Below are 53506 nucleotides of genomic sequence, written 5' to 3' on the forward strand. Positions count from 1 at the left end.
CCTGCTTCATTTTGTACTCCAAGGCCAAATTTGCCTGTTACTCCAGGTATCTACTGGCTTCCTACTTTTGCATTCTAGTCCTCTGTGATGAAAAGGACATCTTTTTGGGGTATTAATTCTAGAAGGTCTTGTAGATTTTCATAGAACTGTTCAACTTCAGCTTCTTCAGCATTACTGGTTGGGGCATAGACTTGGATTACTATGATAATGAGTGATTTGCCTTGGAAATGAACAGAGCTCATTCTCTCATTTTTGAGATTGCACCCAAGTACTGCATTTTGGACTCTTGTTGACTCTAATGGCTACTCCATCTCTTGTAAGGGATTCTTGCCCACAGTAGTAGATATAATGGTCATCTGAATTTAATTCTCCCATTCAAGTCCATTTTAGTTCACTGATTCCTAAAATGTTGATGTTCACTCTTGCCATCTCCTGTTTGACCACTTTCAATTTGCCTTGATTCATGGACCTAGCATTCCATGTTCCTATGCAATATTGCTCTTTATAACATCAGACTTTACTTCCATCACCAGTCACATCCACATCTGGGTGCTGTTTTTGCTTTGGCTTTGTCTCTTCATTCTTCTTGGAGTTACTTCTCCACTCTTCTGCAGTGGCACAGTGGCCTGTCGCAGGGGCAGGGCTCTGGGTGAAGCAGACCTGAGACACATAGCCTGTGGCATAAGCCTCTTGGAGGAGGTCACCATTAACCTCACCATAGAGCCACCGAGCAGATGACTCACAAACTGCAGAACAATTACACCAAATAGTGACTGTGACAAGACTCAAAACTTGGTCTTCTGACTTCATCTGGGGAGGAAGAAGATAGGAGTATAAGATGTCCTGCTAACTATGCAAGGATTTCTGGTCATGGAATCAGCTTGGGTCTTGGTCTTTCCTCCATTTAACTGTGACTTTAGGAGAGAGTTTTAATCTATAACTTGAGGCTTCATTTATTTCATCATTAAATTATTTAAGTCTTCTTTTACTCTGAAAACTGAGATTCTAGTCTTAGAATCTAGTCTTATCCTGTGCATTACAAAAGATGATGCTTTTCACATCTTACAGATGAAGAAACTGAGGCACAGAGCAACCTACTGACATAGCCAGTAACTCACAGTGATGGATGTCTCTATGACTAACACCTGCCTTGATCCTAGCCCAGGGTTCTTCTTACCATAGCACGTTGGTGTTATAGCTGTCATAGAGGGTTTCCTACATGAAATGCCCTTTGAAAATGAAAGTCAAGTCTCTCAGTCATGTCTGATTCTTTGTGACCTTATTGACTGTAGCCCGCCAGGCTCCTCCATTCATGGGATTTTCCAGGCAAGAATACTGGAGTGGACTGCCATTTCCTTCTCCAGGGGATCTTCCCAACTCAGGGATTGAACTCGGGTCTCCCACTTTGCAGTCAGACTCTACCGTCTGAGCCACCAGGAAATCCCTAAAGTGAAAGTTGTTCAGTCATGTCCAACTCTTTGCGACTCCATGGACTATACAGTCCATGGAATTCTCCAGGCCAGAATGCTGAAGTGGGTTACCTTTCCCTTCTCCAGGGGATCTTCCCAACCCAGGGATTGAACCCAGGTCTCCTGCATTGCAAGAGAATTCTTTACCAGCTGAGCCACAGGGAAGCCCAGAAATGCCCTTTGAAGGTCACTAATAAAATATGGTTAAAAAATTCACTTGCATGTGACTTGTGTGCTCAGTCATGTCCGACTCTTTGTGACCCCATGGACTGTAACCTGCAGGTCTCCTCTGTCCATGAAATTTTTCAAGCAAGAACACTGGAATGGGTTGCCATTTTCTACCCCAGGGGATATTCCTGACCCAGGGATTGAACATGCATCTCTTGCATCTCCTGCATTGGCAGGCAGATTCTTCACCACTAGCAGCACCTAGGAAATCCTTTATTATGTATAATTGTCTCCTGTGTTCTATTTGATAATAATGGTCCCCACAAGTAATAGGATTTGAGTTAGCCTAAGTAGAAGTGTTGCTCAGTTTTATGCCTGTCAAAGGAGTTTTCTAAAGTCACCTGCTTCATAGGGTCATTGTGAGACTAAGCACAACAAAGATCACTTAGAACAGTGCCCAGAACACACCAACCAACCACAGATGTGAGCTCCGACTGTCAGGTGGGGGTGTGCTCACCAGATTTCCTCATGGAGCGCCCAGCAGGTGTGTGGTCATGTCTTAGGTGTCAGCTTAGAGAGGTGTAAGTTTCCACTTGAGGGATGCTAAATGCAAGGACCTGATATAGTATCCATGCCAGTGTTTACACGGGCAGAAAGCAGGCAGAGGAAGGACAGGCAAATTCATGGACAGGCAGGGAGACTTCTGAAACTGAGCCTTAATGATATTTGCATCTATTCTGAGAAGAAAATACCTCTTCACCCTCCTCAGATAGCCCACATCCTCGACTTTATCCTCTGTACTGGGGCAGCTGGAAGGGCCAATATTATCCAGGACCTTCCAGAACCGCCCTACAGGAAGAGACCTTGAAGTCTGCAGGAGAGATGAGCGGAGGGGACATGGTTCCTGGACCTCAGTTGGTTGATAAGACAGCCCTTGTCTGCATTATTATTTTATTCCTTTTGTTCCTGGTGGCATTGGTAGGTAATGGCTTAATCATCATGGCACTGGGCAGCGAGTGGCTGCTGCAGAGAACGTTGTCGCCTTGCGATAAGTTATTGGTCAGCCTGGGGGCCTCTCGCTTCTGTCTGCAATGGGTGGTGATTAGTAAGAACATTTACATTTTCCTGAATCCCACGGCCTTCCCATACAACCCCGTGTTCCAGCTCCTGGCCGTTCAGTGGGACTTCTGGAACTCTGCAACACTGTGGTTCTCCACCTGGCTCAGTGTCTTCTACTGTGTGAAAATTGCCACCTTCACCCACCCCGTCTTCCTCTGGCTAAAGCGGAATGTATCTGGGTTGGTTCCTTGGATGCTACTCAGCTCTCTGGGGTTCTCTACCTTTACCACCATTCTATTTTTCATAGGCAACCATAGAATGTATCAGAACTATTTAAAGAAGGGTCTGCAACCTTGGAATGTCACTAGGAATGCTGTGAGAACATATGAGAGGTTCTGCCTCTTCCCTTTGAGAATTGTTACCTGGACCGTCCCTACTGTTATCTTTATTGTGGGCACAGTTTTGCTCATTACATCTCTGGGAAGACACACCAAGAAGGTCTTCTTCTCCATCTCAGGCTTTCACAGTTCCAGCGCCCAGGCACACATCAAGGCTCTCTTGGCTTTTATCTCCTTTGCTATCTTCTTCACTTCCTCTTTTCTGTCACTGGTTCTCACTGCCTCAGGTATGTTTCCTTTTGGGGAATTCCGGTTCTGGATATGGCAGACTGTGATTTATCTGGGTACAGCAATCCACCCCCTTATTCTTCTCTTGCGTAACCGCAGGCTGAGAGCTCTGCTAGGGAGGGGCTGCTCCTCAGCACATGGGGCATCTTGAATTGTAATTGATGAAAAGCCTCAGATTCTACTGTAGGAGGCCTTCTTGGATGGAATGGGATGTTGCTTCTTTAAATTTCTTTGCCACATTTAATCACATTTAATTCTCTTTCCTTCTTTGCTGTGTTTCAATATTAGAAGAATAACTTCAGTGAAATAGGATTAAAGATGAAATAGAAGGTACTGAAGTAGTGGCCCAGCACCACTGACTTGCATCAATACTAGCAAGGCTGTAGCTGATATAGTTAATGTTCCCTGTGGGACCTGTTGTGGCCAAAGAAGCAGGAAACTTGTATTTCCCTGTGACTAAACTCTTGGTGTTTAAAATTATCCTCCTGGAAACTGAATGCAAGGATCCTGACACATGATTCATTTTTTATCTGTTAAATCAGACTGGAGAAGATTTTTGGAACGTCAATTTTCCTCTGACTTCATCCTGTAAAACCATGTTTCCTTTCTCAGCCTTAACTGATTTCTAGCCATCTACTGCAATGAAATCCTCTTTCCTTTCATGCGAGAGTTCCTGGTGTCTGAACTCCCTTTACAGAGCATGGTGTAATTTGTGCGTGTGTGCAGCTGTGTGTGTTACCTGGGATTTGTATATTTGCAGATTACCTTTTGAGGACTCCTGAATGCTGGGAGTTTACAATTTATATATTGCTTATGTTCTCTATTATAGTCCAACTGGTTAGACTGATCCATAAATGATAAGGCTCATGAGCCAGATGTGACTTCTTTTATGTTGCTGTTAGTGAAGTGAAGAAATGAAGTCGCTCAGTCGTGTCCGACTCTTTGCGACCCCATGGACTGTAGCCTACTACGATCCTCTGCCCATGGGATTTTCCAGGCAAGAGTACTGGAGTGGGTTGCCATTGCCTTCTCCAGAGAATCTTCCCAGCCCAGGGATTGAACCGGGTCTCCCGCATTGTAGGCAGACGCTTTACCATCTCTCGCTGCCAAGTCGATTCAGTCGTGTCCAACTCTGTGCGACCCCATAGACGGCAGCCCACCAGGCTCCCCCGTCCCTGGGATTCTCCAGGCAAGAACACTGGAGTGGGTTGCCATTTCCTTGGGATCTACCATCTCTTGGGATCTACTAAAACTTTTGACATGGAGAGATTCATCTGTATCTGATACAGACTTAAGAAACTCCTGGCTTGGGTTGGTGAAGCATGTAGACATGCTTTTCTGCTTTCCACAGGTCTTCTCAAACTCTCCTTAAGATTAGTGATCTTTTGAACCATTCAAACTGAGATCCCTCAATGTCCCTCTGTTTGCTTTAAAATTTCTCAGCCTCATTTCCTGTTTTTCCTCCCTTTCCTGTCTGTATGAGAAGACAGGTCCCTGTTTTTCACTTTTCAAGGCTAATGTTCAGACTCTCGTAGCCTCCTTTCCATTTCCTGCTCGATCAAGAATTCCCACTCTACCCATCTTCAACCTTTTCCTCTTTATTGTTCTTCCCTTCTTCATTAAATGTGCCCCTTACTCTCATCCCTAAAAAAATAAAGTAAATCCCCTCCATGCTCTTATTGCCTCAAGTGATCAACCTGCTTGTTAGTCACTTGCTAAGAGTCCCCTCCCCCTGCTCCTCCCCACCCCTCCTCCACAGACACACTCTTCTGATGCCCTTTCTGTTGAAATGTGTTCCTAAAGGACATCCTTTAGAGCTCCTGATCCCTAAGTGTGATATCCTCAGCCCCCATTTTCCTATGTTTCTATAAAATTTGCCCCTCTTAATAGAGAATGATTTCTTCAAAAAATCTGATTAAAATACTTTACAAAAAGTAATACCTGATTTTGGAAGAAGGTTTTAAAACAGGAAAATCAACGTCACCCATAATTGTTTCCCCACACATCTTCCTAAAACTCTTTTTCCTCTTGGCCTTTGAGATGCTGCACGAGATTTTGTTCCCTGCTCTGTGGCTCCTTTTATGTCTTCTTCACTATCTGCTATTTGTCTGACTTGGTTTTCTCCTTAGCCAGCTCTCTTCCTTCCTGGACATGAATCTTCCCCTTTTTCCTTTATGTTCACATGTATTTACATATCAATAGCTTCAATTGTGACCTTCATGTGAATAATCACCAAAGTCTTGACTGTCTCCAAAACTCTAAGCCTATGTTTTCTTCTGCTTGCTGAGAATTTCTATGTGAGAGTACATGAGCACTTCAGACTTAGCAAGTTTGAAACAGCTGTCTCTTTTTTTCCTCCTCCTCTTTCTTTCCCTCCACCACCCAGTTGAATCTATTTTTTCTATTACTGATATCCAATAAGTCAGACTTACCAAGTCTGAGTTAGTTTTCACTCCTCACTCTCCACGGAACCCTTCCATCTAATCAGCAACTTGTCTACAATTGGTAACCCTACAACTGACTGTATTATCTGTTCTTGTCTTCTTGTTCTAGAAGATCCTTTCTTAGATTAGACTGTCCTCTTTTCCCACCTGGACTGCTTACATTTATTTTTCACCACTTACTTTATTACAGTTGACTCCCCACCCACCACCAAGTCAAAAGACCAGATTAATCCCTTGATCATTTCACGCACAGCCTTTTCACAGCTCAGTGCCTATCAGTTGAAACACAGGTTCATAAACTGGCATGCACCACAACGCGGCAACAGATTTATCTTTGACATGGAGAGATTCATCTGGATTTGATACTTAAGATTTAAGAAAACTCCCGGCTTCCATTCTAGTAGACGCAACCCTATTTTGCAGCAAAATTTGGGTTATCATTATTCTGAACATGCCTGGAGTTTCCTCCATGATGTACGAAGTGTGGTCTCTTATCCCACATCTACCTGTCAAAATTCTATTTATTTTTCCCCCCTGTTTAATTTTTAAAGGTTAATTCAAATGGCTTCTCTTCTGGGAAGCTTTTCTGGATGTGCCCCCACCTCAAACTTTGACCTCTTTCACCTTGGAGGACACATAAATGAGGTGTTGCTCAGTTGTGACATGAATTCTGCCTTGTAGTGGTATGATCTGTATATTCATTTTATCCTTGTGTGTGTGTGTGTGTGTAGTTCCTCAGTTGTGTCTGACTCTATGTGATCCTTTGGACTGCAGCCCACCAGGCTCCTTCATCCATGGGATTCTCTGGGCAAGAATCCTGGAGTGTGTTCCCTTGCCCTCTTCCAGGGAATCATCCTGACCCAGGAATTGAACCCACAACTCCTGTGTCTCCTGAATTGCAGGTAGATTCTTTACCTGCTGAGTCACTGAGGAAGCCCATTTTATTCTCAGATTTTAAAGTTCTTAGAGGTGTGGGCTGCCTCATTCTATTCCTTGTGTCCCTGGAAGACTTACAAATTCTTGCTGCATTGAATGGAATGGTTCTGTTGCACCTGGAATCCTGCTGTAAACACATGCATTTTTTTGTCTGTATATATATAATCTGGGCTACTTACTACTACCAATTATATTTTTATGGTTATATTTGAGCTGTATGTGCTTCACTGTCTGGCTAGCTTGTTTTTGGAGATCAAACATATATCCTGTTTCTCTTGAGTTATACACAATGTAGGAATAATAATCGGGTGAGAGAGTAACATTTGCCTGATTTTTTTTTTTTTTTTTTGATGCCTTTCCCTTCTTTCTTCTGTGTTTACAGGTTGCTAGGCAACCGTGAAACTCCTCTCTCTGGAAATTTGCATGAAGTGCCATTTCTCCACTTTGTTACTGACCCAGGGGCCCTTCCCTAGCACGCTCTATCAGTTACTCTTTGTCCCTTCCACTCTTTGTATTGTTAGCCTAGGAGAATTAAGCATCTACCCCAATCAGAATGATCTCCCCACAGGAGAAGAATGATCTTCCTTATAGGAGGAAGTTCTCTTGGAACTTTTTAAAAAAACTTTTTATTTTATATTGGAGTATAGCTGATTAGCCATTAACTGACCATGGGGTTGCAAGATTCAGACACAACTTAGCAACTAAACCACTGCCAGAGCTGATTAACGATGTTGAGGTAGCTTCAGGTGCACAGCAAAGGGACACAGCCTTACATATACATGTATCCATTCTCCCCCAAACACCTCTCCCATCCAGGCTGCCATGTAAGGTAGAGCAGAGTTCCATGTACTATACAATAGGTCCTTGTTGGTTATCCATTTTAAATATAGCCATGTGTATATGTCCATCCCAAACTCCCTAGCTATCCCTTGAACACACAGGGACATATGAGAGAGATAGTGTTTGTTGTATTTTTAAAATGCCTAGTAATATTATTGTCATTAATTTTTTACCTACAGTCTAATTTCATTATGCTTTATGATGGTATTAATGGCATTTATGAATGCTTATTTTGTATGAGTGATGGGGCCAGAAAATTTATTCACTAATATGCTTTATACATCAAATTCCTAAAACAACACTGCAAAGTAGAAACCGAGGCTTAGAGGAGTTTACTGAGGTCTCATGGCCACTGTGTAATAGAATTGGGGTGTGTGTGTGTGTGTGTGTTAGTCGCTCAGTTGTGTCCAACTCTTTGTGCCCTCATGGACTGTACCTACCAGACTCCTCTGTCCATGGAATTCCCCAGGCAAATAATACTGGAGTGGATAGCCATTCCCTTCTCCAGGAGATCTCTCCAACCTGGGAATTGAACCTGGGTCTCCTGCATTGCAGGCAGATTCTTTACTGTCTGAGCCACCTGGGAAGCCAAGAATTGGGATACTTTAGTGCTATAATTGGAGAAGGCAATGGTACCCCACTCCAGTACTCTTGCCTGGACAATCCCATGGACGGAGAAGTCTGGTAGGCTCCAGTCCATGGGGTCACTAAGAGTCGGGAATGACTGAGCGACTTCACTTTCACTTTTCACTTTCATGCATTGGAGAAGGAAATGGCAACCCACTCCAGTGTTCTTGCCTGGAGAATCCCAGGGACGGGGGAGCCTGGTGGGCTGCCGTCTGTGGGGTCACACAGAGTCGGACACGACTGAAGCGACTTAGCAGCAGCAGCAGCAGTGCTATAATATGTAAACCAGTGTGATATTGGTATAGGGATAGGTAAGTACATCAGCAGACAATCCAGATAATAATTACATGAAAAGTTGTATTTAATAAGTAAAGCATTTCAAATCAGTGAGGGAAAAGATAGTCATTCAATAGTGTGGCAGCAAATATAGAGTAAACATTTTATTCTAGATTCCAGACAGATGATCTTTAATGTAAATGTTATTTAATTTTTTTAAAGCTCCCCATTTTGGATAATTTAATTTTCCAATATTTTTACTTCATAAACATTGTCTTTATATTTTATATTTATATTTTACAGAAATGTTGACTGTCTTTATATTTTACAGAAATGTTGACTGTTTTCTCCCTACCTTTTTAGGTATCATTGTAGACTATATATGTATTATCCTTCAGCTCCCACAATTCAAAATCCCTGTTTTCATAGGCTGTCTTAAGCCAGACTCAAAATACCAACTCATAATGGAAATAATTGTAAATTTGACTACAGAAAAATTTATGACCTTTTAGTAAAATTTTTTGTAAATGTAGGGATCACTGAGATCCTTTTGTTTTAAGGGAAAAGTAGTGAAAAGATAAAAGCTAGTATCTCTAGTGTATAAAGAGCTTCTACCAATCAGTAAGAAAACTACAGACAAACTGATAGAATATTGATTAAATGACAAAAATAGATAAAGACTGCCAAGTAAACATGTGAAGTTTATCATCACTATTGACCAAGCTAAACAATAAGACTTCTGCTATGAACATAGTTGCATAAGCCAATGTTTTCCCTGCTCCTTTCCCTGGAAAGCACATAAAAGCAACAAGAAAGTTGAAAAAGATTCTGAAAACTACATTTTAAATAAAGCTGAGACAGATAATCCAGAAATTTCAAATTATGCAGTATCACAGATGAGATCAGGTAGAGTCAAGAAAGAAGACGAAAAGAAGTATGAAGAGGCATGAGAGGGCCCAGCAGGGACAGAGAAAATATTCCAGGAAAAACACACTCTTCAGAAAAGAGACAACTGGAAAAGCAAAAGCCCCTTAGTATGCATATGATAGCTATCTATTGATGCATAACAAATTGCTCCAACAGTTACTGGCTTAAAACAACCTTACTACAAACTCAGAGCTCCTGTAGATAAGAAATCCAGGTCTATCATAACACCGTTGAGAATCTCAACTGTATTTTCTGGCTCTGTGTCTCTCACAGGCTACAGTCATCTCCAGGTTCAACTGGGAAGGAGCCACTTTCCAACTCACTCACAGAGCTATTGGCAGGAGTCAGTTACTCATGAGTTGTCGGACTGAGCCATAAGGTCCTCATGAGCTGTTGGCTGGAGGCCTCTTTAAGTTCCTGGCCACGAAACCCTCTCCTTAGACCAGAGTGAGCAAATGGGAAGGCAGAAGGTGTCGGCGAGAGAGAGAGTGCCAGCAAGATGGGAGTCACAGACTTTGTAACATAAGTCATTACTTTTCTCATTATTGTTCAGAGGTAATAACCAACGGATTTGGTCAAAAGAAGTATGAGTAATGAGAAAATTATATAAAATTATATTTATAAAGGTAAGCACTAGAACAAAAAAGCCACACTTTTCTTAGAATTAATAGAGCCACAAACAAAACTGAAGAAACATACAATAAATATAAATACAATACAGATCTTAAAAAAAAACACCCTTTCAAAAACAGAACATAAAACATAAAACAATGTGCTAGAACTAAGACTAAACATATTGGATATATAATTAAATAAAAATGGTCTTTACACCTAAAAACACTGGTCTTTGGATTATCTAAAGAGCAAAGTACAACTTTGTGATATTTCTAAGATCCATAAAAAAGAGAAAGTTTGAAAATAAAAGAATGAAAAATAATATGTCAAGTAAATGCCAACAAAAGAAATTTATACCTAAATAATTAATGAGATAACAAAAGTTTTTAATGTTAAGAGGTAAAATGCAAAATTAAGATAGAAATAGTACAAATATCTATATGACAAAAAACACAGCAGTCTTATTTATGGGGCTTTCCTCATGGCTCAGACGGTAAAGAATCTGCTTGTAATATGGAGACCTGGGTTTGATCCCTGGGTCAGGAAGATTCCTCTGGAGAAGGGAATGGCTACTCCATCTAGTATTCTTGCCTGGAGAATTCCATGGACAGAGGAACCTGGGGGGCTACAGTCATAATTACAAGAAATATAAGCAGAATTACTAAAAGACTTATTCTTTGCCAAATAGAGAAAAAATTAAATATAACCAAATGTTAGCTTTTATTGATAAATGTCAAACTGTATGCATTCAGAAAACACAACTTCTTTGTAAATACCAGTGGAATAGTCATGAAAACGAATCTAACAAAAATTGCGTAAAGTAATTACAACATGATCTCACTTAAGCAAACAAAATCCTAAAAAAAAAAAATTAGAAAGCAGTGTCCAACAATATATTAAATCATTATCAAATAGAATTTAATCAGGAATTCCCTGGCTGTCCAGTGGCTAGGACTTTGTACTTGCACTGCCAAGGGCACGGGTTCAGTCTTGGGTCAGGGAACTAAGATCCAGCAAGCTGCTCGGTGTGGCCAAAAACAAAACAAAGCGCATAGGTTTAACCTGAGAATTTTAAGATGATTCATTATTAGGAAATTCATTACTATAAGCTATCTCATTAACAAAGCTAAAGGAAAATTCATATAATCAACTCCCAAAATGCTAAAAGGCAGATGTATATATGAATACATATATTCAATAACATGACACATATGTCTATCTCAACCCAAACCTGCAGCATATTTGACATTCTTACAAAATTCAAAATATTAAAAGAATGAATATTGTCACCACTATTTCCGTTTTAACATTACAATATCAAATATAATTAAGAGAAATTAGTTATAGACACTGAAAATAGGAGGTAAAAATATATGTCTGCATAGTTGAAAAATCCAAACATAAATCCAAAAATAAAAGCTACTATAGAACAATAAGAATTTTGTAAAATTGTTGTTGCTGTTCAGTTGCTCAGTCGTGTCCGACTCTTCGAGACCCCATGAGTCACAGCACACCAGGCCTCCCTGTCCATCACCAACTCCCGGAGTTCACTCAAACTCACATCCATCAAGTCAGTGATGCCATCCAGCCATCTCATCCTCTGTCGTCCCCTTCTCCTCCTGCCCCCAATCCCTCCCAGCATCAGAGTCTTTTCCAATGAGTCAACTCTTCGCATGAGGTGGCCAAAGTACTGGAGTTTCAGCTTTAGCATCATTCCCTCCAAAGAACTCCCAGGGCTGATCTCCTTCAGAATGGACTGGTTGGATCTCCTTGCAGTCCAAGGGACTCTCAAGAGTCTTCTCTAACACCGCAGTTCAAAAGCAACAATTCTTCCATGCTCAGCCTTCTTCACAGTCCAACTCTCACATCCATATATGACCACAGGAAAAACCATAGCCTTGACTAGACGAACCTTTGTTGGCAAAGTAATGTCTCTGCTTTTGAATATGCTATCTAGGTTGGTCATAACTTTCCTTCCAAGGAGTAAGCATCTTTTAATTTCATGGCTGCAGTCACAATAGTGGGGTATAAAATAAATGCATGAAAATAAAAAATTTCTCAGTTCAGTTCAGTTCAGTCTCTCAGTCATGTCTGACTCTTTGCGACCCCATGAATCGCAGCATGCCAGGCCTCCCTGTCCATCTCCCGGAGTTCACTCAAACTTATGTCCATCTAGTCGGTGATGCCATCCAGCCAAAATTTCTAATACATACAAATAATCAAAACTCAGAAAATAGAAAGAAAGGTTCTATTTGCAATAATAACAAAAGTAAAATACTTAGAACTAAATTTTACAAGAAATAGGTAGGATGTATATGAAGAAAACTTCAAATTACTCAAGAGGACATGGAAAAAAATATGAATCAATGGAATACAATACCATGCACTTGGATGAGAAGAATCAGCACTGTAAAGATATCAGCTACTCTAAAGTTAATTTCTTAAATATAAGAACTATAAAATCAAAATGTACCCCCTCTTTCTAAACCTATAAAAAGAAGGTGCTAACATTCTAAGGTTAATATGGAAGTTGGAAGAACCCTCCCCACCAAAAAACAGGTAGATAAGGTCTATCATACATTAAAAAGCACGATTTAATTTGCCATATGAACCTCAAATTTTAAAAAAGGTGTGTGACTCTACAATAATAGAATAGATAGTCCAGAAAGCAAACATTTATAATATGGGAATTTAGTATAAATTCAGTAGATAAAAATTATATTTCAGATCAGGAATAAATGGATTATTCAATAATTGATACTGAGATAACAGGATGGCCATCTGAAAAAAAATTAAGGTGCCTCCATATAGTGAGATAAAGTCCAAGTGAATCAAATATTTTAATGTTAAAGACAATAAAGTTACTGGAAAAAAGTGAGAGGATGAGGATTCTTTTAAAACCTCAGGGTGTGGAAAATCTTTTAAACTCTTAAAAGATTGATTAATGAAAATTAAATTCTGCATGGTAAAAATTCATGAGATTTGCAAAAAAAAAAACAATCTTTGAAAATATATGCATTCATAGCCAAAATTTGGTTCTTTAATATATAAAGAGGTCTTACAAATGATAGGGAAAAGATCAACAACCCCAAAGCAGGACTTCCCTGATAGCTGAATGGTTAAGATTTTGCCTTGCAATGCTGGAGCCATGGGTTCAGTCCCTAGTCAGAGAACGATCCCACATGTCTTGAGCTCATGTGCCACAAGGAAAGATTCTGCACAAAGCAACAAAGATCCCATATGCCACAGCTATGACCCAAGGCAATCAAATGAATAATAAATATTTTTTAAAAAAAGAAAAGGAGAAGAGTCAGGTGATAATGAATACATAATTCACAGAGAAGGAAATAAAAATAGTTCTTAAAAACAAGAAAGGTAGTCAAGCAAATTTATAACAAGAGACACACAAGTTAAAACTATACTGAGATACCATTTTTAACTATCCATTTGGTAAAACTCCTAAATTTTGGATGTACTTTTTGTCAAGTTATTGGAGAAATATGTTTTCTGCACATTGCTGATGGAAGTATAAATTAGTAAATCTCTATGGAGGGCAATTTGGCAATATCTATCAAATTTACTGGGTTTCTCTGGTGGCTCAGTGGTAAAGAATCTGCCTGCAAATGCAGGATACATGAGTTCAATCCCTAGGTTGCGAAGATCTCTGGAGAAGGAAATGGCAACCCACTCCAGTATTCTTGCCTGGGAAATTTCATGGACAGAGGAGCCTGGTGGGTTACAGTACACAGAGTCAAACATGACCCAGAGACTAAACAAGAACAACCAAATTTACGTATGATTTACAATCTCCCCTTAGGATTTTGGTGTATATTACCTTCTCATGGATCACAATTAATGTCTTACCCTCTCGAGTATGGTTATAGTTCTAGAAGTAATGAGGGGAGACAGAGTGTGTTACTAGTAGACTCAGTAATACCTTTCAAGGAACTACCGCAGAGGCATCCATGACAGGCTTTGCGGGGATGGGGCGACTACCTTACTCAGATAAGGGAGGAAGAGTTGCCTCTATTGATAAAGAAGATTTGACAGAATTTAGGGATTCAAGTATCTAGCAAACTACACTCCAGATCTTCCTATCAGATCAGATCAGTCGCTCAGTTGTGTCCGGCTCTTTGCGACCCCATGAATCGAAGCACGCCAGGCCTCCCTGTTCATCACCAACTCCCGGAGTTCACTCAGACTCATGTCCATTGAGTCAGTGATGCCATCCAGCCATCTCATCCTCTGTCGTCCCCTTCTCCTCTTGCCCCCAATCCCTCCCAGCGTCAGAGTCTTTTCCAATGAGTCAACTCTTCGCATGAGGTGGCCAAAGTACTGGTGTTTCAGCTTTAGCATCATTCCTTCCAAAGAAATCCCAGGGCTGACCTCCTTCAGAATGGACTGGTTGGATCTCCTTGCACTCCAAGGGACTCTCAAGAGTCTTCTCCAACACCACAGTTCAAAGGCATCAATTCTTCGGCGCTCAGCTTTCTTCACAGTCTAACCCTCAGCATCCATACAAGACCACAGGAAAAACCATAGATTTTCCTATAGTATCAGACAAAGATGACACCTGATGTAAAGAGCCGACTCACTGGAAAAGACCCTGAAATAGGGAAAAATTGAGAGCAAGAAAGGAGAAGGGGTGACAGAGGATGAGATGGTTGGATGGCATCACTGACTCAGTGGACGTGAGTTTGAGCAAGCTCCAGGAGGTAGTGAAGAACAGGGGAGCCTGGCATGCTGGAGTCCACGGGGTCACAAAGAGGTAGACTTGACTTAGCGACCAAACAACAAAGAGGATATTAACCTTCAAACTCCTTGTTGTTGTTGTTGTTGTTTTGGTCTAGCTTCTTCCCCTTGCCCTACCTTGTATCTCTTAATTTTTATAGAAAATTAGAAAATTTAGATTTCTAAAAAAATCACTTGTACAGGGACCTTCATTACAGGCTCTGATTCTGGAGAGCTTGATCTAAGTGGTTTGATCTTCAGATTGTATCTCTCTGATCTGCATCAAACATCATGTGCAAAACTGAACTCTGGTATCTCACTCTTTGAGCTTTGGTTACTATTTTTCGTGTTTCCGGATGCGGCCATTCATCTAGCTGCTCTGGATAAAACTTTCTACATTTTAATCATGCAGCAGTTCTAATGCTAAGCCATTTAACCTAGAGGTAAACCATTTTTAGATAAACTGCTTTTGGGTTGGGTTTGTATGCAATAAGCAGCTCCTTCACTGCAATCTATTGAAAGCCAACCCTTGACATGAGGGTTTGAAAAAACTAGGGCTAGAGTTCCTAATTCAACTTTCCAAATGAACTTGTACCGTTTACCACCAGCTTCATTGCTCCCACTCAGTGCAAGCCGCTATTATCTCTTGCTTGCTTCATTGCAATGGCCTTCTAATGGGTCTTGCAGCTTTTACTCTTGCTTGCCTTTGGTCTATTTTCAACATAGCAGCTAACAAGATCCTTTAAAAATATGTCACTTCTCTTTCATGATTCTCCACTTGCTTTTCAACCTGGAGCAAAAGCCTAAGTTTTCATGATGAACTAACATGCCCTTTATGATTTTGTCCTCCACCTCATACCTTTCAAGTCATATCCTGCGATTCTGCCCTCCTCTCACTCTGCTCTAGCCCCTTTGTCTTCCTTTGATGTTTCTTGACTATGCCTGGCATATATGTGACTCCCATGGCCCCTGTATTTGATGATCCCTGGTTGGAATCTCTTCCCCAGATACTAGCATGGTTCAGTCCCTTTCTTCTTTCTGGCGTTGCCATTGTCATCCAAATTACAACCCTCCATTCCCTGCTCTGCTTTCTCTCTTTAGTGTCATCATCATCTATTTTACTTATTTGTGTATTTGTTTTAATCATTTGTTTCCCTCAATCTAACATAAACTTCATAAGGACAGGGATTTGTATCTTTTTCCCCCATTGGCAAATGGTAAACCATAAATATTTATCGAACACATGAATGCCTTATTTTATCATAATTATCTAGATTTCTTTATTGTTGTAAAATTTCATTATTTCTATGCCTGTAGAAGTAACTAGAGCTACTAGAAGCTGGATCATCAACTTATATTCTCTTATAAAGTCAGACACTTCAGTGATTTTTGCTGGTTCACTAATAAAATATTTAGTCTTCACATTTTTCTACAGTTGTTAGAGGTAATTGCTGCCATACTTCTTTTACATTTGAACAAGATTTTATTGACCATCTAGACATGTAGATCTAGGTACACATCTCCCTGCTAAGTGAAGTGGAGATATGAAAGTAGGATTTAAACCTACTGTGTAACATACTAAACCAGTTAGAGGAATATAGAACAGTTAAGAACTATGGTGTTGGAGAAGACTCTTGAGAGTCCCTTGGACTGCAAGGAGATCCAACTAGTCCATCCTAAAGGAGATCAGTCCTGAATGTTCATTGGAAGGACTGATGTTGAAGCTGAAACTCCAATCCTTTGGCCACCTGATGTGAAGAGCTGACTCATTTGAAAAGACCCTGATGCTGGGAGAGATTGAGGGCAGGAGGGGAAGGGGACGACAGAGGATGAGATGGTTGGATGGCATCACTGACTCAATGGACATGAGTTTGGGTAAACTCTGGGAGTTGGTGATAGACGGGGAGGCCTGGGGTGCTGCGGTTCATGGGGTGGCAAAGAGTCAGACATGCCTGAGCGACTGAACTGAACTAAACTGAACTGAAGAACTCAACTGACCATTGTTAAGTACTAGTAGTTCATATAGTAAAGAGAGAGAGAGAGAGAGAGTTTTCAGTAGAGAGAATTCTATAATGGAAATTAATTAGACACAGTTGTCTAACATTATAATGTGTAGCCACGAATTTTATTTGTCTCCATTACATGATATTAGGGAGTTTCCATCTATCTTTGATAATAGTCTGTTTGATTTTGACATTTCTTACTATCACCAATGGCCTCCTTCCCTGAATTTTTATAGAATTATAGCCTGTATCACTGGCCATTCTTGTATGATTCACTCAGGTGAAGGGTAATAATCTTGATATTAAAAAAAGTCATGGGACTTCCCTGGTACTCCAATGGTTAAGACTGCGAACTTCCAATGCAGGGGGCCTTATACACTCCCTAATCAGGGAACTAAGATCCCACATGACCCATGGCACAGGCAAAAAAAATAATCACAAGATCAAGGGCCTGCGTGGGAGGAGAGTTGAGAAGGGAGATAAACAGTGAAATCAGATCAGAGTTGTGAAGCAGGAGTGAGCCAGGATATAGCTTCTGGTGGCTGCTCATGGGTTTGGCCTCTGTCACAGGCTTGTAATGAATCTAAGTTCCAATGGTTTGGATGGTTGGCCTTGGTAACAGATAAAAGCTTTTGAAGCTGGGCTTTAGCAGCAGGCAGCTGAATGCATTTTGAACTTTAGTAGGCTAAACTGACTAACACATCTTTTAACTATAAATAATACTTTTCCTGGACTACAGTGATGAAAACCCAGGCTTGGTGGGGGGGGTGGTGGTTGGCAATTTTTTTCTTTTCTGGACTTTTATTTCCCTTTCAGTGGACATGAGTTTGAGCAAACTCAGGGAGACAGTGAAGGACAGGGAAGCCTGATGTACTTCAGTTCATGGGGTTGCCGAGAGTCAGACATGACTTGGCGACTGAAAAACAACAACAAATTTTCCTTTCAATAAAATATCAATAACCTCAGATATGCAGATGACACCACCCTTATGGCAGAAAGTGAAGAGGAACTAAAAAGCCTCTTGATGAAAGTGAAAGTGGAGAGTGAAAAAGTTGACTTAAAGCTCAACATTCAGAAAACAAAGATCATGGCATCCGGTCCCATCACTTCATAGGAAATAGATGGGGAAACAGTGGAAACAGTGTCAGACTTTACTTTTTTGGGCTCCAAAATCACTGCAGGTGGTGACTGCAGCCATGAAATTAAAAGACACTTACTCCTTGGAAGGAAAGTTATGACCAACCTAGATAGCATATTCAAAAGCAGAGGCATTCCTTTGCCAACAAAGGTCCGTCTAGTCAAGGCTATGGTTTTTCCTGTGGTCATGTATGGATGTGAGAGTTGGAGTGTGAAGAAGGCTGAGCACCGAAGAATTGATGCTTTTGAACTGCGCTGTTGGAGAAGACTCTTGAGAGTCCCTTGGACTGCAAGGAGATCCAACCAGTCCATTCTGAAGGAGATCAGCCCTGGGAGTTCTTTGGAGGGAATGATGCTAAAGCTGAAACTCCAGTACTTTGGCCACCTCATGCGAAGAGTTGACTCATTGGAAAAGACTCTGATGCTGGGAGGGATTGGGGGCAAGAGGAGAAGGGGACGACAGAGGATGAGATGGCTGGATGGCATCAGTGACTCGATGGACGTGAGTCTCAGTGAACTCCGGGAGTTGGTGATGGACAGGGAGGCCTGGCGTGCTGCGATTCATGGGGTCGCGAAGAGTCGGACATGACTGAGCGACTAAACTGAACTGAAAGAAGAACTTGATACACTATTTACAGAATAGTGTTCATTCTCTGTTTTTCTCAAGATGATTTTTTTTATGAGAAAATACTCCTGTGTAATCAGATTATTCTATCACATCAGAACTAAAGTGCAATAAATTTTGAAAGCAACATGGAAACTCTGCCTTCGGGGAGAACTATAGTTTTCATAAGATAAGGGACTAGAACTACTTTTTTGAGGTTGGCAGCTTCCTACCCTGCTGACAAACTCATTAGGAGCAGTGAGATTTGGGTCAACACAAAAAGTAGGATCTATTCAATCCTGTAGGGATCAGATTCAAGAAGACTGTTGATCTTATTGCTGGACAGTTTCAAATGGAGAAGGAAAATTTAGACTTTGAGATTTAGATTCTATATTCAAAGATTTAGAACTGGAAAGCATTTGCATTCTGACTGCTTTATACTGTAACAGAGAAATCCACTGGGAAGCTGGGGCGAAAGCTGCTTTCTCAAGTTAAAGCCAATGACTGTATTTATGTGAGTGAATAACAGTATACTTTCCTTCATCTGTGTTTGCAATTTTTTTTGTTACATGTATTACTGTAGTTGAGTTTTACTAACCTGTTATTTTGAGGGAAAATCATCACCAACCTTTAGTAGCAAGACCAGATTCTCATGGCTCTAACAAGTAAGGCTGAAAACATTTTTGTTTGTACAACGTATGTGTTCATTCTCAGCCTTTCTAAGTTAGATATAAGCATTACTACTTCTTTTATCATGGCACTTATATAAAGTCTTGCCAACTCAGTCTCCTCAAAGAACCAAATATTAAAGCACATAACAAAATATGCCAGTAATGCAGTTTGTACAAGGGTGGCTCAAAGATTATTTTAAAAAGAAAAAGCAATCAAGCTTATTCAACAAATATTTATTTCCCGAGTGCCCACTGTGTGGGAGATGTAGGGGTTGGAGATGACCATCTTTGTTCTTTAGAAGAACAACATACCTTTCTATTAGCCCAAAAGCAATGTCTAACATTCAAGCATGCATTTAAAAGATTAAGACCTTTGCTGTGTCCAGAAAATATTCTTTGTGAAAATACTTTTTTACTGCGGTAAGAACACACATAACATGGAATTCACCCTTTCAGCCATTTAGAGGTTCACAGTTCTGTGGCATTAAGTACATTCACACTGTTATGCTGCCATTGTCACCACCCATTTCCGGAACTTTTTCTACCCTCTGCAACTGAAACTCTGTGTCCATTAAACAATAACTTCCCATTTCCTTCTCCCTCCTAGTCCCTGGCAACCACTGTTCAGCTTTCTTTCCCTATGAATCTGACTGCTTTAGGAACCTCCCATAAGTGGACTCACAGTCTTTTTGTGACTGGCTAATATCACTTAGCCAAATATCATTAAGGTTCATCCATGTTATAGCATGTGTCAGAGTTTTCTTTTCTTTCATACTTTTTAAAATTCATTTATTTGGCTGCATTTGGTCTTAGCTGTGGCACAGGGATCTAGTTCTCTGACCTGCTTTGCAAATGGGGAGTCTTAGCAATTGGACCACCAGGGAAGTCCCAGAATTTTGTTCTTTATTATGGTGGAGCAATATTCCATTGCCTGTATGTATCACATTTTGTTTATCTATTTATTTGTTGATGAACACTTGGGTTGTTTCCACTTTTTGGCCTGTTCGTAGAAGACTAATACTTCTATGAACATAGGAATTATTGTAAGTCAGTCTTTGTTGTTCAGTCACTAAGCCATGTCTGATTCTTTTCGACCCTGTGAACTGCAGCACTCCTAGCTTCCCTGTCCTTCCCGAGCTCCTAGAGTTGCTGCTGCTGCTAAGTCACTTCACCATGTCCGACTCTGTGCCACCCCATAGACGGCAGCCCACCAGGCTCCCCATCCCTGGGATTCTCCAGGCAAGAACACTGGAGTGGGTTGCCATTTCCTTCTCCAGTGCATGAAAGTGAAAAGTGAAAGTGAAGCCGCTCAGTTGTGTCCGACTCTTAGCAACCCCATGGACTGCAGCCCACCAGGCTCCTCCATCCATGGGATTTCCCAGGCAGGAGTACTGGACTGGGGTGCCATTGCCTTCTCCAACTCATGTCAATTGAGTCAGTGATGCCATCCATCCATCTCATCCTCTGTCTCTCCTGTCTCCTCTTGCCCTTGATCTTTCCCAGCATCAGGGTCTTTTCCAATGAGTCAGCTCTTTGCATCAGGTGGCCAAAGTATTGGAGCTTCAGTCTGTCCAATGTATATTCAGGGTTGATTTCCTTTAGGACTGACTGCTTTGAAGTCAGTCTTTAGATTAATATACAACTCTGCATAATAGTGGGACCTTGAACACTACTACCAGTTCTATCTACCCTGCCTTGTCCTACACTATGCCAGAGCAGTCAACTCTTCCTAGTTTTAAATCATAGGGTTTTGCAGGTCAAGGTTAATGTCGGAGACAAAGTAGTTATTTAGTCTCCTTTATTTAAATATACCACAAATAGTTTATTAGTTTTAAAACTTTAGTTTTTTTTTTTTGATAATATATGATTATTGTAGGAAACTAGAATATTGTAAAAAAGTTTAAAAATCACTCAAACTTAGGCTTCCCAGGTGGCTCAGTGATAAAGAGTCTGCCTGCTAATGCAGGAGACACAGTTTTGATCCCTGATCTGGGAAGATCCCACATACTGTAGGATAACTAAGCCTGCAACAGAAGACTAGCCCTTACTCATTGCAACTAGAAAAAAGCCCATGCAGCAACAAAGACTCAACACAGCCAAAAATAAATAAATAAACAAATAAACATTAAAAAAGTACTTTAACTTCAAACCTGACACTTGAAAGAAAGAAAATCTTAAATTAAAAAAAAATCACTGTGTCCTTTCAGATACTTTTTTCTCATGTGGAGGTATATTTATATATGTGTGTGTCCACAGATAGAAGTAATGCTAATATCTCAGACATTTAAATAATTTTCGTAAAATTGGGGTGATAAATTTATATATTTTTGTGTAATCATGGAAAAAGCAAGAGAGTTCCAGAAAAACATATATTTCTGCTTTATTGACTATGCCAAAGCCTTTGACTGTGTGGATCACAATCAACTGTGGAAAATTCTGAAAGAGATGGGAATACCAGACCACCTGATCTGCCTCTTGAGAAATTTGTATGCAGGTCAGGAAGCAACAGTTAGAACTGGATATGGAACAACAGACTGGTTCCAAATAGGAAAAGGAGGACGTCAAGGCTGTATATTGTCACCCTGTTTATTTAATTTATATGCAGAGTACATCATGAGAAACACTGGACTGGAAGAAACACAAGCTGGAATCAAGATTGCCGGGAGAAATATCAATAACCTCAGATAACACCACCCTTATGGTAGAAAGTGAAGAGGAACTCAAAAGCCTCTTGATGAAAGTGAAAGTGGAGAGTGAAAAAGTTGGCTTAAAGCTCAACATTCAGAAAACAAAGATCATGGCATCCGGTCCCATCACTTCATGGCAAATAGATGGGGAAACAGTGGAAACAGTGTCAGACTTTACTTTTTCTGGGCTCCAAAATCACTACAGATGGTGACTGCAGCCATGAAATTAAAAGACGCTTACTCCTTGAAAGGAAAGTTATGACCAACCTAGATAGCATATTCAAAAGCAGAGACATTCCTTTGCCAACAAAGGTCCGTCTAGTCAAGGCTATGGTTTTTCCTGTGGTCATGTATGGATGTGAGAGTTGGAGTGTGAAGAAGGCTGAGCACCGAAGAATTGATGCTTTTGAACTGTGGTGTTGGAGAAGACTCTTGAGAGTCCCTTGGACTGCAAGAAGATCCACCCAGTCCATTCTGAAGGAGATCAGCCCTGGGATTTCTTTGGAAGGAATGATGCTAAAGCTGAAACTCCAGTACTTTGGCCACCTCATGCGAAGAGTTGACTCATTGGAAAAGACTCTGATTTTGGGAGGGATTGGGGGCAGGAGGAGAAGGGGACGACAGAGGATGAGATGGCTGGATGGCATCACTGACTCAATGGACATGAGTCTGAGTGAACTCCGGGAGTTGGTGATGGACAGGGAGGCATGGTGTGCTGAGATTCATGGGGTCGCAAACAGTCAGACATGACCTAGAGACTGATCTGATCTGATCTTCAATATTACGTGAACCAAGAACTTCCAGATGTCCAAGTGGGTTTAGAAAAGAAAGAAGAACTAGAGATCAAATTCCAGCATTCGCTGGATTATAGGAAATTTCAGAAAAACATCTATCTCTGTTTCATCGACTACACTACAGCCTTTGACTATGTGGATCATGACAAACTTTGTAAAGCTCTTAAGAGATATGGGAATACCAGACCATCTTATCTGTCGCCTGAGGAACCTGTATGCCAGTCCAGAAGCAACAGTTAGGATTCTGTATGGAACAACTGACTGGTTCAAGATGGAGAAAGGAGTACGACGGGGCTGTCTGCTGTCACCCTGTTTATTTAACCTATATGCTGAGGACATCGTGAGAAATGCCCGACTGGACAAGTTTCAAGCTGGAATCAAGATAGGTGGGAGAAACATCAGCAACCACAGATATGCAGATGATACCACTCTAATGGCAGAAAGTGAAGAGGAACTAAAAAGACTCTTAATGAGGGTGAGGGGGAGAGTGAAAGAGCAGGCTTAAGACTAGATACTAAAAAAACTAAGATCATGGCATCCACCCCCACTACTGCATGGCAAATATAAGGGGAAAAGTGGAAGTAGTGACAGATTTCCTCTTCTGGGGCTCCAAAATCACTGCGGGTGGTGACTACAGCCATGAAATCAGAAGACGATTGCTTCTTGGCAGGAAAACAATGATAAACCTAGACATTGTGTTGAAAAACAGAGACATTACTCTGCTGACCAAGGTCTGTATAGTCAAGGCTATGGTCTTCCCAGCGGTCACATATGGCTGTGAGAGCTGAACTGTAAAGAAGGCAGAATGTCAAAGGATGCATTCAAACTGTGGCGCTGGAGAAGACTCCTGAAAGTTCCTTGGACAGCAACGAGATCAAACCAGTCACTCTTAAGGGAGATCAACCCTGAATATTCACTGGAAGGACTGATGCTGAAGCTGAAGCTCCGGTATTTCCGTTATCTGATGCGAATGGATGACTCATTGGAAAAGTCCCTGATTCTGGGAAAGATTGAGGGCAGAAAGAGAAGAGAGTGTCAGAGGATGAGATGGCTGGACAGCATCCCCAATACAGTGGACATGGATTTGGGCAAATTCTGGGAGATGATGAGGGATAGGGAGACCTGGAGTGCTGCAGTCCGTGGGATCACAAAGAGTCAGACACGACTGGGTGACTGAACAATAACAGCAACATACATTGTGAAAGCATTCCCATAATCAGGTTAATTAATATATCTCTCACTTCGTATACTTACCTTTGTTCTTGAGAACACTTAAGTTCTACTGTCAACAAATTTCAATTATACAATACAGCATTACCTACTCTAGTCACCATGTGACTATATATTATACATGCAGATCTTATTAATCTTATAATGGAAAATTCATACTCTTTTAGCATGTAACCCACTCCCAACCCTTGGGAACTACCATTCTACTCTCTGTTTCTGCATATTCAATGTTTTTTTTAAAGACTCCACATGTGAGTTCACACAGTATTTGTCTTTCTCTGGCTTATTTCAGCTAGGAAAATGCCCTTTGGTTTTATCCATGTTGTTACAAATAGCAGGATTTCTTTTTTTTTTTTTTTATAAAAGGTAGACTAATACTCCACTGTATATATATGTATATATCTTTATATCTATATCATATTTTCTTGATTCATTCATCCATCAACAGACACTCAGGTTATTTCTATACCTTGGCTATTGTGAATAGCTGGCAATGAACACAAGAGTACAGTTATCTTTCCGGTCAATGATGTAATTTACTTCAGATATGTATTCCAGAAATAGGATTGATAGATCATAAGGTGGTACTATTTTTAGATTCTTGGGGAATCCACATACTGTTTTCATAGTGGCTATATCCGTTTTCACCAACAGTGTCCAAGGGTTCCCTCTTCTCCATATCCTTGCCAGCATTTGTCATTTCTTAACTTTCTGAGGCAGCTCAGACGGTAAAGAATCTGCCTAGCAGTGTAAGAGACCTGGATTTGATCTCGGGGTCGGGAAGATCCCCTGGAGAAGTGAATAGCTATCCACTCTAGTATTATTGCCTGGAGAATTCCATGGACAGAGGAGCCTGGCAGGCTACAGTCCATGGGGTCTCAGAGTCAGACACGACTGAACAACTAACACTCTCAGTCATTCTGATAGGTGTGAAGTGATATCTTGCTTTGGCCTTGATTTGCATTTCCCCCTGATGCCTAGTGATATTGAGTACTTTTTCATGTAAGTCTTCTTTGGAAAAAATGTCTATTTGGGGGTTTTATGCATTTTTAAGTTGGAGTGTCTGTTTTTAACTGCTGAGGTGTGAGTTCCTTGCATATTTTAGATAGTCCCCTTATGGGTTATATGGTTTAGATATCCTCTCCCATTCCATAGGCTGTCTTTTGATTTTGTTGACCGTTTCTTTACTGTGCAGAAGCTTTTGAGTTTAATGTAGTTCTACTTGTTCAATTTTGCTTTTGTTGCTTTTGCTGGCAAATCCAAAAAATTATTGCTAAAACCAATGTCAAACAGCTTACTCCCAAAGCTTTCTTCTAGGAGTTTTATGGTTTTAGGTCTTAAAATTCAAGTTTTAATCTATTTTGGGTTGACTTTTGTGTATGGTTTAAGATGGGGGCCCAATTTAATTCTTTTGCATGCAGCTATCCAGTTTTTACAGCACAATTTATTGAGAAGGCTCCCTCTGCCCTGAGCCCAGAGATAGCTATGGGAAGTGCTCGTGTGACCATTTAACAACCGCTTTGTTTGCTGCCATCCTGTGGGACTTGTGAACCCAAGTCACATTAGCCCTCAGAATGAGGTGATTTGAGGGAGCCCCGTGCCTCGGAGGGGCAGCCTGAAAAGTTGGAGCACTAGATGTGCGTTCCAAACTCTGTTCTTTTGGGGGAAGCTGGTAGTTGCGGGCTCCCTTGTTATTATAAGGCACTATGCCAGGGATGGGGTTTCTGGTGAGAGAGTGTCTTAGCCTGCTGAACCCATTTCCACATAGGTATCTTCTTAGTCACCCAATGTGTAGGAGTCATTCAACTAGTTTCTGGGCTTCTTTCAAAGGGATTGGTCTGGTACAGTTGTATGTTTGTTGTATCCATGGGGGGAGGGAAAGTCAGAAGCCTCTTCTGTCATCATCTTGGTGACGTCACCTTAGTTCTCGCTCTTTCACTCTTATAGCTGCGTGTGCAGAGGTGCCGAGTAGATGAGAGCAGAGTGTAAGGGGACAGAGAATAGAACTCAGAAAGAGAAAATCTCACTCGAAAATCTTCCTCTAGTGACCTTGAAGTAGTCACTTAAATTCTTTTTAAAAATTTACTTACTTAAAAAATTTAATTTTGGCAAGAAATGCATAACATAAAATTGGTCATTATAACCATTTTTAAGTGTCCAGTTAAGTGGTATCAAATATATTCACATTGTCATGCAGCTTCACTGAACCTTCCCTGGTGGCTCAGAGGGTAAAGAGTCTGCTTGCAGTATGGAAGATCCAGGTTTGCTCCCTGGGTCGAGAAGATCTCTTGGAGAAGGAAATGGCAGCCCACTCCAGTATCCTTGCCTGGAAAATTCCATGGACAGAGGAGCCTGGCAGGCTACAGTCCATGGGGTCGCAAAGAGTCGGACACGACTGAGCGACTTCACTTGATCCTTGATCTTGATCTTGTCATGCAGCTAATCTCCAGAACTCTTTCATTCTGCAAAATTGAAACTCTATAACCATTAAACAAACAAAAAAATCCTCATTTCATGCACTTCCATCCCCCAGCCCCTGGCAATCACCATCTACTTTTATCTTTATGAATTGAATTACTTTAGGTACTAAATATAAGTTAGTTACACATTATTTGATTTCTTGTGATGGGCTTATTTCACTTAGCTTGTTCTCAATGTTCTTTCATTGTATGTCACAATTTTCTTCCTTTTAAAAGCTGAATAATATTTCATTGTATGTAAATGCCACATTTTTTTAATCCATTAGTCTGTCCATTGATACTTGGGTATTTCTGCTTTTGAGTTTTTATGAATGATGCTGCTATGAACAGGAGAGTACGAAAATCTTCTGAGATCCTGCTTTCAATTCTTTTGAGTGTATGCTCAGAAGTGGAATTGTTGGATCATGTGGTAATTCTATTTTTAATTTTTTAAGGAACTGTCATAGTGGCTGCACCATTTTATACTCTCCCCAGCAGAGCATACAGGTTCTAATTTCTCCCCATTCTCATCAAATTTGTTATTTTCTACCTTTGTTTTTCTTTTTTTTTTTTTTTTGCTAGTAGCCATTTCAATGAGTGTGAAGTGGCATTTCTTTGTGGTATTGATTTGCATTTTCCTTGGTGATGGACAAGGAGGCCTGGCATGCTGCAGTTCATGGGGTCACAAAGAGTCAGACACGACTGAGCGACTGAACTGAACTGAACTGAATGATTAGTGATGTTGAGCATCTTTTCATGTGCTTGTTAGCCATATACCATTGTTAGTATATTATCTTTGGGGAAATAACTATTCAGTCCTGATCCATTTTTTTGTTCCAGTTTTATTTGAATATAATTGAATATAGCACTGTATACATTTAAGGTGTATCACATAATGATTTGACTTATATACGTCATGAAATGATGACTATAAGTATAGTAAACATCCATTATCTCATATAGATATAAAATTAAATGGAAAAAATAGTTTTTCCTTGTGATGAGAATTCTTAGAAGTTACTCTCTTAATGACTTTAATATATAATGTAGCAGTGTTCTTCATATTTATCATGTTGTAAGTTACATTGGCTCAGTGGTAAAAAATCCACCTGCCAATGCAGGAGATGTGGATTCTATCCCTGGGTCAGGAAGATCCCCCGGAAAAGGAAATGGCAACCCACTTCAGTTTTCTTGCCTGGGAAATCCCGTGAATGGAGGAGCCTGGCAGGCTACAGTCCACAGGGTCACAAAAGAGTCGGATAAGACTTGGAGACTAAACACCAACAATGTGGAACCTAGTTGTCCCAGCATCATTTTTGAAACTCACTAGGTTTTAATGAGTTTCAAAGAATTAATTTCTATAAATCACTTAAAACAGTACCTAGCATGCAAGCAGCGCTGAGTAAATACTAGTTATTATTTTATCATTTATTACACTAAACCATCATTATATGTCTACTTGTCTTTCCCTCTCAAGACTGCCTGAATCTTTGTACCTCCAGGCTTGTCCTAGCACCTGACAGACAGTACATGCTACACGCTAAATGGATTTCGTTGAATGGAAGAATGATAAATAGGACTTCTCTGCTGAGGCTGCAGGTAAAGTACAGGGCAGATGCTAGTTTCAACACTGACATTCTTTATGAACTGTGGGTCCCAACCAGAGGTCCTCTCAAGCTTAGAACATACTAACAGCGTCTGCCTTAGGGCATCTTCCCAGACAGCATAGCACACAACCCCTTGATGCAGATCACCCTGGACAGCTAGAATCTCTTTAGCATGTTTATCATTCCACATGGCCCTCCGCACTTGTTTGTTTGCCCTCCACTTGTCCCTGAGCATGAACTCAGGGAATGGAAGCCCTCCCTGATATTTGCTTCAGCCAAACCTCCTCTGCTTTCAGCCTCTAAAAGTTGAAGGGCTCAAGGCTTACTCTCAGCACCTTAACTATTTCTGTCTACGTTCTTCACCTACATGATCTCATCTGGTTTAATGGCTTTAAATACCACATAAGTGGTGATGACTCCCAAACTCGTTATTCCAGCCGTAAATCTTCGCTGAGATCCAGACTTGTATTTCAACTGTCATCTTCAGGTCTCGTCTCAGATCTCTAATAGGCATCTCAAACTTAACATAAACAAAACAGCTTCTTCCACTTCTTCTCTCAGTCTTCCTCATCTTGGTTGTTATTGCTGTTTGGTTGCTAAGTTGTGTCTGACTCTTTTGTAACCCCACGGACTGTAGCCTGCCAGCTTCCTCTGTCCATGGAATTTCCCAAGAATTCTGGAGTGGATTGCATTTCCTTCTCTAGGTAAAAGGCTACATAAAATTCTCCTGGTTGCTGAAATAAAAAGTTTAGGATTTGTCCCTGATTTTTTTTCATCCCTATATCAAAAAATCCTATCAGATCTGCCTTGCAAATATGCCAGCATCTTATGCCCGATTACCACCTCCAAAGCTTCCACTTAAGGACAAGCCCTCTGCTTGTACCCAGTTTAAGACAGTAGTCTCTTACTGCTCTCTTCCACTCTAGCCTCTTTCAACCCCATTCTTTACATAATAGTCCAGAAGATGTTTGAAAACATAAGTTATCCTGCTCTTCTGTTTAAAACCCTCTAATGGTTTCAGTTACATGTGGATGATATCCAAATTTCTTACCATTGACCACATGACTTTCTTGATCTTGTCCTTTAAATAACAGCATGTTAAAGGCTGAAATTTCTACCAGGTGCAAAGATTTAATGAAAGGAGATTTCAGACTGAGTTACCAGTTCACAGTATGCAGATGTTCAAAGGAAACGGACATAAACCTTTCATAAGTCTTGAAACTCTTTGATAAAATAAAAGAGTTGAGACAGTAGAAGAGAGAAGATTTTGTGAGAAATATTTAGAAAATCCTACACTCTGAGTCCAACTCCATATTCCACCAAAGAAGACTAGGAATGTCTCCTCCTCCCCTTGAACCTGGTGGTGGTCGGGAGCTTCCATGCAGCCACGCACAAAACTTACTGGGTTATTTCTTCTGTTGGGAAATGGACTAGGGTCTTGCTTCTGCCTGTAGGACTAAGAGAATGAGAAAAATGCTGGGTGATTTTGGGGACAGAGTCAGGAGAATATGGCTACATGGGACTGGGGGGCAGGGTTAATGGCCAGCTGTGGGCCTCAAGAGGAGAGCTTGTGTGTGAGGGTGTCCTGAGATCTGACTACCAGGGCTGTTCAGTGGAGTGTGGAAGCTCCAGCTGCAACTCTTGTTGGTGAATTCCCCGAAACTGAGGAAGGAGTCCTAGAGATGACTCAAAATAGAGATTTTTTTGCCCCAGCACACAGAACAGCAGAGAGAGGGCTCAGTAGGGAACCTCCAGAGTCCTGAAAATTCCCGTGAGGAAGAGAGTCAGCATTAAACCTCCACCAGGCCTGGGAAACACAAAGCCAGATTCAGTTCAGTTCAGTTCAGTTCATTCGCTCAGTCGTGTCCGACTCTTTGCGACCCCATGAATCGCAGCACGCCAGGCCTCCCTGTCCATCACCATCTCCCGGAGTTCACTCAGACTCACGTCCATCGAGTCGGTGGTGCCATCCAGCCATCTCATCCTCTGTCGTCCCCTTCTCCTCCTGCCCCCAATCCCTCCCAGAATCAGGGTCTTTTCCAACAAGCCATCTCTTCGCACGAGGTGGCCAAAGCCAGATTACTTTGGTTCTAATCCGAAAAGGACCCTTCCTGCTCCTTTACCAGTCTCCATCTGCATCAGCCAGTCTCAGAGGGGTCGAAGCTGTAGTTGTCTAGTTTTCATCTACTGCATTGAAATGTCCAATTTCTGGCTTGAGGCTGCTTTGTGACTTGAAACGATCTTGGGATGACCTGTTTGACAAGAGTGAAAAGTAAATTCATATGACACGCTAGAGTTTTTTCTTTCTGGCTGGAGAAGTTTCCCTTGCTGAATAAAGTTGGAAGAAATAGTAGAAGAGAATGAATAAAACTATGGTATGATAGTATTATGAGTACAGCCAGCTCCCCATGGCAAAGGCTCTGCTTGTTTGATCCCTCACATTATCCCCTGAGAAAGCCTTCCCCAGCCTATAGGTTTAAAGGAGCAACATTTTTTTCTCCACCTGTTTTTCAGCGATTTTACTCCTCTTTTTCTTCAAAGCACTGACTACAGTGTGAAAGTATCCTGTTCAGGTGTTTGCTTATTGTCAGTTGTCTTCCCTTGGTTCCATAAAAGCAGGAATCCTTTCTCTTTGGCTCACGGCTATATCCCCACTGACTACAATAGGTGCCCTGTGTATATAAGTGCTCACTAAGTATTTTTTGAGTGAATGAATGAGCAAAAACTATAGGTCTAAGAGTGAGAAAAATGCACATTCATCCCACTTCAATGGGGTTTTTATTTTCACACAATAATTCATTCATCCTGTGGTGGTAACAACAGTCACATTATTTGTATGACTAAAGGCACTTTCATGAAGAAGTCATATTACAAAAGGAAACACAACATTAAGGAAGTTTTAAACAAACATGGAGGAAGGACCAATTTGAAGTATTATTAAACCAAAAACATTTGACTATAGATCGATTCGAATATATTTTTACTCAATAATACATTTTTATTTTTCGACATGGTCTCTCAGACATCTCTCTTCACTGTTGGTACTGGAGGGCAGGACTCACATATGCCCAGTAAGCTAAGGAATCTCAGTGGGGGGCACGCTCTAAATTGGCCCCCAGGACTCTCATCTCTGGAAAGTGCACCTTTGTGGAACCCCCTTCTTATGAGGGTCCATGGTGACTGCAACTTCCTTCTATCTAATAGAATATGGTAGAAGTGATAGAATGTCATTCTGTGATTATGTTATGGTAGTTAACCCACATCTTTCTAGCCAGCTCTTCTCTTAGGGGCTCTCTTTGCTGGCTTGAGCTGTTATGTTGAAACAGTTCACTTGGTAAAGACTGAGGGTACCCACCAGGATCTGAGGGCGCCTTCAACTGACACCCAGCAAGAAGCAGATACCCTCAATTCCACAACAAAGGAAGAAATTCTCTTACTGGAAACAAACTCCACTTAAACCATTATCAATCATTAACACTTCAGGGTCCATGAAGGATTTAATAAGAGGTTTGGTAGAAAGGTGGATCAAAGAATCTGACCTTGAAAGGGATGACTGCTCATAGGTGAGAATAGATCTGTAGCAGGAAAACTCAACTGGGGATATATTCCTCCAGCATCACCACTTTCCTAGGTCTTGGCCATATGAGTTTTTGCCCATATACTTAATGTCTTTGCAAAGATCCGATGAGGAGAGATGTGTTTATGGGGCCCAAAGGTGGAATAAGAGGGATGGGGTTGTCAACAGAATCAATAAACAGTCTATCATAAGAACTGAAAAGAATTTTATACAAGCCAAACTGAGGACTACAGTCCAGGAGACACAGATTCAAGAAGCACTTGGATTGTGTTCCTCTGGACTAAAATATGGGAGAAGCTTGTATATAGGCAAAATCCACTAAGTTACATAAATTGTTTGTCAAGAATTAAGATTGGAACTGGCTAGGAATAGTGCTTGTTAAGCAAAAATAGGTTGGGCTCTGAAATGGTTGCAAGGGGAAACCTTGAGACGGTTAAGATTGCAGTTGGCAGTTGTTAGCAGATACTGTTTTGAAAACCACTGTTGGTGTCCTTTGAATATGATATAGTTCATAAAATTCAAGTTCTTGGCGAAGCAAGAATGTGTTTGAAACCCCATCCACGGTGGCTACCCAGCTCCATTTTAGATGCCTGAATCACAGTTTTTATCTTATCAGAACAGAGAACAAACATCAAATACGACAGGGGTACATTCCTTCAAACTTTCAGAGAGGAAGATTAGCATGTACACAGTGAGTCAGCATGTCCTTGGTTCCTGGGAAGGGACCCTCATTTTTAAACAAGTAACTAACACTGGCATCCTAGGAAGGGGGCAGGGTCTTTATTCCTATCTTCAAAGTGGACATTCTAGACAATCTGGTAAATGCACTCTTTTTTTTTTTTTTAATGCTTAAAGTAGGTATACCATGCATGTCTGACAGGCCCTACAACAGGCTGTTCTAGTTGGTGTAAATTTCAAGCCAAATCATGGATAAGCCAGAATGACTTCCCCATACCTCAGTACATGAAAATTCCCTCCTTCAGAACTCAGTCACAGACACCCTGAACAACCCTGCACGTTGACACTAACCATGGCCACGTGCAGGCAAAACCAGAGAAGGCAAATGGGGGGAGTCGGTGGGCCTGATGGTAACTGAGCCCGGGGGGAAATTTGCATCCTCACTGAGCTGAGATCACCTTCCTCTGAAGCCTGAGCATCCTCCTTCTAAGGGAGCTCTGGCTCAGATGCAGAGCCTGAGCTTTCTTCTCGCATCCCCAGAAAAGAGGGATTCTTCTCACATTCCCTGAAACAGGGACTGTGGATGGAGGAGGCAGGAGGCCAGGGACCAAGGCCTGGGGTGGTGACCGGAGGACGGGCCAAGATGCATCCAGCATTCACAGTCCTCTTCATGCTGCTCTTTGTCCTGCTGTGTATCCTGGGTCTCCTGGCCAATGGCTTCATTGTGCTGGTGCTGAGCAGAGAATGGGTGCGACGTGGGAGGCTGCTCCCCTCTGACCTGATTCTCTTTAGCTTGGGACTCTCCCGCTTCTGCCTGCAGTGGGTTGGAATGGGGAATAACTTCTACTATTTCCTGCATCTGGTCAACTACTGCAGTGGTCCCGCCCGGCAGTTTTTTGGTCTACCCTGGGACTTCCTCAACTCTGTCACCGCCTGGTTTGGCTCCTGGCTCAGCGTCCTCTTCTGCATGAAGGTTGCTAACTTCACCCACCCTGGCTTCCTCTGGCTAAAGTGGAGGTTCCCCAGGTCAGTGCCCTGGCTTTTGCTGGGCTCTCTCCTCACCTCCTTCATTGTCACCCTACTGTTTTTTGGGGGGAACCACGCTTTGTATAAAGAGTCCTTCACTAGAAAACCTTTCGGGAATATGACCTACTATCAGTGGAACAGGATTCTGGAAATGTACTATTTCCTGCCCCTGAAACTGATCACTTTTTCAATTCCTGGCTCTGTTTTTCTGGTCTCGATTGCTCTGTTGATTGACTCTCTGAGGAGACACGCATGGAGGATGCAGCACAGTGCTCACAGCCTGCAGGATCCCAGTGGCCAGGCTCACACCAGAGCTCTGAAGTCACTAGTCTCCTTCCTTGTTCTTTATACTCTGTCTTTCATGTCCCTGATCATCGATGGTGAAGGGTTCTGCTCCTCAGAGAGTGACTGGTACTGGCCATGGCAAATTTTAACCTACTCGTGCACATCCATCCATCCCTTTATCCTCATCCTTGGCAACCTCAGGCTTCGGGGGGCATTTGGGCAGCTGATTTTGTTGGCCAGGGGCTTCTAGGTGGTTGAGGTGGTGTGATCCCCTTAACCAATCCATCAGAAGAGGCTCAGGTGAGGATGACAGAGCCACAGTCCAAATATATGACAATGTCCTCAATATCTGTTGGATCATATTGTGGGCTTTCTCCTTTGGGAAGGAGAGGAGGGGAGTAAAATCTGGGAACTCTTTGAGTATAATTTCTTCCTGGAACACTGTTAAAATGTGGCCCTAGAGGTCCCAGAGAGCCAGCATCATCCAGAAGGTCAGAATATAAAAATTCTGTGTTACTCTCTCTTTGTATCCCCTCTGTTATGTAGAAGCCTTTGGTTAAAAAGTCTTAACTGCACTGTCTTTAAAAAAAGTAATCTTATTTATTTCTGTATTTTTGGCTGTGCTGGATCTCTGTTGCTGCACGGGCTTTTCTCTAGTTGTAGTACGTGGGCTCCTCACGTGGGATCCTCCCGGACCAGGAATCAAAACCGTGTTTCCTGCATTGGCAGGTGGATTCCTTACCGCTGAGCCACCAGGGAAGCCCCTTAACTGCACTATCTTATCTCAGTTGTCTGCTGGGAAATTAAGAAAAATCGTGTCTGTTACTGAACTAGTATGTGGCTGGGGAAGCAGTGACCTTCCTGAGGATAATGTAATGGTCACTATGTGAGCCCCAAAGGACAGTAATTGCGGTGAACAGTGGCCTGGGCTGGGAGACCTAATGGTCCTTCTTTCTATGAGATTCTTTTTCTCTTATCAAACTTGAATACTTCGATTTTAACTTTAGTAAAACTACTAGGTTTCTTCACAATACATATTCTTCTTAATATTTCTGTTGTTCTGGTTTTGATTTTCTCTAAGTGGCAGCCAGACCTTTCCCATGTTTATTCTTCCTTTGGAATCACATGTTGTGATTTTTCTTCTTTTTCAGATTGTCTCAAACTTTTTCCTAAAGCAAATGTCTCAAAGTTACATGTGAATTAAATACATGAATTAAATAAACATGTACTTTTTGTTCTGAAAAAAATATAAAGAATTTCACTTAGTTTGTGTTCAAAACTGTTTAACTTTTTTTTTTTTTTAAGAATCACCCCATTAAATCTTATGTTTAACTATTTGTTTAAAACAGTTTGTTTCAATTACTATGCAGAAGTTTCAAGAGATAATTTTGGAAAAATATTTTAATTAGAATTAGGTGCCTCTAAGGCAGAATATAAAAAACTTTTGCTAAAATATCAATGTGCCTATTTCAGAGACTAACTTGCAACTGGATTCCTTATAGAAATTTTAATTTCCTCTGAGAGTAAAAATAATTTCCTTACTGATCAGGGTATATGCTGCTGATTGGATGTACACTCATGAACTAAAATCTTTGGGCAAATTATCCTACACTTTAGCTTTAACTATTTTTTAATAGGTAATATGTTTACATTGTTAAAAATTCAAAAAGTACTGAAGAGTATATATAAAAAAAATCTCCTACTTTCCCCTTCTGAGGTATTCTTAACAGGTTCAAGTCTGTCCTTCTAAAAATATTTTATTCTATGACAGAAAGCCCCGAATACCTAACAAACCTTTCAACTAAGTTACTTACAAACTACTGTATTCCGGGTGCTGTGCTTAGTCGCTCAGTCACGTCTGACTCTTCACAACCAACTAGCCATCTGAGTTGCTACCTATCACCTGTGGCCTTTACACAGATGGTTGTACATGATTCATGCTTCTCTATACCTCACTGCTTCTGTTTAACAATACATGAATCTTGGAGATGTACACAAATGCACACACATACATTTCCTCCCTTTTTCAGATGTACCACCATTTTTAAAAATGTTACCTGTTTGTGGTCAGTTACACTTGCTTCCTGTCTTTTGCTATTATAATATTGATAGCAATGGTGCAATGTTGACTGGCTCTTGCACCTGTACAAATTAACTATAGGATAAATTCCATGAAATGGAGTTATTGGGTCAAATGGTGTGTGCATTTCTAATTTTGATATGTTGCTGTCTATAGGTTTCGATCAATTTGCTTCCTCACTAGCAATCTATGAGTGTGCTTATTTTTACTCTTTTCATTTTTTTTGGCCAATCAGTGAAAGATGGCATATTAGTGTAGTTGTAATTTGCAAGACTTATTCTGAGTAAGGTTTATCATTATTTTATATGTGTAGAGCCATTTGTTTTTATTCTCTGTGGAAAGCCTATATCTTTGTTTAATTTTGAATTTGGATTTTGGCTTTTTTCTTCTTCTTTCTTTTTGGCTGGACTGGATTTCATTGCTGTGTGTGGTCTTCTCGTCAGAATGGCTTCTCTTGTTGCTTAGCACAGGTCCTAGGGCATGGCAGGCTTCAGTAGTTGTATGGGTTTAGTTGCCCCACAGCATGTGGAATCTTCCCAGACCAGGGATTGAACTCATGTCCCCTGCACTATAGGTGGACTGTTAACCACGGGACCACCAGGGAAGTCCTAGCTTTTTTCTTATTGGTTTGTAAGAACTCTTTATATCTTAGCAAAATTAGCTCTATTATTTGATGTGAATGGCAAACACTGCCCCACCCTCAATGTTTTTATGTTACTTTATTCTTGATTCTAATGTTAATTTTTAAAAGCGTCTTTATTTTGAAATAATTATAGACTCACAGAAAGTTACAAAAAGAGTAGAATCCTGTGTACTATTCAGCCAGCTTTCTCCAGTCATGACATCTTATGCAGCTATAGTACAATATTAAAACTGTTAACAGTTTCCACTAATTTTTTTACCCTGTATTCAGAAAGGAAATGCCAAAGAATGCTCAAACTACCACACAATTGCACTCATCTCACACGCTAGTGAAGTGATGCTCAAAATTCTCCAAGCCAGGCTTCAGCAATATGTGAACCATGAACTTCCTGATGTTCAAGCTGGTTTTAGAAAAGGCAGAGGAACCAGAGATCGAATTGCCAACATCCAAATATCAAAATGAATCTGCCACAGGTCGGACACTTTAAAAACAAACAAACAACAAATTGCCAACATCCGCTGGATCATCAAAAAAGCAAGAGAGTTCCAGAAAAACATCTATTTCTGCTTTATTGACTATGCCAAAGCCTTTGACTGTGTGGATCACAATAAACTGTGGAAAATTCTTCAAGAGATGGGAATACCAGACCACCTGATCTGCCTCTTGAGAAACCTATATGCAGGTCAGGAAGCAACAGTTAGAACTGGATATGGAACAACAGACTGGTTCCAAATAGGAAAAGGAGTATGTCAAGGCTCTATATTGCCACCCTGCTTATTTAACTTATATGCAGAGTACATCATGAGAAATGCTGGGCTGGAGGAAGCACAAGCTGGAACCAAGATTGCCGGGAGAAATATCAATAACCTCAGATATGCAGATGACACCACCCTTATGGCAGAAAGTGAAGAAAAACTAAAGAGCCTCTTGATGAAAGTGAAAGAGGAGAGTGAAAAAGTTGGTTTAAAACTCAACATTCAGAAAACAAAGATCATGGCATCCAGTCCCATCACTTCATGGCAAATATATGGAGAAACAGTGGAAACAGTTTAAGACTTTATTTTTGGGGGCTCCAAAATCACTGCAGATGGTGATTGCAGCCATGAAATTAAAAGACGCTTACTCCTTGGAAGGAAAGTTATGACCAACATAGACAGCATATTAAAAAGCAGAAATATTCCTTTGCCAACAAAGGTCCGACTAGTCAAGGCTATGGTTTTTCCAGTAGTCATCTATGGGTGTGAGAGTTGGACTACAAAGAAAGCTGAGCACTGGAGAATTGATGCTTTTGAACTGTGGTGTTGGAGAAGACTCTTGAGAGTCCTTTGGACTGTAAGGAGATCCATCCAGTTCATCCTAAAGGAAATCAGTCCTGGGTGTTCATTGGAAGGACTGATGTTGAAGGTGAAACTCCAGTACTTTGGCCACCTGATGCGAAGAGCTGACTCATTTGAAAAGACCCTGATGCTGGGAAAGATTGAGGGCAGGAGGAGAAGGGGACAACAGAGGATGAGATGGTTGGATGGCATCACCGACTCAATGGACATGAGTTTGAGCAAACCCCTACAGGAGTTGGCAATGGACATAAGGCCTGGCATGCTGCAGTACACGAGGTTGCAAAGAATTGGACATGTCTTAGTGACTGAGCAACAAAAACTAATTTTAGAATAATTGCAAAGATTTAATGTGTAATATATGTGTATGACATATTAACAGTATTCATCATAATTTGTTAGTAGTATTATAATAATACATAGTTAATGTTATTTTTAAAAATTATTTTCTGTATCTTCATCAGTATGAAAATAGTAGAGGAAACAGGGAGTGACAAGGAGTTTTCTGGCCACCAGGAAAGACCAAGCTTTCTTTCTCTTTCTCTGACTCTTATTATTTTTTTTTTCTTTTTTTTCAATTTTTTGAATTGCCAAGCAGTGCAAATAGGCTAAGTGTGACTGAGATAAAGAAAAGCCACTTGTGGTGGATAAGAAATCACTGAGAAGGAAGTCTAATGCTGGAGAAGACCACTGCAAGTTCACTAGAGGGTGTGACTAAGAGAATAATTTACTTAAGTAGCATTTTGACATCAGCTGAGGAAGTAAGAAAAGAACTAGAAGTTATGTTTTCTCTATTTTTTTCCTTTGAAGAAATAAAGGAGAAAGGATGAGATTATAATGGAATAATGAGTGTTACTATACAATAGCTGTTACCCTTAGACTTTATATTTTATTTTGTAAAGTTGCTGTGCTACGCTGTTATATTGAAAATTGAAAAGACTAAAAAAAAGTGTTAGAAATCATGTTAGATCAGTGGGAAATCAGATTGGTGGACCCATGATCACATGTTCTTTTTGGGCAATTTTTTTTTAATGATAAGTTGGAAAAAGTTGGCTTAAAGCTCAACATTCAGAAAATGAAGATCATGGCATCTGGTCCCATCACTTCATGGGAAATACATGGGGAAACAGTGGAAACAGTGTCAGACTTTATTTTGGGGGGCTCCAAAATCACTGCAGATGGTGATTGCATCCATGAAATTAAAATACGTTTACTCCTTGGAAGAAAAGTTATGACCAACCTAGATAGCATATTAAAAAGCAGACATTACTTTGCCAACAAAGGTTTGTCTAGTCAAGGCTATGGTTTTTCCATTGGTCACATATGGATGTGAGAGTTTGACTGTGAAGAAAGCTGAGCGCCAAAGAATTGATGTTTTTGAACTGTGATGTTGGAGAAGACTCTTGAGAGTCCCTTGGACTGCAAGGAGATCCAACCAGTCTATTCTGAAGGAGATCAGCCCTGGGATTTCTTTGGAAGGAATGATGCTGAGGCTGAAACTCCAGTACTTTGGCCACCTCATGTGAAGAGTTGACTCATTGGAAAAGACTCTGATGCTGGGAGGGATTGGGGGCAGGAGGAGAAGGGGACGACAGAGGATGAGATGGCTGGATGGCATCACTGACTCGATGGACGTGAGTCTGAGTGAACTCCGGGAGTTGGTGATGGACAGGGAGGCCTGGCGTGCTGCGATTCATGGGGTTGCAAAGAGTCAGACATGACTGAGTGACTGAACTGAACTGAACTGGATTCCATGGACTTCCCAGGTGACAATAGTGGTTAAGAACCCACCTACCAATGCAGGAGACATAAGAGACATGAGTTCAATCCCTGGGCCAGGAAGATCCCCTGGAGAAGGAAATGGAAACGCACTCTAGTATTTTTGCCTAGAAAATCCCACAGACAGAGGTGCCTGGTGGACTACAGTGCATGGGGTTGCAAAGAGTTGGACACAACTAAAGTGACTTAGCATGCACGCAAGTCCAATTCTATAATGTCAGGGAAGCTTGTCTAACCGCCCCCGTCTTATAACTCAGTGGCAAAAATCACAGCTTACTACTGAAGCTTTTATAAAACATATTTTCCAAAATTTAAAAACATGTTAAAACTCAATACATAAATTGGCATTTGTTAACCTTTTGTGGTGGCCACAGATTCTTTGAGAATGTATCAGTTAACAAATATTTTTTGAGTGCTTACCTGTAGACAACACCCTGAGCTGGGGATAAAGTAGTGAGTATCACAGATTAAGCTTCTACCCCATGGAATTTTCAGTCCTGTGGGGAGTCGGGAATAGTGTCTAGTCATTCAGGGGAGCATGTCATGACAAACTGGGACAGTGTGAGGATGGGAGACCATGGTGTCCTGTGAGTGTGCAGCAGGAGGACTCGGGCATAGAGCTGGTGGGGGGTGGGTGGCTGGGAAGAGGCATGCACCAGCAGGGCTTCCTCAGGAAATGATAAAAAAGGGATGAGACACCACTCTAGCACACAATTCTGGGGGCTCATAGACCCCCAAACCTGTCAGTGAGTTCCAGACTAAGAAGCCCTGCTCTCTAGCGGTGTTCCTGGTCTTGAGTGTGTAAAGCGGAGAATGCTATGGAGGAGATTTTGTTCTCAGTAGAAGAGACTGGGTTTGTGTCCAATGAGCAGGAGGTCCTGAAATCAGGGGACCCTCTGTCTTGGAAGTTTCCAGGTGGGTCCAGACAGATGTTATGTTTGCTATCTCCCTTGTCTCTAAGTGATTCCAGAAATATTCTCTTAATCTGGCTTCCATTTTGGACCCTGAATTTTGTTTTCATGGGGTTCATGCACTGATTTATTCTCCATGAAAAAAGAAATTGAAGGCTTTCCTGGGCTAGTGCCTTGGTGAGAGTCAGACTCATTTTGTGAACCGACATTAGAAAAACAAACTCCAAATCCCTCCGAACTGGGGCAGGACCTACCTAACCAGGGGATTGTTGTCTAACCCCAAGACAGAAAAACAGGGTTGTCATCAGAGCTAACACTTAAATAAAACACCAAGTAAGCTCTGTTTATTTTTGCTTGATCTTCAGCTGTTACTCAGATGGCATGGTTATCCTCTCCATTAAAAAAAGGAAAATAGAAGGTGCTTTATCTATCATTATAACCTCTGTTCAATTATCAACTTCAGGACCTGATCATTCATTTTTATTTCTAACATTTCTCTTTATTGTAAATAACTTTTGGTCTGTGTCCCCTAGCTTCCCAATTCTCTTGGTCTTTCAACCTTATCTTATAGTCTGCCCTAAATAAAGGAAGTTGAATTATAAACAGCTGATTCACTTACTCCCACTAGTGAAGCATGAAATAGAGAGTTTGCTGGACTAAAAGAAGAAAATAGTTTGTCTCAATTAGTCTAACATGCCTGGTGGAGAAGAAGACGATAATTTCTAGAATATTATATATTAGGTGTGCTATTCCTGACTTCAAAAACTGTGCTGTCTTGCTATTGCCTCTAATGCAAATTCCATGGCCTTGTTTTCAAAGCCCTACTATGCACACCACCCCCACGTTCCAGCCTTACCTCCTCTTCACTGACTCCCCAAAATGAAACCTTTGCTCTATCCAAACTGGTTTGTTCACTCTTTCCCAGACAGACCTTGGTGTTTTCTATCTCCTCACCTGGCTTGCATCATTTTCCTCTGAGCCAAGAATGAACTCTCTCTCTACTCTCTCATCTGTCCAAGTTCTACCATTTTCTATGGCCATTTTAATTTTTCCTTCCCCATCATTCTTTTGCAAACCAGCTATATTTTTTTTTCCTTCATAAGGGAATTTTGTGAATTCCATGGGCTTTAATGTCTATCTCATATTTGGCAGCTAACCAAATATTGCCTAACTGTACTTTGCCATTACTGAATTATGTTGCAATTTCTTTTCGGTATTTACCTTTTATCTTTTCATATAATCCCCAGGTTATGGGGAAGGACTTCATATTAGATTGGGTGTGTCTCCTACAGCACCTGGCATGGTGTGTTGAACACAGTGGAGCTTGACAAAAGTCTGTTTACTGATTGGTATTTCTCTCCAAGTCCTGCCTGGTGTCCAGGGCCCCGTGATTCTCTCAACACTAGGAGGGAACACTGCAACACCCACACAGGCCACATGGTTCAGGACACAGTGCCCACAGGCGGGCAAGTGCATGGTGACTGCCATCTCCACTACAGAATTAGCCAGGCCCACAAGCCAAGAGACCACTGCCAGCCTTGGACTGATTGCTGCTCCGCAGTGCAGCAGGGTGACCACATAGTGTTCATAGACCATCGCTGTCAGCAGTGAGAACTTAGTCCCTGAGTCCTGGGTGTTCATTGGAAGGACTGATGTTGAAACTGAAACTCCAATACTTTGGCCACCTGATGCGAAGAGCTGACTCATTTGAAAAGACCCTGATGCTAGGACTTCCCTGGTGGCTCAGATGGTAAAGCGTCTGTCTACAGTGTGGGAGACCTGGGTTCGATCCCTGGGTTGGGAAGATCCCCTGTAGAAGGAAATGGCAATCCACTCCAGGACTATTGCCTGGAAAATCCCATGGACAGAGGAGCCTGGTAGGCTACAGTCCACGGGGTCACAAAGAGTCGGACATGACTGAGCGACTTCACTATATAGTCTATATGATGCTGGGAAAGACTGAGGGCAGGAGGAGAAGGAGACGACAGAGGATGAGATGGTTGGATGGCATCATGAACTCAATGGACATAGGTTTGGGTGGACTCTGGGAGTTGGTGATGGACAGAAAGGCCTGGCATGCTGTGATTCATGGGGTCGCAAAGAGTCGGACATGACTGAGCAACTGAACTGAACCCCCCCCACAGGGCCAGGGAGAAGAAGTGCTGGGTACCACATCGGGCGGAGGAGATGGTCTTCTTCTCCAGGAGGAAGTGCGCCAGCATCTGGGGAACCCCGCTGGAGGGGTAGCAGATGTCCACTATAGAGAGGTTGCCAAGGAAGAAGTACATGGGCAGCTGGAGGTGGGAGTCCAGCCGGACCAGTACGAGGATGAGCCCGTTGCCCAGCAAGGTCAGCAGATAGGTGGCCCCAAACAGGACAAACAGCCCAGCCTGGGTCTGCCGGTCCCTGGAGAGGCCCAGTAGGACAAACTCACTCACCCAGGTCAGGTTGTCCCTCCCCATGGAGCAGGCAGGTCAGGCTACCTGAGGAGGTGGTGGCTTAAAGAGTCCAGAATCAGAATTCACAGTCTGGGGCTGAACAAAGGACTTTAAGTAAGACTGCAAGTACTTGTATGTTTTCTCCATTAGACTCTGAGCTTCTTGAAGTCAGGGACATTTCCTGACTTTTCTTTGCATACAAAGATTTCTAATGAATGTTTCACAATAAAAAACTTTGTGTTGGGGAAATGAATAAAACAGTTTTCAAGTGCTAGTGTTGAGGATTACTATCTGATCCCAAAACACAAGACTTGAGTTCTGAAACTCTCCCTTGTCCTTATTACTCATTCTGGAGCCAGTGGTTTTCCGGCTTCTCCTGTAATCCAGGCTGGGTCAGTGACAGGAAAAAAAAAAAAATCCCTCATTTGGTTCTCAATGTACTGATTAAATAGGCTTAGTCCTAGGATGATAAGATCAAGGCCTCACTGTAGAACATTATAGCAACTATAATTATGTCCCAATTTTTTGTGATTATGCTATTTCCTTGGTGAAACTCTGGCACTCATTTGAATGTTAAACTAAGTGATTAATAAAGGATGAATGCACACACCACTTACTTGCAATAACAACATTTGGAAACTGACGGTGCCCACTGATGAAGTCAGTAAGGGAGTGCCTGTAAAGCCCTTGGAGCTTTGTTATGTGTAAATCCTTCTGTCATAGCAAAGACATGTTTGCCCTTGGAACACCTCCCTGTTTACTTTGCTGGTCTTTAACCTCTATCAAAAAGGTTAAAAAGACAAAGGTCTATCTAGTCAAAGCTATGCTTTTTCCAGTGGTCATGTATGGATGTGAGAGCTGGACTATAAAGAAAGCTTAATGCCGAAGAATTGATGCTTTTGAACTGTGGTATTGGAGAAGATGCTTGGGAGTCCCTTGGACTGCAAGGAGATCAAACCAGTCCATCCTAAAGGAGATCAGTCCTGAATATTCATTGGAAGGACTGATGCTGAAGCTGAAACTCCAATACTTTGGCCACCTGATGTGAGGAACTGACTCTTTGGCAAAGACCCTGATGAAGGGAAAGATTGAAAGCGGGAGGAGACGGGGATGACAGAGGAAGAAATGGTTGGATGGCATCACCGACTCGATGGAAATGAGTTTGAGTAAGCTCCGGGAGTTGGTGATGGACAGGGAAGCCTGGCGTGCTGCAGTCCATGGGGTCGCAAAGAGCTGGACATGACTGAGTGACTGAACTGAAGAGGGGAAGTTTGAGAGGGAAGGAAAAAACTCAAGATTAAAGGGTTTGCCTATGAAAATCCCACAGGACCCATGGTAGGAACCAGAGCAGTGCTTTCCACATCAGCTATACCTTAGAATCACTGGGGTGCTTTGAGAACTCCAGAAGCCCAGACCACACTCTGAAGTAATTAAGACAGGATCTCAGGAGGGTAAAACCAGACATTCATGTGTTAGTAACTTTACTGTTTCCTGGTAACTAAAGTGTAAAACTTTAATTACACGTTTGAGAATCACTGCTTTAGTGGGAACTTTTAACCTTAATTTATGAAAATTCAAGATGTAGTTTTTTGAGATAAAAACCCAGAAGAGTTTTTGAGGAGGAAAAATGTTTGACCTAAACTTCTCATTCTTTGTTTGAAAAGTTGAGGCCAAGGGAGTTAAAATGATTTGCCTCAAATCCCACTGAATCAGTTAAAAGGTGATCCTGGACATCTTGCCTTTTGTGTGCTGGGTCTCCCCTTAGCTTTAGCCTTCTAAAGTGAAAGTGTTAGTCACTCAGTCATATCTGACTCTTTGTGACCCCATGGACTCCTCTGTCCATGGGATTCTCCAGGCAAGAATACTGGAGTGGGTAGCCATTCACTTCCCCAGGGGATCTTCCCAACACAGGGATGGAACCTGGGTCTCTTGCATTGCAGGAGGATTCTTTACTGTCTGAGCGCCAGGAAGCCCTTAACCTTTTAAGGTCTGACCCAAAACAAATGTTTTAGAATATCTTTTTTTTTTTTGCTAAGTCACTTCAGTCGTGTCCGACTCTGTGTGACCCCATAGACGGCAGCCCACCAGGCTCCCCCGTCCCTGGGATTCTCCAGGCAAGAACACTGGAGTGGGTTGCCATTTCCTTCTCCAATGCATGAAAGCAAAAAGTGAAAGTGAAGTCGCTCAGTTGTGTCTGACTCTTAGCGAACCCCTGGACTGCAGCTTACCAGGCTCCTCCGTCCATGGGATTTTCCAGGCAAGAGTACTGGAGTGGGGTGCCATTGCCTTCTCCAAGAATATCTTAGCTCCATGGAAGAACTAGTTAGTGTCAAATGAGATGATATGTGAGAAAGCTCTTCATAACTTCAGTTCAGTTCAGTCGCTAAGTCATGTCCAACTCTTTGCGATCGCATGAAGTACAGCATGCCAGGCCTCCCTGTCCATCACCAACTCCCAGAGTTTACTCAAACTCATGTCCGTCGAGTCAGAGATGACATCCAACCATCTCATCCTCTGTTGTCCCCTTCTCCTCCCACCTTCAATCTTTCCCTGCATCAAGGTCTTTTCCAAGGAGTCAGGTCTTCACATCAGGTGGCCAAAGTATTGATTGGAGCTTCAGCTTCAGCATAAGTCCTTCCAATGAATATTGAGGACTGATTTCCTTTAGGATGGACTGGTTGGATATCCTTGCAGTCCAAGGGACTCTCAAGAGTCTTCTCCAACATCACAATGCAAAAGCATCAATTCTTCAGTGCTCAGCCTTCTTTATGGTCCAACTCTCACATCCATACATGACTAAAAAACCATAGCCTTGACTAGATGGACTTTTGTTGGCAAAGTAATGCCTCTGATTTTTAATATGCTGTCTCAGTTCAGTTCAGTTCAGTCGCTCAGTCATGTCCAACTCTTTGCGACCCCATGAATCGCAGCCCGCCAGGCCTCCCTGTCCATCACCAACTCCTGGAGTTCACCCAAACCCACGTCCATTGAGTCGGTGATGCCATCCACCATCTCATCCTCTGTCGTCCCCTTCTCCTCCTGCCCCCAATCCCTCCCAGCATCAAGGTCTTTTCCAATGAGTCAACTCTTCACATCAGGTGGCAAAAGTATTGGAGCTTCAGCTTTAGCATTAGTCCTTCTAATGAACACCCAGGACTGATCTCCTTTAGGATGGATTGGTTGGATCTCCTTGCAGTCCAAGGGATTCTCAAGAGTCTTCTCCAACACCACAGTTCAAAAGCATCAATTCTTCAGCACTCAGCTTTCTTCACAGTCCAACTGTCACATCCATACATGACCACAGGAAAAACCATAGCCTTGACTAGATGGACCTTTGTTGGCAAAATAATATCTCTGCTTTTTAATATGCTATCTAGGTTGGTCATAACTTTTCTTCCAAGGAGTAAGCGTCTTTTAATTTCATGGCTGCAATCACCATCTGCAGTGATTTTGGAGCCCAGAAAAATAAAGTCTGACACTGTTTCCATTGTTTCCCTATTTCCCATGAAGTGATGGGACCAGATGCCATGATCTTCGTTTTCTGAATGTTGAGCTTTAAGCCAACTTTTTCACTCTCCACTTTCACTTTCATCAAGAGGCTTTTGAGTTCCTCTTCACTTTCTGCCATAAGGGTGGTGTCATCTGCATATCTGAGGTTACTGATATTTCTCCCAGCAATCTTGATTCCAGCTTGTGCTTCTTCCAACCCAGCGTTTCTCATGATGTACTCTGCATATACGTTAAATAAGCAGGGTGACAATATACAGCCTTGACGTACTCCTTTTCCTATTTGGAACCAGTCTGTTGTTCCATATCCAGTTCTAACTGTTGCTTCCTGACCTGCATATATGTTTCTCAAAAGGCAGATCAGGTGGTCTGGTATTCCCATCTCTTTCAGAATTTTCCACAGTTTATTGTGATTCACTGTTATTTGACCTGAGGCCAAACTCTGGTGGAGGTAATGCAGATAACTCCTTCAAGAGGTCCCATGTGTGCACTGCCTGACTCAGTGCCCCCAACCCTGCAGCAGGCCACCAATGACCCATGCCTCTGCCAGAGACTCCTGGACACTCATGGCAAGTCTGGGTCAGTCTCTTGTGGGGTCACTGCTCCTTTCTCCTGGGTCCTGGTGCATACAGTGTCCTGTTTGTACCCTCCCAGAGTCTGTTCCCAGTCCTGTGTACGTTCTGGCAGCTCTATGGTGGGTTAATGGTGACATCCTCCAAGAGGACTTATGCCATACTGAGGTCTGCTGCATCCAGAGCCCCTGACCCCACGGCAGTCCACTGCTGACCCATACCGCCACAGGAGACACACAAACTCAGTTCTGTTTCAATCTCTGTGGGGTCTCTGGGTCCTGGTGTGCACACAAGTTTTGTTTGAGCCCTCTGAGCATCTCTGGCAGGTATGGGCTTTGATTCTAAACGTTTGCCCCTCCTACCATCTTGCCGGGACTTCTCCTTTGCCCTTGGACGTGGGATATCTCCTTAGTCACTCCAGCACAGTGCAGGTGCTGCTCCAGCACCACATGGCAGGCGTGGGGTATCTCCTCACCCTTGTTCCAGTGGTGCTCCAGAGCATTTAGATAATGCTCATAACTTCAGAGCATTATCTAAATAAAAAGGATTTGTAGTAAAGATATGCGGGATGGGCCATAGAATCTAATGAAATGGAAATGAAAACAATTCAACCCAAGTCTTTCTAACAGGGTTTGAAGATGGGTCTCTGGCTGGAAGTGGGTGAAGAGGGCAGAGCAGCTTTATGCTATCCTCTGTCTTTCCTATTGAGTTGGAACCTACCCACTTCCTTCTTTCAGTCCTTTTGTGGCTGGAAAGTGTCATTGTAGAAAATGCCAAAAATAGAAACTGGCTTTGGCACAATACCCAGCCCTGGCTTTCCACAGAGCCTATTTCTTTAATCAGTGCAGTAAGTAACCAAGCTATGGTCCCCAAATATGGTTCATGAGTGCCGAGAACAGCACCTGAAATTCTCACCACTGAAGAAAGTAAAATGCACAGTGAGAGTCACAAAAAAGAATGCAAGCTAGGAGGAAATTTTAGGATCACATCTCAACCTCGATGGTTACAAGTGAAGAAGCTGAGGCTCAGAAAACAGAAGTGATTTTCTCAGGATTGTTCTGCCAGTTGGGAGCAAAACTGGAACTGAATCTGAAATCTGATGACCACAATCCCACGTTCTTCCTGTTACATCACATATGCTACCATCTGGAGCATCAAGAGTGTGTCACAGCCACTACTGGGGAGCAGCATCACCATAGAATGAAATGTGGGACAGGTTTGATTTATAGGGAAGGGGGTGTCAGAAAAGATGTGCTGTTTGGATGCTGCTCCTGGGGAGTCAGATGGAAACTTTGAACTGCCATAAAGGGCTCCAAAATTACTGCAGATGGTGACTGCAGCCATGAAATTAAAAGATGCTTGCTCCTTGGAAGAAAAGCTATGACCAACCTAGACAGCATTTAAAAAGCAGAGACATTACTTTGCCAACAAAAATCCATCTAGTCAAGGCTATGGTTTTTCCAGTGGTCATATATGTATGTGAGACTTGGACCATAAAGAAAGCTGAGTGGTGAAGAACTGATGCTTTTGAACTGTGGTGTTGGAGAAGACTCTTGAGAGTCCCTTGGACTTCAAGGAGATCCAACCAGTCCATCCTAAAAGAAATCAGTCCTCGATATTCATTGAAAGAGGACTGGTGCTGAAGCTCCAATACTTTGGCCACCTGATGTGAAGAACTGACTCCTTGGAAAAGACCCTGATCCTGGGAAAGATTGAAGGTAGGCGAAGGGGACGACAGAGGATAAGATGATTGGATGGCATCACCAACTTGATGGACATGAGTTTGAGCAAGCTCTGGGAGTTTGTGATGGACAGGGAAGCCTGGCGTGCTGCAGTCCATGGGGTCACAAACAATTGGACATGACTGAACTGAATGCAGGAAAACAGACTGGAGCGTAGTTTGGCCAGATCAGTGGAATGGTGGTCCAGTTTGCCAAGTACCAACTGACCTCTTCCCACTCTATCTATAAAAGGGAAACATCCACCCCATAGTGAAATAGAAGGATGGAGCCCACATACCTGGACTCTCAACTTTCTCTGAAGCCAGGAGATAGAATTGGAAAACCACCTCCACTAAGCCCAGCTCTTTCACTCCCCTTTTGTGACTTCTAACAAACAAACTGCTTAAAGGATAGAGAGAGTATTTTCTTCTTTTTATTGTGCCCTTTCTGGTTTTAACAGAGACTGGCATATAGAGCTGGTGGACTGACTGAATGAATGAACATCATTTACTCATTGAGAAGTGGTTTCTTAAAATTTCATCAATTTTAAGATGAATTGTAATTTCTTACAATTTCATTGTCTTATCTAGGAGCTCAGTGTAGAACTTTACTGTTGATGTTTTCACAGAGTTCACTCTGTGATACCAGCTCAAGAATGACTCTAATCAGAAGGGTCTCTTGAAGGATAATAGAGTTTTTGCCTCCTGATAGTAAGTGTCCTTTAAATACATTGAGTTTCTCTTTAAAGACTCAGAAGGGCCAAAAAGACTTTAAAGGGCTGAAAAAAAAAATCCTAAAGCTCAAATAATGGAATAGGAGCAGGAAATGGAAAATAGGAAATAGGAAAATATTTTGTACACTTTCCCTTCTTTTCTAACTTATAATCTCATGAATTGGTATCTTCTTTGGATAAACTACATGTATGCACCACAACTGTGGACAATAGAAACTAAGTTTTATTTACAAAAGATATGTTTTAATTATTAGGATTCAGTTCAGTTCAGTCACTCAGTCGTGTCTGACTTTTTGCAATCCCATGAATCGCAGCACGCCAGGCCTCCCTGTCCATCACCAACTCCCGGAGTTTACCCAAATTCATGCCCATTGAGGCGGTGATGCCATCCAGCCATCTCTTCCTCTGTCGTCCCCTTCTCCTCCTGCCCCCAAACCCTCCCAGCATCAGAGTCTTTTCCAATGAGTCAACTCTTCACATGAGGGGCCGAAGTACTGGAGTTTCAGCTTCAGCATCAGTCCTTCTAATGAACACCCAGGACTGATCTCCTTTAGGATGGACTGGTTGGATCTCCTTTCAGTCCAAGGGACTCTCAAGAGTCTTCTCCAGCACCACAGTTCAAAAGCATCAATTCTTTGGCACTCAGCTTTCTTCACAGTCCAACTCTCACATCCGTACATGACCACTGGAAAAACCATAGCCTTGTCTAGATGGACCTTTGTTGGCAAAGTAATGTCTCTGTAATTATTAGGATTAGAAGGTGTCAGTAGATTGTTATCCCAACTATATCATAATTTGATGAAGAATTATAGCTCAACAAGTATAGAACCAAAATCAGTTGACCGCTTCCAACTTTTAATGGGTTTTTATCAAACCTCATCCACAAAATTTTCTCATTCAACTATTTGATGATCATTTTTGTAGGCAGGTTATGTTTGAAAGTGTAGTAGAATATCACACTGCTCAAAGCTGCTTCCATAGACCTGTGATAAGGGTAAAAGAAAATATACCAAAGTAAAAGTGCTTTCGGTTTGTTCTTTCAGGAAAAACTCTTGAGGTTTCTTTGCTGTAGAAATCACAGACAGCACGTAAAGGGCAGGCAGATGTTTAAGTGTGAAGGCTTTGGTTGGGGGAGAGACCTTTGAGAAGGAATATAGAAAGGAAAAGATAATATGTTGATCTGAGGGGAGAAATTGATAATATAAAAATGAGAAGAGTCTGAAAAAGAGAGTTAACAAATTTTTCCCAGAGGATAGGGCTCAGTGCCTCAGATGAGAGTGGGAGTGGTGGGGAAAGGGGCTTCCTTAGGTGGCGTTAGCATTAGTGGTAAAGAACCCGCCTGCCACAGCAGGAGATATGGGTTCAGTCCCTGGGCTAGGAAGATCCTCTGGAGGAGGGCATGGCAACTTACTCCAGTATTCTTTCCTGGAGAATCCCATGGACAGAAGAGCCTGGTGGGCTATAATCCATGGGCTCTTAAAGAGTTGGACATGACAAAACCGACTTGGCACACACATACGTGGTAGGGGAAAGGACCAGGGAGGCGATTAAGAGGAGGATGGAGGCTGGTGGCCATGGTCTTAGGGGGAGAGGGCAGCAGAGAGGGGCTAAAGCAAGGAGTGAGAGGAAGGGAAGTGAAGGGGGGGTCTTCAATAAAATTAAAAATGAAAGCTTTGCTAGATACTTCTCTAAAGAACATACACAAATGGCCAAGACACACATGAAAAGATGCTCAACATCTTTAGTCATTAGGGACATGCAAATTAAAAACACAGTAACATGTCATTTCACACACACTGGGATGGCTACAGTCAAACAGAACATAAATGTTGCCAAGAAAGCAGAGACATTGGAACTCTCATTTATTGCTAGTGGGAATGTAAAACAGTTCGGCTATGGTGAAGAGCAGTTTGGCATTTGCTCAAAAAGTTAAATATAGAATTACCAAATGACCCAACAGTTCCACTCCTGGGTATGTACCCAAAAGAATTAAAAACAAGTTTTTCTATTAATAACAAAAACTTGTACGTGAAAGTTTATAGCAGTACTATTCACAATAGCCCAAAGTTAGGAAAAAACCCAAATGTCCATCACCTGATGAATAGGTTAAAAAAATGTGGCTATTGTCATACAAGGGAACATTATTTAGACATAAAAAGGAATGAGGCCCTGCTACATTTGACAATATGGATAGATTTCAAAAATAATATGCTAAGTGAAAGAAGCCAGACACAAAAGATCACATATTATACGATTCCATTTATATGAAATGTCCAGATCAGGCAAATCCATAAAGACTGAATACAGACTTGTGGCTTTAAGAGCCTGGGAGGAGGGAAGAATCAGTTCAGTTCAGTCGCTCAGTTGTCGTTCATTTGTGTCTGACTCTTTTCGACCCCATGGACTGCAGCATGCTAGGCTTCCCTGTCCATTACAAACTTCTGGAGCTTGTTCAAATTCATGTCCATTGAGTCAGTGATGCCATCCAATCATCTCATTCTCTGTCATCCCCTTCTCCTCTTGCCTTCAGTCTTTCCCAGCATCAGGGTCTTTTCCAATGAGTCAGTTCTTCATCAGGTGGCCAAAGTATTGAAGCTTCAGCATCAGCATCAGTCCTTCCAAAGAATATTCAGGACTGATTTCCATTAGGATCGACTGGTTTGATCTCCTTGCGGTCCAGGGGACTCTCAAGAGTCTTCAATACCACAGTTCAAAAGCATCAATTCTTCGGCACTCAGCCTTCTTTAGGGTCCAACTCTCACATCCATACATGACTAATGGAAAAACCATAGCTTTGACTAGACAGACCTTTGTTGGCAAAATAACGTCTCTGCTTTTTAATATGTTATCTAGGTTGGTCACAGTTTTTCTTCCAAGAAGCAAGTGTTTTTTAATTTCATGGCTGCAGTCACCATCTGCAGTGATTTTGGAGCCCCCCAAAATAAAGTCTGTCACTGTTTCCATTGTTTCCCCATCTATTTGCCATGAAGTGATGGGACCAGATGCCATGATCTTAGTTTTTTGAATGTTGAATTTTAAGCCAGCTTTTTCACTCTCCTCTTTCACTTTCATCAAAAGGCTGTTTAGTTCCTTTTCACTTTCTGCCATAAGGGTGGTGTCATCTGCATATCTGAGGTTATTGATACTTCTCCCTGCAACCTTGATTCCAGCTTGTGCTTCATCCAGTTCAGCATTTCCCATGATGTCCTGCTTAAAGGGTATGAGGTGCTTTTTGGGGGTGATGAAGATGTTATGGAACTGTGTAAGCATGAGGTTCCATGACATTGTGAATATACTAAATGCCACTGAATTGTGCACTTTAAATGGTCAAAATCTTGAATTGTATGAGATGTGAATTTTACCTCAATTTTGAAAAATTGTTTTACTAGGAATTTTCAAAGGTACTTCATTTCCTCCTCCTCAATTTTGAAAAATTGTTTTACTAGGAATTTTCAAAGGTACTTCATTTCCTCCTCCTCAATTTTGAAAAATTGTTTTACTAGGAATTTTCAAAGGTACTTCATTTCCTCCTCCTCAATTTTTTGATATTTTCTTAACAAACTCAGTTTGAATTATTCTCAATTTATATTTTGTTTGTAGGTAAGATAAACCAGAGAGCTGTAATATTTAGGTAAGAGATGCTTCATTCTAATTTTTAAAAGTAGTTTTAAACATTTTTCTGGATAAAATATCATGGTCTCACTTTGTATTCTAGGATGTTTCGAGCTCAATCATTAATTTTTGTGTCAGTAGAGTGAAAGGATCACTAACAGGGAGTTGTGATCCCTTCTTTCTTAAGTAGCCTGACTTACCTCTGATGGATGGTATGTGCACGATTCTTAGGCAAGCATGAGTTCTGAATACATCCTTCAGTTTTCATAAGAGCATATCCTTAGACCTGATTATGTAGAGAGATGTTTGCGGTTATGAACTTTTCACTTTTTGGCCAGCCACTTGCCACCATGGCAAGTTTGAAAGGAAAATGAGCGGCGTGATATCCACTGACTCACATGGAGCCAGCCCTGTTCCTCATGGATGTGTGGATAATTACTGCAACTTTGGCTCCAGGTCCGCCTGTGAACTCCCCACCCTTGGAGCTGAGTGGGACCGCTGGTGACCACATGATGACCCTTTTACCTCTGGCCCAAGGCCTGTTTGATCCCATGAGCATGGTGAATCTTGTAAGTCACAACTTTTCCTCTCTTTTTTACCCCACTGATTTCAGAAAGGCTGAGACTTGTGGCTGTAGAATTTAGGAAATAGACTTTCTTGGCATAAATTCTGTGCACTGCCCAAGATTTCGATGTAGTCT

At 41.7% G+C, this 53506-nt stretch overlaps 3 protein-coding genes across 3 annotated transcripts; 2 read left to right on the forward strand and 1 right to left on the reverse strand.

Moving 5' to 3' along the window:
• The first annotated feature begins 2305 nt into the window (after positions 1-2305).
• TAS2R60 (taste 2 receptor member 60) lies at positions 2306-10311 on the forward strand. Its single transcript, XM_061415000.1, has 2 exons — positions 2306-3321; positions 9646-10311. The coding sequence occupies exons 1-2, from the start codon at positions 2520-2522 to the stop codon at positions 9741-9743; spliced, it is 900 nt and encodes a 299-aa protein (XP_061270984.1). The 5' UTR covers positions 2306-2519; the 3' UTR covers positions 9744-10311.
• A 22494-nt stretch (positions 10312-32805) lies between these two features.
• Positions 32806-33937, forward strand: LOC133246857 (taste receptor type 2 member 41-like). Its single transcript, XM_061415433.1, has one exon. The coding sequence runs from the start codon at positions 32809-32811 to the stop codon at positions 33724-33726; it is 918 nt and encodes a 305-aa protein (XP_061271417.1). The 5' UTR covers positions 32806-32808; the 3' UTR covers positions 33727-33937.
• A 7549-nt stretch (positions 33938-41486) lies between these two features.
• On the reverse strand, positions 41487-42685 carry LOC133246932 (olfactory receptor 2F1-like). The gene is made up of 2 exons (XM_061415476.1): positions 42352-42685; positions 41487-41845 (listed from the first exon to the last, which is right to left on the reverse strand). Exons 1-2 carry the CDS (start codon positions 42683-42685, stop codon positions 41487-41489), a joined length of 693 nt encoding a protein of 230 aa, XP_061271460.1.
• Between the last annotated feature and the right edge of the window lie 10821 nt (positions 42686-53506).

This window comes from Bos javanicus, chromosome 4 (assembly GCF_032452875.1).
Source record: "Bos javanicus breed banteng chromosome 4, ARS-OSU_banteng_1.0, whole genome shotgun sequence".
In the NCBI taxonomy this organism is placed as follows: Eukaryota; Metazoa; Chordata; class Mammalia; order Artiodactyla; family Bovidae; genus Bos; species Bos javanicus.

Bases quoted from the DNA above. Each gene is read 5' to 3' on its own strand.
- TAS2R60 (XM_061415000.1), top strand. From the start codon at position 2,520: ATGAGCGGAGGGGACATGGTTCCTGGACCTCAGTTGGTTGATAAGACA. The intron at 3,322-9,645 runs GTATGTTTCCTT...TGTCTCTCACAG, and splicing joins ACTGGTTCTCACTGCCTCAG to GCTACAGTCATCTCCAGGTT.
- LOC133246857 (XM_061415433.1), top strand. From the start codon at position 32,809: ATGCATCCAGCATTCACAGTCCTCTTCATGCTGCTCTTTGTCCTGCTG.
- LOC133246932 (XM_061415476.1), bottom strand. From the start codon at position 42,685: ATGGGGAGGGACAACCTGACCTGGGTGAGTGAGTTTGTCCTACTGGGC. The intron at 41,846-42,351 runs GTTCAGTTGCTC...CCCAGGACTCAG, and splicing joins GGCCCTGTGGGGGGGGTTCA to GGACTAAGTTCTCACTGCTG.